Source organism: Mesoplodon bidens (genome assembly GCF_964165515.1).
Source record: "Mesoplodon bidens genome assembly, chromosome: 1".
Classification (NCBI taxonomy): Eukaryota; Metazoa; Chordata; class Mammalia; order Artiodactyla; family Ziphiidae; genus Mesoplodon; species Mesoplodon bidens.
In genome coordinates, this window is record NC_138176.1 from 125,286,613 (window position 1) to 125,340,257 (window position 53,645).

Genomic DNA, 53,645 nt, shown 5'->3' on the forward strand with positions numbered 1-53,645 from the left:
GGGGTGGTATGATTGGCCTTAAATGCCATGGAAGATCTGAATGCCATCTGAGGATTTTCATGAGCTATAGAAAAATTTCAAATGAGGTATTGGAAGGGGAGGATGTCAGACCCTAAGATCTACATTTTTTAAAATCCCTTGAAGGATTTTAAAGTGTTGATTGGAAAGAGGCAGAAGTCTTGAATTCATTGGAAAGAGGCAAAAATCTTGAATTCGATCTGGATTTCTCTTTTTCCCACATCTCATAAGTGAATCATCAGCAAATCCTCCAGGATCTAAATTCGAAGTATATCCACACTCTGACTACATCTTACCACCTCCACTGCTACCACCCTTGTCTAAACTACCATCGTCTCTCACTTCGATTATTTAATGACCTCCTAAGTGGTCTCCCACACCATCCAGGCCCACTATTCCCCATAAGGTACCCAGAGTGATCCTATTGAAGAAATAGATCTGAGGTCAGTCTTTGCTCAAAACCCGCAAAGACTTTGTCTCACTGAGAATAAAGACCAAAGTCCTTATTTTCAAAGCCTTAAGTGATCTTCCCCAAATCACTGACTGCCTGATCATTATCTTTCTGACTTTATTTTCCTCTAGTATCTGCCACCCCTAACTTTCTCACTCCACTCCAGTTCAGCTGTCTCTCTTGCTGGTCCTCAAATTTACCACATGAGCTCCTTGCTCAGGGCCTTCAAACTGCTGTTTATCCGCCTAGATAATTCTCCCCCTGGTATCTTCATGGCTTGCTCACTCACCTCCTTCTGATCTTTACTCAAATGTCAACTCCTCAGCAAAGTCTTTCCTGGCCACTCTATCTAAATTTTCAGCACCCCGTACTTATACTTCTTCCTACTCCTTTGCTTTTTTTTCCCTTTATTTTATTTATTTATCTTACTCATTTCTCTCCCCCCATTATTAGGAGTGCTATGATTCTTTTCATTGTATTCCCAGAAATTACATTTTGCCTAGAACATTGCAGGCACTCACCAAATGTCTCTTGATAATGCAAGAAGGGAGAACATTTAAGAGGTATTTCACATAATACAAAATAATAGCAGCCAGAATTAAGAAAGAGATAGAGGTGATGGACAGAAAGATTTAGGCAGTAGGTGTAAGCACCAATGACCTCTCGAATGTGGGAACTTACCAAGAGGGAACAGGTACAGCTAATTCCTGGATCTTTAACGGTACCAGATAGATGGTAGTGACATTCACAAATATTAGAAATAGTGGGACGTGAGTGCAGGCTGGAGAAAAAGATAACAAGTTTAGTTTTGAACTGAACTGTTATATTTAAGGAGGTTCTAAAACATCCATAAGATGTCCAATGCCTAATTGAAAATAATGATGTAGAGCTCAAAGACAGAAGTCTGGGCTGAAGATCTATCTTAGAAAATATTACCTGATTATATGTTTGCTGAAACCAGGGCATAGGATGGGATCACTGAGGAAGAATACACATCAGGAGAAAACAACCGTGGACCAAATCTTTGTTACTATCATACCTGAAATCTTATTTAAATGGACACAAAATTGTCTAAAAGTCCTCTACAGACATACTATGTATATCTGAATTTGCAATTACCCTGTCGCTGTTTTCCTCTATTCTTACAAATAATGGAAAGTTATTGCCAAGTGATTCTATTAATCCACAACCATATATTGCTTCTAACTATGTGTCAATGGCAGAAGTTAACTAGTATTCCTACATAAATCTGATATATTAATGTAAGGTGCACTTTCAAATTAAAATTAAATCAACAATTATTTTATTGCACATTTACTATGTGTAAGAACAAAATCCTAGCACTCAATTTAATAAGCACTCAATAGATGTTGATTCCCTTTGCTTCCTCCAAGTGATGTCACAAGAGATAGGAGTCCCAAAATTTTTTCCGTTCTCTTTTAGTGTGAGGGAGGAAGTCTACATCAGAGGAAGTCAATGTTCTTTTATTCTAACCATCCTGGATTCCATTTCCAGCTCTGTCATTCCTGAGTTAGTTACTTTCTGAACCTCAGTTTTCCTATCTTCCAAATAGGGATCATAATACCCTTCTTACAAGACTATTATGAAGATAGGCAATAAGCATGTATAAAGTCTTACACTTAGGTTCTCATAATAAGAGCATAGAATAAGTTTTCTAAATTCATGTAATTTTCCAAGTCAATGAGAGAGAGAAAGAAGGAGGTGAAAGCTGGTTAAATATTTCACAACTGCATATTTGTTTTGCTGTTTAAACACAACCACTAAAAATTTTACTGATCAGGATCATGCTTTAAAAGCAAAGTATTTGCTTGAAGATTTCCACTGAATATGAGTCAAAATTCAGACAGTGTTTGCAAATATATTTTCTCTAATAGTTTGCAAAGCAAATATTGTACACAATTTAGTGTGTGTTGGCATAAGCTTTATAATCAGCCACATACAGAGGTTCAATGACAAGTTGCACTGCTAACAAGAGAGCAGATATTTCTTCAGCAGTTTCTACAAGGTGGAACAACCTATTCTTATGTAATTAATTTTGGCTTGTGAGATTAAGGTAATTTGAGTTCCACACCCTTTGTTTATTGAGTCACATGTCTCATGGTGCTTTTTAGCCATTGGGTTTAATATATTTTCCATGAACTGAAGCAAAGTTGGTTCTAAAGCCATTCCCATGGGAGGCTCATCCAAGCTAAAGCATATGCTGACTCTAGCCTATGGTTTTTGGTTTTTGGTATTTTGGCTTCCAACTTAAGCCTTGTTTTTTAGTAACTTCTCATTCTACACTCATAAACCTTGATACTTCTATTCACCTCTGGAAATACAGTCAGTCCCTTGTTTTTTGTTTTTTGGGTTTTTTTAAACATCTTTATTGGAGTATAATTGCTTTATTATGGTGTGTTAGTTGCTGCTTTATAACAAAGTGAATCAGCTATACATATACATATATCCCCATATCTCCTTCCTCTTGGGTCTCCCTCTCACCCTCCCTCTCCCATACCTCTAGGTGGTCACAAAGCACCAAGCTGGTCTCCCTGTGCTATGCAGCTACTTGCCACTAGCTATCTATTTTACATTTGGTAGTATATATTAGTCCATGCCACTCTCTCACTTCGTCCCAGCCTACCCTTCCCCCCACCCCATGTTCTCAAGTCCATTCTCTACATCTGCGTCTTTATTCCTGTACTGCCCCTACGTTCTTCAGAACCACTTTATTTATTTTTTTTTAGACTCCATATATATGTGTTAGCATACGGTATTTGTTTTTCTCTTTCTGACTTACTTCACTCTGTCACCTTATTTTTGATAAAGGAGGCAAGAATATACAATGAAGAAAAGACAGTCTCTTCAATAAGTGGTGCTGGGAAAACTGGACAGCTACATGTAAAAGAATGAAATTAGAAAACTCCCTAACACCATACACAAAAACAAACTCAAAATGGATTAAAGACCTAAATGTAAGACCAGACACTATAAAACTCTTAGAGGAAAACACAGAACACTCTATGACATAAATCACAGCAAGATCCTTTTTGAACCACCTCCTAGAGAAATGGAAATAAAAAAAAAAATAAACAAATGGGACCTAATGAAACTTAAAAGCTTTTGCACAGCAAAGGAAAACATAAACAAGACAAAAAGACAACCCTCAGAATGGGAGAAAATATTTGCAAATGAAGCATCTGACAAAGGATTAATGTCCAAAATTTACAAGCAGCTCATGCAGGTCAATATCAAAAAAAAAAACAAACAACCCAATCCAGAAATGGGCAGAAAACCTAAATAGACATTTCTCCAAAGAAGATATACAGATAGTCAATGAACACATGAAAGAATGCTCAGTATCACTAATCATTAGAGAAATGAAAATAAAAACTACAGTGAGGTATCACCTCACACAGGTCAGAATGGTCATCATCAAAAAATCTACAAACAATAAATGCTGGAGAGAGTGTGGAGAAAAGGGAACCCTCTTGCACTATTGGTGGGAATGTAAATTGAAACAGTCCCTTGTTGTTGAGGTAGGGGGTCAATCAGTATGAAACTTATTTGGGTTGGCTTGCTTCCAGCTCTCCTTTTGACTCTCCCCTGCTGAGTACCCACTGATATTTACTGAACTTACAAATGCCAAACACTGTGTAACTGTGACCACATGTCACTGGCACAACAAACCCAGTAGGAAACAGAAGAGTAAACTGAGGCTCAAAAAGTCAGCAAATGTCAATGGGCCAACTTTATCCTACTAGAAAATTACTACAGTTAGTCATTCCCAAATGTTGGACTGTGGACCAGTGTCGCTGAAAGTCAGTTTTGATTACCATAGCAAAATGAACAAATAAGAGCAATGTAGCAAAAAGACATCATTAAGCTAGAGCTAAATTATTCATCTTATTTGTTATTACGAGATTATGTCCTTCCTACTTTTATCAGTTTAAATGCCCTTTTATTAAAAAATAATATTTGAGCGTGGTCAATTTTTGTAATGTTTAATGTGTTTATTCAACAAAATTGAAAGTTGGCAAGTCTATGTCCACCTCCAATAATCTTCTGAAATGATACTGGTCCCATAGCCATAGCATACAATGTGCAGGTGGTACAATGTAAAATACCAGGAGATGCCCTTTCATCAGTATGTGAGTTGGGTAGAGCCCAAACAATATCAGGCAACCCTGCTGTGAAAACTAAAGTCTGGGAATCACTGACTCTCAGAGCATTCCCTTCCCACTTACACCAGAATGTTAGCAAAACAAATAGAAAAAATGGAAATCTGACTATATTCTAGCTAAATGTAAGTGCTTTTCAGTTCTGTTAAGGCTTTTAAATCTAAAACACACCTAGGAGTTAACACATACAACAAATACTTATAAATATCATAAATCTATGGACCAGCTATATATGCCAGGTACCCTACAAACTGTCAGAAACATATGCATGAATACCATCTTTATCCTCAAGGTTCTCACAGTCTAGTGGATAACCTATTTAATAGAAATATATACTTTATACACTGAACATAACCTCACTGATCTTCAAATTAGCCTTGTGAGGCAGTATTATTCCCATTTTTTCAGATGAAGAAAATCTCAGATAAATGACAATATGATCTCCAAGCAAACAAGGGATAAAACAGGAATTCACATTCAGCTCTTCTGCTGACCTCCCCAGTGTGAGTGTGTGTGTGGTAGGGAGAGAGAGGCCGTGAGGAAGTACTTGGATTATATGCCTAATATAATACCAGATACTGTTAGTACAAATCTATTGGCTTACACTGCTGTTGATGATTTCATGGGTGAAAAAATTATGCAAATCCTCTGCTGCTGGTACAGTTCTAATTAATTGCAGGTGCTTATTACTCTCCTGGATCTCAGCTCTCAGCCTCTAGACATATCCCCATTTTAATAACCCAGAGAATATTACAGTGAGAAATGCTACTGTTCTGACTCCCTCCACCCCTCTCCCCACCCAAAATGATCTCTCTTCAGCACATCCCTGAGGATGGTGCCCAGGTAAGGGAGCTTACTACAGTAGTGTCCAACATAGGGTCTTAGAAGGAGTTGTAGTAAAACAGAAATAGTTGTTATTCTTGAGAACTACATCAACTGGCAGAAGAAGGAAAAGCAATAGCAAACCAGAGGTCAGATTTCCTTATTCTTCTATCAAACTCAAAATGTCAACATTTTAGTGCTGAAAAAAAAATGAAAGAAAAACCATTAAGGAGAGTGTTGTTCAGTTAGATTTCATTTCCAGAACTCTATTCCTATCAAGAAACAATCGGTTTTCTATAATAGAGCCATGTGCAAGCTAAGAGACTTTGGAAGGCAGCAAATGATCATGAGAGCTGAAATGATTGCTTCTCTGAGTGAAATGAGTGGTCTTTGATCTGTTCCCTTGTTCTAAGGCCATCACGGGTGCCATCGGCCTCAAGATCTGTGAATCCATACATAGTATGTTTTGTTGTCATCGCAGTTGTGGTGATCCTGGCAGTGACCACATCTCTACTTGTCTACTTTTTAGCTCTTGGTAAGTACCAGAAGATTGGATATAGCACTTTTCAGATGAATTAACTAAATATACTTTCAGATTAAAAGTTGGCATTCTCACTTTTATTGCCACTTCTATTTCTTAATACAACATAATTATATATTTTATTCATATACCCCTGAATATATGTTCATGTCTATATTTTCTCTAATTCAGTATTTTTTCTCTTCTTTTTCTTTTGGCCTCTTTTAGTATACTAAACAACATTAAACCCAGACAAGAATTATTCTAGCCAAGGGAAAAAACTCAGTATTTTTCTGATGCTAGAGTTCACTTGTTTTGTTTTTTCATTAATACCATGATTTCCTTCTTCATTTAAAATTTGCAAAGGACCTTAAGTTTCAACATCTAAAAGTTGGATTAGCTAAATATTTGTTAATTCACAACCTGTCTCCCAAAAATAATCTTAGGAGCAGAACAATTATGATAGGAGATGAATTTGAAATTAAGAAGTAGAAAGAGGTTAAAACAAACTTTAAAAAGGATTCCGTTCCTTTTTGTTTCTCTTAGTTTCTTTAATTTTTCATTACATCATAAAAATAGGAAACAAAGAAATAATATAAAGAATGCATATACCCTGCTCATTCACAAACAACTTAATATTTCAGTGAATATTCTTTCAGATGTTTTAATGTAGATAAAATGTGTCAAATTTCACTAGATAATATATGTTATAATCTGGTTTCTTCACCTGAAAAAACACTTTGAGTTTGTTTGTTTTTTTAATTTTGCTATAATCCTGTTAAATTATTTAAATAATTGGGGCAGGGTGGGGCAGTGTGTGAAGGCATATGGGTATGTGTGAGTGTGGAGACTGAGCAAGAACAAATTTATTTATTCCAGTAACTAGGAATAATCTTTTCAGTCAATCTAATTATAAAGTTGTGGCTAAATTTTGCTTTTGACTACATTTTGCTATCAAATCACCTAGAGACAAATATGTCCAAGGTGAATTATGGAAGAAGGAAAAACAAACATCAAGTTTCAGATTAAACTAATGAATTTTCGCTCTTAACAGCACTGTATTGTCACACTTAAACACAAAGGGCGAGGCCTTAAATAAGTCCTCTTCAAAGTGTATACCAGTAACCACTTATGGCCCTAGAAAGACTTGTCCTTCTGCCACAAAGGACCACACAACCCTATCCCCAGGATCTCAAATGCTTTCCCTGATTGAGGTATTTCTCTGCATAAATTATGTATATGAATGATCAAATGGAATCAGGGAATTTTTTCCTGAGACAGGTTAGGTTATGTCCATGTTCATAATGTTTCTAAGGTAAGGACAAGTATGTTTTAGGAATTTTTATTTCCTTCACATAGCTTAACATATCCATTGGAAGACACTTTTTGATGGAAATAGTTCACACTGAACAACCAGATTAGCTTTCTTATCAGAACAGTTATTTTCTAGCTTAATCCAGAGAACCAATAAGTCACTAATTCCTCTAAAAAGAATAGTATTTGAAATAATTTTAAAAACTATTCAGAATTACTTTATTCCTTAATGATAAATGAATAATAGTGCATTATAGACATTAATATTTCATGAATGAATAAATCTGTAATCACAAATCTCCCTAAAATATAGTAAGAATGAAAATTATGATACTACTGAACAATTTCTCAAATAATGCTGCTCTGATTTTCATGCATTTTTAACATTTCCAGCATTGCCAATCTTTTTAAAAACTGAAAGAAAAATAATTTTATTAGAGTTACATTATATTAAGTTTAGAGTTTTCTTTCAAGGGAATCAAATTTTTTTAAATTGTATAACATAGCCTCCCATAATCCTGTATAAAATACAGATTAAAGTACTTAGTAATGTGAGATTGATTCTGCCTTTTCTTTGTTTTACAGGGCAAAAACATTACTTTTACCATAGCAGCTTTCAAATCCTAAATGTTCAATATACTGATGAGCTAAATTCAACAGTTACACAGAAATATAGGACTTTGAGTGGAAGAATTGAGTCTACGGTAAGTTAATATTTGCATTTCCTCTTTATTATATCATAAAACAATTATGATAATAAACCTAATATTTTGTGATATATTTGCAACTCCTAGATACTCTGCATATTCTCCTCCCCGAATGGTGAAAGATGTGTTTCATTGTGCTTTTTCCAAGTCAATTTGCTTGTACACTTGCTCTTATTCATATTTTCTTACATCATGAGTGAAAAGTTTTAGGTCATGAGTAAACATATATTTTTATGATTATGACTTCAAAGATTGGAAGTCTATTGTTTATGCAATTTGAGCATTTTTCCTACCCTCGACATTGTCTTTTTAAATCCTTTTCATTTTGCCTTCTTTCCTTTTTTCTTATCCAACTAAACATACAGGTAGTAGGTGTTAAAATACATATTAACATAGTTTGGAGAACGTCATACTTTGGTTCAATGATCGACATAGAAAATATGCAAAGAAAGCCTGGGCTCTCACTTGAAAAGGCCCCCAGGCTGCTTACCAGGAAACCTCACAAGCAGACCCTTAGCACTGGTTTATCATCACAGACCAGGGTTCAGCCTTCAGCCCTGCAGAGTCAGAGCTGAACAATCTCAGGGTTGCTCACTTACCCTTACGTTTTCTAAGATTCCTAAGGTTATAACTTAATCCAATGGTTCTAAAACTTTAGCAAAATCACCTGGAAGGCTTATTAAAAATAGAGTTCTAGGCCCCAGTGTCAGAGTTTCTGACTCAGTAGTTAGAATTTGCATTTCTAACAAGTTCCCAGGTGATGCTGATGCTATGGTCCAGGGACCACACTTTGGGAACCACTGAGTTAATCTATAATGAGAATTATCATGGCTGGGGGACTGAATCATCTACTTGTCTAACACCTTTTTCCCCTAGGGGCAAACTACACTGGGAGCCAAGTATTGAGAAAAGTGCTTGGTGAGCATTAAATTAGAGCAAGGGAAGTTAGTATATTATTTAAATGTATAATCAGAATAAACAGCTGAATCAGAATAATCTGGGAACAGAATCTAGTCCAGGAGGCAGAGGTGGGGTTAATATTGGGGAACATCAGTTTATTATGTCAGAAGTGGGAGCCTCCTGTTCCTTCAATAAATTTTATTAAACATCAATCCTGTCAAATGCTGTGGGCATACAATAAGTGGAGTAGATATTGGGTCTGCCCTCATGGAGGTTAGTCTAACATGGGAGATTAAACAAGCTTACAAATATTTATAATATAAGGTATGCAGTGAGTATGTGACATGAGAGCAACGCAGATGTAAGTTTGTGGTAAGAGGATAAATGATATCCAATTATGGAGATCAGAGACAGCATCTTATAAAAGATGACTTTTCAGGTTAGCTTTTAGAATGAGTAGGGCACACCACAGCTAAAATATGAGTCAAGGCATAGAGAGGAGAATGTGCTTAGCTAAAAAGTTTGGGTTTTATCTTGTAGAGAGAAAGTCTTGAGCTAGAGGCAGAATGATACAAACAGGATCTGATAGATTCATGTTCCAAATGTAAAAATTAGACTATAAAGAGAAGAGCCTGCACACAGTAAGGCTAGTTAGAAGCTCATTACGGTGGTCCAGAAGAAAGCCAAGGGGTTAAAACTTGAATTAGGGCATATTCCAGAAAATGTGGAAATGCAGATAAAACTTCCATTTTAGGCTTACCAAAGCAATCCACCTCCCCAACTTCCTAATTTCTCTTCCCAACCTGCTCTTAAAAAAATCAATAGGAATATTTAGTTACATCATTTGCATCATGAGAGCCCATTGTTTAGACTTCAAATCAAGAGACTTTTTTTTTAGTATTTAAAGAATATCCTTAAATTTATTAACATTTATTTAAAAATGCCAGTTTTTAAAAACTTTGGTACTTTGTCATTAGTAATGAATTACTTCACGACTGACTGCCCACACAGTTTAGATGTTGAAAGGTGCTGATTTATGCAATAATCGGTGCTTGGGTTAGTAATACTACTCTGAGGCTGGACCCCACAAATACAAATACAAACTACACAGACAAATACAAAGAGCCTGTGAGTACCTCTGTCTGAGGCAGAGGGCAACCTGCAAATATGAACAGATTTTCTTGTGATTAACAGTGCAAGAGACATTCTTAAATTTCTTGAAGAAGATACTAGAGACAAACGTATCAGGAGGCCAGTCTGAGGACAGTTATTCATAATGAAGTCCTCACATCCACACAAAGACATCATGTAATGTTTCAGCTATTTACCCAGTCTAATAAAAGGGAGAAAACTGTAAGTGTGTATATTGAGAATCCCAGCTTCATTATAGGGAATTAGAACCCAACTATTTGTCATTAAAGCAAGATGCCAGAGACATCCTCAGCCCTAAAGAGGTCACTCAGTTCCTGCCAGACAGATCAGATATGTTAGGTCAGCACATCCTTCATAGAGCATATGTAAAACTGCAGAAGACTGATATGGAGAGAAACGGCATAAGGCATAAAGCACAACGTACATATTCAGCAATGTGAAAAACATAAACTAAGTTTCTTTTCAAAAGTACTACCAGCACATTTGGAAGATATTCAGTAAGTCTTTAAAACCCAATCCCAATGACAAAAAAATTATACAATCTAATTTGTTATTCTTAAATTACTCTCAAAAGTGGTCTATAAAGTAAATTGTAATGTATAAAGTGTTATCAAAATGAAAATAATTTTAGTATTGTCTTTTGTTGTAAAGATAATAAAAGAGTAGAAAAGTCAAGGCATTCAAGAAATATAAAGAGAAAGAAATATACAAAAAATCTCAATACTCATATATCCACTATTAATATTTTGATGTTCCAAGTACTTTTCATGAAAACTGCATAATCATCCATGCACAAACACATACAATTTTCTGTCAATGGAATAAGACTATACATGCTTGTTTACTACTACCTTTTTCTCAAAAAATATGTCATAGAGGCATTTAAATATCAATGAAGAAATACACCATTTTAAATAACTAAATAGTATTATAGTGCGTAAAGGGACAATATTTTATTTAACCAGTCCTCTGTTGAGAGATGTTCAAATTGTTTCCAGTTTTTCACTATTATATCCAATATTCTGATGACCAGTCTTGTTGATACATCCCTGCACACCTGAGTGATTATATTCTTGGGACATATTCCCAGAAGTAGAATTATGAGAATATAGGGTTTATGCTTTTATTTCTCTCTAGAGATTTTTAAATTTCTTCTTCAATTTTTATAAAGATTTTATTTTAGAAGCATTTTAGATTTATAGAAAAGTTGCAAAGATAATATAGAGTTCTCATATACATCACACCCAGTTTCCTCTATGATTAACGTTTTATATTACAATAGTATATTTATTGCAATTAATGATCCAATATTAATACATTGCTATTAACCAAATTCTGTATTTTATTCAGATTTGCTTTGTTTTTACTTAATGTTCTTTTCCGTTTCCTGATCCCATTCAGGATAGCAAATTACAGAGTTGTCATGTCTCCTTAGGCTCTTGTAGACTATGAGAGTTCCTCAGATTTTCCTTGTTTTTGATAACCTTGACAGTTTTGAGGAATACTAGTCAGGTATTTTGTAGAAATGTCCCACAATTGGAGGCCTTCTGATGATTTTTCCTACAGTTAGACTGGGGTTTGGCGTTTTAAGGAGGAAGACTATAGAGGAAAAGGGTCATTTTCATTACATCATATGAAGTGGGGTACATAATACCAACATGACTTACCACTGTTGACCTTGATCACCTAGCTGAAGTAGTGTTGGCCAGATTTCTATACTGTAAAGTTACTCCCTCCCTTTTCCATATTATACTCTTTGGAAGAAAGACACTATGTACAGGCCACACATAAGAAGTGGAGGAGTAACGGGTTATGCTTTGAATATTTAAAGAATATTTGAAATTCTTCTGTTTGTCTAGTTTCTCCATGTACTAAGTCAACCATTTGTTTATATCAATATAGTGATCTATGCATTTTTAACATTTATTTTAATTTCTAGATTGCACTCCAGAAGTGCCCCAGTTTACATTCTTACCACCAGTATATAAGTATGCATAGGTATGCTTATTTCCCCCACAGCATTAACACTATGCATTGTAAATCTTATTAATTGTTGCTAATTCAATAGGTAAGAAGTGATATCTCACTATTATTTTGGTTGGCATCTCTTTGATTACTAGTAAGATTTAATCTGTCTCCCTATAGTAATAGGTCATTTTTATAATTTCATTTATGAATTGCCTGGTCATGACCTTGCCCATTTTCTTACTGGAGTCTTTGCGTTTTTATATAAATCTGGGGGAAAAAATTCTTTCCTTGTTAAAATATTAAAATGTGCCTGTCATTCATTTGCATGTATTTATCTAATAAGATTTCACTTTCAACCTTGTTTATAATCTAGGGTTTTTTTTTACTGCCATATAGATTTTTTAGGTAGCCAAAATTATCAATTTTATCTTTGATTCACCTGTAATTTATTTTTTAATAAGATAGAGATCCAGCTTTTTTCCCCTAAAAGAGCTAGGTGGTGGTAGCAAAACAGTATATTAAATAGTGCAATGGATTTATTTGTTGTGCCATCTTTATCATACACTAAATTCCTCCTTTTCTTTTTTTGTACTCCTCTCTCTTTCACTGACTAGTCTTTGCCTGTACCAGTACCCAGCTATTTACTGTGGCTTTATAATTAAACATCTGACAGAGAAAGATTCCCCTTGAAATTCATCTGATGTATGATGTCTACAGTTAATCTCATTTATTCATACTTCTGTAGAAACACTTTGAATAATACTCTAATATAGTACTTTATAGTTCATAAAGCACTTTTACATATATCATCTAACCTTCAACTCACAATGGGCATGTAATTTTTATAGATGGGTAAGTGAATACTGTGAGAGATTAAGAAACATGACAAAGGCCATTCAACTGGAAAGTGATAGAACAAAAATTCAAACCAAGGTCTCCTGATTTCAAGTTCAAGAATTATACCACTTACCAGTGGTAACATGAGTACTATCATTATCCTTGTTCCATAGTCAGCAGTGTTAATTAATACTTAATGAGCAGTGGAATAATCCCAGAATTTCTATTATATTAAGCAATTCACTTTTCTGGTTCACAGTTTATTCATTAGTAAAATAAAATCATTGAACTAGATGATTTTTATAGTACATTCTACCTCAAAAAGTCTATGATTATGTGATTTTCACACAAGATATCCATGCCACCGAACCACCTGTTTTTCTCATACTGCCTCTCTGGTCACTCCTTCTCCTCTGTATCTCTTATAGATTCACCCTCCTCTAAACTGACATTAAATGTTGAAATTCCCCAACTCTTTGACCTATGCACTCCTCTCCTCTCACATTATTTTCTATCTCTAGATGATCTCATCCATGACCATTACTTCTACCAACACTTATATACTAATGACTCATGCTGTCATCAGCCCCGACTTTTCTTCTGTACTTCAGACCTTTTCCCCCAACTGCCAGCTTAATATCTCTACTTGGCTGTTGTAAAAACATCTCAAATATATTATGTCCCTAAATCATGATCCCTCCATGCCATACTAGCCTTCTTCCCATAATCCTAACCCCACTGATGATAATACCATTTATTCAGTTTTCCAAACCAGAAACCTGGAATTCATCCTTGACATACTGCTCTCTATCATTCCAAATATCCAATCTATTACCAACTCCTGTAGGTTTTATCCCCTGTATTTCTCTCAGATCCACTCATTTCTCTCCATATCTGCTACCACCATAACCATCCAAGCCATGACCTCTACACTGAAGTGCCAAAATAGTAACATAACTAATTTACGTTATTTTGTACCTAAAATTGTTTATCCACATGCAACCAGAGAGATTGTTCTCAAATTGCAAATCTGATTTTATTATCCTCTCATTTAAAACACTTCAGTGTCTTCCCATTATTATGGTAAAGACCAAATGCTTTACACACTAACAAGACTTTCATGGTCTGGCCTTTCTATATAACTCTAGCCTCCTTGCTTTCTAGGCTACAACTGTTCTGGCCTTTGATTCCTTAAACACAATCTGCTTGTTCCTACCTCAGGACTTTGTATGTGCCATTCACTCCACCTGTGAGGCTTTTCCTTTCTCTTCAACCAGCTAACTCTGATTCTTCCTGAAGATCTCAGTTTCATAAGCATTCCTCTGAGAAGCCTCTCTAATCTCACTGACTGGATCAAATCCCTCTACTATATTGCTGCACTTATCACAGTTATAATTCTGCTTAAATGTGGATGATAATCTGATTAGTGCCTATCTCCCCCATTAGATGTAAGCTCCATGATGGCAAGGACTGTCTTATTTTCTCCACCAGTGTAACCCAGTGCTTGATAGAGGGAGCGTGAAGCATAACAGGTGCTCAAAAACTGTTGAATGAATGAAAAAATGAACAAGGTGATTTCAAAATAATGAGAGCAACTGTTTGCAAAATACGTGTATCAAAACTATGAGTGCATTCTGATTGAATGGGCCTCTCCAAATAAAACAAGGGACTTCAATCAGGATTCATACCTGGGATCAACTGAACCATTGAAACTCCCCTTTGGCATCAGGGGTGGTATTGCAACAGATTCTGCAAACAACAATTGCCATTTTTTCCAAAATATACCTAATGACTGTACCATGAAAAAAAAACTAGGGCACAGGAAGAGAAAGACATCAGTATCAATTTGCAATTAATCTTATCACATCCCTTATACCATCAGGGCTTTTAGTACAGCCATTTAATAAGCACTGATTGTTGCCTGATGCCTAAAAGAGAATTTGGTACATAGTTGACATTCAAATATTTGTTGAATGAATGAATAAATGATACATTCTATCTGTTGGTTCCTGTGCTAAGTGCTAGGGACACAAAATAAAGATGTCATTGCAGTCAGGATGAAGCCCACAATGGTCTCCAAGATGGAGTTGTCATACCAGGGAGGGATTCACAATAATTTTATTGGAGTCATGGAAGAAAATACTCAAATGTCACTCTACATGTGTTTTTCTCTTTTATGAAAAAATTTTTAAACAAGAAGAAAAAGAAAATAGGAAGAGAAGGAGTGAAGGAACAAATGAACAAACTTAGCTTTGTTACTATTTAACAAATGGATTGACACTGGCAACTTTGTTTGGTTTTATGTCAAGTAGTTCCACACAATGTGTGTGAAAATATCTTGAGGGATGGGGTGGGCAGTAACACAGTAGAACTGACTGGGCATCAGTACACTTTTACCAGCTCTCAATAGATTTAAATGATACACAGTTTCCACTAGATTTTAAAATTATATTATCTAGCTCTAAAAGTAAACTAAACCTCCCCCAAAATTAATATGAGGACTGAGAAGAATCCTGCAAAACACAAATAAATTTAAAAACCTGCAATTTGAAGATAACCCTCATATGCAGTAATGAATATGCAATATACAATAATGAATAAGTAAATGAACAGTTAGGTAACATAAGAACCGACAATCTTCTATTTCTGGCTAGAGCCATACTGTCAGGTTTAAGCAATGCTTCTTAGAAGATGTTTAAACACACACACACACATCCTGTCCCTTCAAGGTATAAGTGTGAGAAATTAACTGCTTTTTAAATAAATAAGAGATAACTTTGGAAATACATGTTTAACAATGTGTCCAGCATTAGATGACTGAGTTCAGTTGTTTTGTTTTACTGAAAATCAAGGGCTTAGACATGCACACATAAAAATTTGGGAGACAAAAATTACCTACCATATTTGATTTTGAACACATTTCTTAAAATATGTATATAAATATAATGAAGCTCCTTTGATTTGATCTGAAAGGGTAGTCAATTGAAATCAGGGAAGATGGAAAGTCACTTGCTGAACTTCAACAAAACCTTCGCATGATTGGTGGGACTGACAACTTAGTGTCATGATTTGTTAAGTTCTGCCAATGACCTTCATGCATCTGGAGCCACATAATTGTGTGGAAACTTCTTCAGTGCTTCAGACCAAGTATTTAGATTAAACTTAGAATCATACCTTTGGGTCAGTTTATCACAGTGTTTCAAAAATTATAAATTCTGGGCTTCCCTGGTGGTGCGGTGGTTGAGAGTCCACCTGCTGATGCAGGGGACACAGGTTCATGTCCCAGTCTGGGAAGATCTCACATGCTGTGGATCGGCTGGGCCCATGAGCCATGGCCGCTGAGCCTGAGCATCTAGAACCTGTGCTCCGCAACGGGAGAGGCCACAACAGTGAGAGGCCTGCGTACCGCAAAAAAAAAAAAAATCTCTCTCTATATATATTTGAAGAGTATTGTCGTAATAGGTAGATTATATTGCCATGTATTTTATCTTTTTCTTGAAAACTGAGTTTCCAGATCTTCTGATTAAACAGAAAAGAAAGTTTGTAACTGAAGGGTGACTGAAATAACAAAAACAGCGTTATTACTATTATTCAGCTCATGAATATTATGCACAAAACTGTACCTATTGAGAAATGTTATGAGGTAGGTATGTGAGAGATGCTTCCACCTCATCAGTTGTTCATGTAATTTCATCATTAAATACTAAAATACAAGACAAAACAAAAAATATACCTACCAAGTAAGAAGGTACTGAAAATAAGAAGGTGATTTACTTTCATGGGGTAGCTAATAAGATCTTTTCTCCCTCAAGATGAAAAATATGTGAAAATTATAGACATTCTATGTGCAATGTCTTACCCTTTGTATGACCTCACCTATTAACCAGTTTAATGATGGTTACTTTGTTAGAATTTACCTAAATAATCTATATCTCACTTCAATTCTTATCGATTAGGAATATTATTGAGGTTTGAGGATTCTAGACTATTCTAGAATTCAAAGATAGTATTGTCAAGAGACCTTCAAGATGGCAGAGGAGTAAGACATAGAGATCACCTTCCTCCTCACAAATACATCAAAAATACGTGTTCATGTGGAACAACTCCTACAGCACACCTACTGAACGCAGGCAGAAGCCCTCAGACTTCCCAAAAGGCAAGAAACTCCCCATGTACCTGGGTAGGGCAAAAGAAAAAAGAAAAAACAGAGACAAAAGAATAGGGATGGGACCTGCACCAGTGGGAGGGAGCTGTGAAGGAGGAAAAGTTTCCACACACTAGGAAGGCCCTTCACTGGTAGAAAAGGGGGGTGGGCGGGGGGCGAAGCTTCAGAGCTACAGAGAAGAGTGCAGCAACAGGGATGCAGAGGGCAAAGCGGACAGATTCCTGCACAGAAGATTGGTGTCAACCAGCACTCACCATTCTGAGAGGCTTGTCTGCTCACCCACCGGGATGGGTGAGAGCTGAGAGCTGAGGCTCAAGCTTCGAAGTTCAGATCCCAGGGAGAGGACGGGAGTTGGATGCGTGAACATAGCCTGAAGGGGGCAAGTGTGACACAACTAACTGGGAGGGAGTCCAGGAAAAAGTCTGGAACTGCCTAAGACTCAACAGACCATTGTTTTGGGGCGTGCGAGGAGAGGAGATTCACAACACTGCATAAACGAGCTTCAGAGACGGGCACGAGCTGCGGCTATCAGCGCGGACCCCAGAGACGGGCATGAGATGCTAAGGCTGCTGCTGCAGCTACCAAGAAGCCTGTGTGCCAGCACAGTCCACACTTCCCCTCCCGGAAGCCTGTGCAGCTCGCCACCGCCAGGGCCCCGTAATCCAGGGGCAACTTCCTTGGTAGAACACATAGCGGGCCTCAGGCTGTTACAACGTCATGTGGGCCTCTGCAGCCGCAGGCCTGCCCTGCATTCTGTACCCCTCCCTCCCCCCAGCCTGAATGAGGCAGAGCCCTCTAATCAGCCGCTCTTTAACCCACTCCTATCTGGGCAAAGAACAGATGCCAGAGGGTAACCTACATGCAGAGGCAGGGCCAAATCCAAACATGAATCCCAGGAGCTGTGCAAACAAAGAGAAAGGGAAATTTCGCTGTGCAGCCTCAGAAGCAGTGGATTAAATCTCCACAGTCAACTCAATGTACCCTGCATCTGTGGAACACTGGAATAGAAACCAGATCATCCCAAAATTGAGGTGGTGGATTTTGGGAGCACCTGTAGACTTGGAGTTTGCTGCATGAGACTGACTACTTTAATTTTTTATGTTTATCTTAGTATAGTTTCTAGCACTTTTTATCACTGGTGGATTTGTTTATTGGTTTGGTTGCTCTCTTCTTTATTTTTAAATTACTTTTTTTTTACTTTAATAATTTAAAAAAATTTTATTTTAATAACTTTATTATATTATATTATTTTATTTTTCTTTCTTTCTTTTTTTTCTCCCTCATTTTCTGAGCCCCATGGCTGACACGGTCTTGGTGCTTCAGCTGGGTGTCAGGCCTGAGCCTCTGAGGTGGGAGACCCGAGCTCAGTACATTGGACCACCAGAGACCTTCCAGCCCCATATAATATCAACCAGTGAGAGTTCTCCCAGATATCTCTGCCTCAAAGCTAAGACCCAGCTTCACTCAACGACCACCAAGCTCCAGTGCTGGACACCCCATGCCAAACAACTAGGAAGACAGGAACACAACTACACCCATTAGCAGAGAGGCTGCCTAAAATCATAATCAGTTCACAGACAACCAAAAACACACCACCGGATGAGGTCCTGACCACCAGAAAACAAGATCCAGCCTCATCCACCAGAACACAGGCACCAGTCCCCTCCACCAGGAAGACTACAAAACCAACTGAACCAACCTTACCCACTGGGGGCAGACACCAAAAACAAAAGGGACTACGAACATGCAGGCTGTGAAAAGGAGACCACAAACACAGTAAGTTAAGCAAAATGAGAAGACAGAGAAATATGCAGAAGATGAAGGAGCAAAGTAAAAACCGACCTAAACAAATGAATGGAAGGGAAATAGGCAGTCTACCTGAAAAAGAATTCAGAATAATGATAGTAAAGATGATCCAAAATCTTGGAAATAGAATGGAGAAAATACAAGAAATGTTTAACAAGGACCTAGAAGAACTAAAGAGCAAACAAACAATGATGAACAACACAAAAAATGAAACTAAAAATTATCTGGAAGGAATCAATAGTAGAATAACTGAGGCAGAATAATGGATAAGTGACCCAGAAGATAAAATAGTGGGAATAATTATGGCAGAGAAGAATAAAGTAAAAAGAGTGAAAAGAATCGAAGACAGTCTCAGAGACCTCTGGGACAACATCAAATGCACCAACATTCGAATTATAAGGGTCCCAAAAGAAGAGAAAAAGAAAGGGACTGAGAAAATATCTTAAGAAATTAGAGGGCCTCCCTGGTGGCGCAGTGGTTGAGAGTCCGCCTGCCGATGCAGGGGATACGGGTTCGTGCCCCGGTCCGGGAGGATCCCATATGCCGCGGAGCGGCTGTGCCCGTGAGCCACGGCCGCTGAGCCTGCGCATCCGGAGCCTGTGCTCCGCAACGGGAGAGGCCACAGCAGTGAGAGGCCCGCGTACCGCAAAAAAAAAAAAAAAAAAAAAAGAAATTAGAGTTGAAAACTTCCCTAATATAGGAAAAGAAATAGTCAGTCAAGTCCAAGAAGTGCAGAGAGTCCCATACAGGATAAATCCAAGGAGAAACACACTGAGACACATATTAATCAAACTTTCAAACATTAAATACAAAGAAAAAATATTAAAAGCAGCAAGGGAGAAGCAACAAATACCATACAAGGAAATCCCCATAAGGTTAATAGCTGATCTTTCAGCAGAAACACTGCAAGACAGGAAGGAGTGGCAAGACATATTGAAAGTGATGAAAGGGAAAAACCTACAATCAAGATTACTCTCCCCAGCAAGGATCTCATTCAGTTTTGATGGAGAAATTAAAACATTTACAGAGAAGCAAAAGCTAAGAGAATTCAGCACAACCAAACCAGCTTTACAACAAATGCTGAAGGATCTTCTCTAGGCAGGAAACACAAGAGAAGGAAAAGACCTACAATAACAAACCCAAAACAATTAAGAAAATGGGAATAGGTACATATCGATAATTACCTTAAATGGAAATGGATTAAATGCTCCAACCAAAAGATATAGACTGGCTGAATGGAAACAAAAACAAGACCCATATATACGCTGTCTACAAGACACCCACTTCAGACCTAGAGACACATACAAACTGAAAGTGAGGGGATGGAAAAAGATATTCCATGCAAATGGAAATCAAAAAAAAAAAAAAGCAGGAGTAGCAATTCTCACATCAGACAAAATAGACTTTAAAATAAAGACTGTTACAAGAGACAAAGAAGGACACTACATAATGATCAAGGGATCAATCCAAGAAGAAGATATAACAATTATAAATATTTATGCACCCAACATAGGGGCACCTCAATACATAAGGCAAATGCTAACAGCCATAAAAGGGGAAATCGACAGTAACACAATCATAGTAGGGGACTTTAACACCCCATGTTCACCAGTAGACAGATCATCCAAAATGAAATAAATAAGGAAACACAAGCTTTAAATGATACATTAAACAAGATGGACTTAATTGACATTTAGAGGACATTCCATCCAAAAACAACAGAATACACTTTTTTTCTCAAGTGCCCATGAAACATTCTCCAGGATAGATCATATCTTGGGTCACAAATCAAGCCTTGGTAAATTTAAGAAAATTGAAGTCATATCAAGTATCTTTTCTGACCACAACACTATGAGACTAGATATCAATTACAGGAAAAAAACTGTAAAAAATACAAACACATGGAGGCTAAACAATACACTACTAAATAACCAAGAGATCACTAAAGAAATCAAAGAGGAAATTTAAAAATACCTAGAAACAAATGACAATGAAAACACAAAGGCCCAAAACCTATGGGACGCCGCAAAAGCAGTTCTAAGAGGGAAGTTTATAGCAATAAAATCCTACCTCGAGAAACAAGAAAAATCTCAAAAGAACAACCTAAACTTACACCTAAAGCAATTAGGGAAAGAAGAACAAAATAACCCAAAATTAGCAGAAGGGAAGAAATAATAAACATCAGATCAGAAATAAATGAAAAAGAAATGAAGGAAACGATAGCAAAGATCAATAAAACAAAAAGCTGGTTCTTTGAGAAGATAAAGAAAATTGGTAAACCATTAGCCAGACTCATCAAGAAAAAAAGGAAGAAGACTCAAACAACAGAAGTAGAAATGTAAAAGGAGAAGTAACAACTGACACTGCAGAAATACAAAGGATCATGAGAGATTAATACAAGCAACTCTATGCCAATAAAATGGACAACCTGGAAGAAATGGACAAATTCTTAGAAAAGCACAACCATCCAAGACTGAACTAGGAAAAATAGAAAATATAAATAAATCAATCACAAGCACTGAATTTGAAACTGTATTAAAAATCTTCCAGCAAACAAAAGCCCAGGAATGGATGGCTTCACAGGTGAATTCTATCAAACATTTAAAAAAGAGCTAACACCTAACCTTCTCAAACTCTTCCAAAATATAGCAGAAGGAGGAACACTACCAAACTCATTCTACAAGGCCACCATCACCCTGATACCAAAACCAGACAAAGATTTCACAGAAAAAGAAAACTCCAGGCTAATATCTCTGATGAACATAGATGCAAAAATCCTTAACAAAATACTAGCAAACAGGGCTTCCCTGGTGGCGCAGTGGTTGAGAGTCCGCCTGCTGATGCAGGGGACACGGGTTCGTGCCCCGGTCTGGGAAGATCCCACATGCCGCGGAGCGGCTGGGCCCGTGAGCCGTGGCCGCTGAGCCTGCGCGTCCGGAGCCTGTGTTCCACAACGGGAGAGGCCACAACAGTGAGAGGCCCGCGTACCACAAAAAAAAAAAAAAAATACTAGCAAACAGAATCCAACAGCACATTAAAAGGATCATACACCATGATCAAGTGGGGTTTATCCCCAGAATGCAAGGATTCTTCAAAATACGCAAATCAATGTGATATGCCACATGAACAAATGAAAGGATATAAACCATATGATAATCTCAATGGATGCAGAAAAACCTTTTGACAAAATTCAATGCCTATTTATGATAAAAGCTCCCCAGAAAGTAGGCATAGAGGGAACCTTTATGCACATGCACATATGGTCACCTTATCTTTGAGAAAAGAAGCAAGAATATACAACAGAGAAGACAGTCTCTTCAATGAGTGGTGCTGGGAAAACTGGACAGCTACATGTAAAATAATAAAATTAGAACACTTCCTAACAGCACACCCAAAAATAAACTCAAAATGGATTAAAGACCTAAATGTAAGGCCAGACTCTATTAAACTCTTTGAGGAAAACATAGGCAGAACACTCTTTGACATAAATCACAGCAAGATCCTTTTTGACCCACCTCCTAGAGAAATGGAAATAAAAACAAAAATAAACAAATAAGACCTAGTGAAACTTAAAAGCTATTGCACAGCAAAGGAAACCATAAAGAAGATGAAAAGACAACCCTCAGAATGGGAGAAAATATTTTCAAACAAAGCAGATGAGAAAGGATTAATATCCAAAATATACAAGCAGCTCATGCATCTCAATATGAAAAAAACAACCCAATACAAAAATGGGCAGAAGACCTAAATGGACATTTCTCCAAAGAAGATATACAGATTGCCAACAAACACATGAAAAGATGCTCAACATCATTAATCATTAGAGAAATGCAAATCAAAACTACAATGAGGGGCTTCCCTGGTGACACAGTGGTTGAGAATCTGCCTGCTAATTCAGGGGACATGGGTTCAAGCCCTGGTCTGGGAGGATACCACATGCCGTGGAGCAACTAGGCCAGTGAGCCACAACTACTGAGCCTGCGCGTCTGGAGCCTGTGCTCCGCAACAAAGAGGCCGCGATAGTGAGAGGCCTGTGCACCGCGATGAAGAGTGTCCCCCACTTGCCACAACTAGAGAAAGCCCTCACACAGAAACGAAGACCCAACACAGCAAAAATAATAAATTAATCAATAAACTCCTACCCCCAACATCTTCTTAAAAAAAAATAACAAAAAAAACTACAATGAGGTATCACCTCACACCAGTCAGAATGGCCATCATCGAAAACTCTACACACAGTAAATGTTGGAGAAGGTGTGGAGAAAAGGGAAACCTCTTGCACTGTTGGTGGGAATGTAAATTGATACAGCCACTATGGAGAACAGTATGGAGGTTCCTTAAAAAGCTAAAAATAGAACTACCTTATGACCCAGCAATCCCACTACTGGGCATATACTCTGAGAAAACCATAATTCAAAAAGAGTCATATACCACAATGTTCATTGCAGCACTACTTACAATAGCCAGGACACGGAAGCAACCTAAGTGTCCATCAACAGATGAATGGATAAAGAAGGTGTGGCACATATGTATAGTAGAATATTACTCAGCCATAAAAAGAAATGAAATTGAGTTATTTGTAGTGAGTTGGATGGACCCAGAGTCTGTTACACAGAGTGAAGTAAGTCAGAAAGAGAAAAACAATTACTGTATGCTAACACATATACATGGAATCTAAAAAAAAAAAAAAAAAAAAAAGGTTCAGAAGAACCTAGGGGCAGGACAGGAATAAAGACGCAGATGTAGAGAATGGACTTGAGGACATGGGAAGGGGGAAGGGTAAGCTGGGATGAAGTGAGAGAGTGGCATGGACATATATACACTACCAAATGTAAAATAGGTAGCTAGTGGGAAGCAGCTGCATAACACAGGGAGATCAGCTCCGTGTTTGTGACCACCTAGAGGGGTGGGATTAGGAGGGTGGGATGGAGACACAAGAGGGAGGAGATATGGGGATATACGTATATGTATAGCTGATTCACAGAAGAAATTAACACAACACTGTAAAGCATTTATACTCCAATAAAGACGTTAAAAAAAAAAAAACACAAAGATAGTACTGTCACCCTCTATCAGGAGGGAAATATAAAATAGTTCTTTTTTCATTGTTTACTTGATTTTGTGTCCATTGTAATAAAAGGGTCAATAATACAGGTTACAAAATCAAAGAAGTATGAAAGCAAACTCATCCGACCCATTAAACAAGAATCAATAATAAGTTTGAAGGGAGTGAAAAAGCCCAAAGGTTACATGTAAAGGTCACTGAAAATAGATGCATAGCCTCTGGGAGTTGCAGTAGTCAACTGTGTACAGAACAATTTTTTAAAAACACTTTGGACTGTTTTCCTTTTACAGATGAAGAAACTGAGAGGAAGAAAGTTTAAAAGATTCGTTCAAGTTCTCATAGCAAGCTAACTTTTCTCTGTGTCCCCTATCTACTACACTTTCCACTCTCCTATTGGCTTCCTCTTCAGGCATCTGCTCACTGATTTTCTACCAAGTATTTGATAAGTTCTAATGAAAGAGACTATAAAATTTTCACCCACTCTATGAAATACGGATTCTTATCCATAGGTCTCTTCTTTTATCCTTGTACATGGATATCAACCAATTAATCAACTTGCTTTCTTTATGTTGCTTATTACCTTAGTCCTCACTAAATTACATCAATATTTTCCACATAACAAAAATGTCATAGTTAAATTATATTTTTAACATTTTGGTCCAGTGTAGCCCATGCTGATGCAATACCAAATCATGAATTAAAATATAATTAAAAGAAACATCTAAATTTTAGCAATTCCTTCAGTTTTAGGTCAGTTCCTTTTACTTCTGTTAAAGTCAAGTAATTTTAAACACAAATCAGTTTATTAAACTCCCTTCTACAATATACCATATTAATAAACACACTAAAATCTATCCTTCTACATAGTTAACTAGAATACTCACCAAATGATTGCATTGTCATTCTAGATCATAGAATTTTGAGTGATTTTTGCTTTCTTCTTAACACTTACTAGTACTTCTTGAATTTTTTAAAAAGGAAATTATTTTGAAAAACTAAGAGCCTCATAACTCTTAAAAATGTTCAAGGCCTCTAGAAAGAAAAAAAAGTTATTTTGTCTCACAACTGGTTGGTCTGATATAAGCCTAAAGAATGGATACTGAAAAAATAAGATATAATGCAGTGTAATAGAGATTGCATAAACTTTAGTCTGAAGAAGAATTGGCTTCAAATCCTGGCTTAATGTAATGTTCAACATGCTACTTAATTGCCCCATCTTCACCTTTTCATGTTCATCCCCACTTTGGTCCAACCTCACAGTACAAGCCAATAGAATCCACTCCCCATTATGAAAGCTCAATACATCTCACCCTGCATCTTGGCAGAACTGTTCCAGTCACAGAATCACTACTAGTTTACTGTGAAGCTAAACCTTATACCTCAAGAGGACCATCCTTGCTGGCAATGAGCAATGATTCAGGGGGAAAGTTAAAGTTAGGTCAGGAAATACCAACTGATGCTAAAAATAACTTATGTTGCTTAGGCATTAATCAGAAACAATAAGGAAAAGACTGCCCTTTATTTCTTTTCCTCTTTCTCATCAAGCTCTCCATTGCTACTCATTTTAATCTGGTTTTACCCATTTAAGAACAGTTGTTGCAGGATCACACACTGTAAATTGTATCAGTGGACTCACCTAGTGCTGGGTTGGCTCATGCGCCCACCTCTTTTGCAATAGCCACCAAATCACGTAACGTGGGCTCTCATTGAGCAAAACATCTGCTATGTTTAGAATGGCTTCTAGTGAAGATGCATCCTGTCGATTATCATCTTTGTGTAATAGATGAAGAAACAGGCACTGCATCAGAAGGTTATTAACCTGCCTAAATCGTTCCCATGTGTTCTGAGATGGAACTAAACTAAACTGAACTCTCTATTCCTCATTAACATAGTCAACTCCCCATTAACAACCATGTTGCAAGGTTGGGCAGAAAGAGGAAACAGAGAAAGAACAGTAATTACAGAGAGGTTGTTTTTTCCTTTCTTTCTACAGATTACTAGAGGATTCAAAGAGTCAAATTTAAGAAAACAGTTCATCAGAGCTCATGTTATCAGCCTGAGGTGAGTGGAACTACAACAAAACATATCTATAAGCATAGATAAAACTTGGTGCATTTGATTTTGTTCACAGCATAGATAATGAATGAGACGTTCACACAATGTGTTGCAATATTATGAAAACAGTATCATAGGCAGTTTAAAAACCAATGCCAAAAAACAAAACATGTCACATACGATCTACTTACTAATGTAAATAACCATATTACTTCAGTTCTTGGTGAGAAAAGGAAGAAAGGGTAGAGAGAGAGTTGGGTAAAGGTACAGCAACAGGTTTATTCTATTATATAACTCCAGGGGATACTATTCACAATCCAGTCTATGTAGCAAACAATGTCTTGTGGAGGTGTGCAATGCTGTGGTCCTGGGCACGACTGGAACACTAAACCAACACCAAAAGTGGCTTTTTGGGTTTTGTCTGCCTGGAATGCTATAATATAAAGGATGTTGTGGCCAAATACAGACATGTCTGCTATAAATTAATAATAGGAGAAGTAGCAGCACACAAGCTAGTTATTTGCCATTCTTACCTTAGTTGAATATGAACTTAACCTTGTGATGTGATGTGATATCCCTATCAACTAAAATAGCCACCCTTACTGACCCTACCATAAATGTCTCAAATGTCCATATTGCTCAATCCTTCAAATAATATACAAAAGCTCTTCAGAAGGGCGAGAAATTATACTAAGTCTTTCTCAAATACTAATACCACAAGAAAATTAATTTTTCTTATTCTCGGAAGAGTCACCTAGTTAAGTACTCAGGAGCATACAGCTCTGGTCAGTTAAGTTTTGCTGAGGAGTTCAAGAAGAAGAATCCATAGGAAGAGCATTTTCCAAAATGCATTTCAGTCAGTTCAGTGCACATTCACCTTAGTACTTTCTTGAGAAATTCTCTGTACCAGCCACTAGCTTGCAATACTTGTAGGACTGAATCTGCATTTTTTTCTCCTTTTGTTCACTTCCCACTTACTACTCATTTCACTGCTGTCTGGCTTCTGACCTCACCACAAAATAGTAGTTGTTCTTGCCAAGTTCAAAAATGACATCTGAATCACAAACTCCAAAGAAATTATATCAGTCCTCTTCTTGGACCTTTCAATCCTTTTTGAAATAGTACCATCCCTTGGTTTCTATGACCCTATACACCCCTGATTTTCCTTTTATCTCTCAAGTTATTCCTTCTCAATTTTCTTTGTTAGTTCTTATTCCTTCTCTTCCTCAAATGTTGTCAGACTGTGCTGTAAGCCTCTCATCTTCTCAGTTCACACAGAAACTTCTTTTAGGGGCTACATTGCCCCTATATGCTAATTATTATTAAAGTTGTATCTCTGGGCCAGTCCTCTCTTCTCATCTCGAGATGTGAATATACACAGCCATGTACTTGATATCATCATATGGCTATCTTGGACAACTCAACTTTAATAAGTCCAGACCAGAATCTATCATTTCTCCCCCACCAAATATGTTACTCTTCTAGTATTGCCTACCTCTGTCAATGGTGTCACCTTCAACCCAGATGCTCAAGAAAGAAATATCAGTTATCTCTCTAAATTCCTCTCTCTCCCTCAACCCACACATCCATCCATCTAACCTTCACAATTCTATTTCTTAATTATGTTTAAGATCCATAACTTCAAACACACTGCCCTCAACCATCTCTCTCCTTGTCTATGAACAGCCTCCTAATGAGTCTCCTTTCCTGCAGTCTTGCTCCACTCCACATTCTGCATAGCAACCAGAAAGATTTTTTGAAATGAAATGCTAAACATAGTATTTGCTTAAAGTTCCAACTGCCATTCCTTACCGTTATGTCAAATATCATATATAAACATGTATATGTGCATCAGATATATGTATTCTTGATATCTCTCTCTCCCTCCCTCTCTCTCTCTCTCTCTCTCTCTCTCTCTATATATATATATATATATATATATATATATATATAAAACAAAGTTTACTAAACCTTCCTATATAGGGTTTTCTCCTACCATCTCTATTTCTGGGGTAGTCTTTTACTACTCTCTACTTGGTTCTTTACTCACAAGTCCCATTAGCCTGTTTTCAGTTCTTCACTGTCTCTAACCTCAAGATCTTCTTATATAAGCTATTCCCTCTGTCTGAAATACACATCCACACACACACACACCACTTTTTTCCCTTCCCCTTCTGTTTTAAAATATACTGCATCAATAGAAAATTTGAGGTACAGTAAAGCCAACAAATCAGGAGATGATGACTTTTGGAAAGAGAGTTTGTTACTCACAGTTCCCAAGAGGAAGGTACATGGCTCTTTGATAGAGTTGTTATGAAGATCAAATAAATGAAGTATAAAACACAGTCCTGTTTGAGTATCTATTTACATGTTTATCTTTCACTAAAGATACCTCTTCTTTGAATTGCATATTCATCTTTTCTGTTTTTTTTCTATGATTTGTCTTTTTCTTATTGATCTGTAGTTCTGTGTCTATAGGAGGTACCAAACATTTGTTACTTTGAGTTGCAAATATATTCTCCCTGTCTATAGCATTAGCTTAACACTTTGTATGTGCATCTTTTGTTGTAGAAAATCAGTTGCAAAGTGTCTCTTAAGAAATCCTTTCTCCTCTTGTATATAAAGAAAATCTCCTGTATTTGACTATAAATTTTAAATTTTTGCTGTTCCTATTCAAGTGTTTTGTTTGTGTGTGACATGAGGAAGATTTTTAATTTTTTACATGAGTTATTTTCCTTCAGATTTGTGATACCACTTCTATAGTATATTGTTTACATATGTCTATGAGTCTGTTTCTGGATTCCTATTAGACTTAATTATAGGAATTCTGTTCCTTCCAATTAAGCTTAGTAATTATGTCATTCAAATAAAACCTAGCACTATGGATTTGCCTATTTCTCCTTGTTCAATATATTTTGAGTACATATTATCAAGCACCTATATGTTTAGAATTCTTATATCTGCCTCATGAACTATTTCTTTTAACAAGGTATTAATCCTTTTTATCACTAATTAATGTCTTTCAATCTTAAAATCTCTTATATCTGATACTATTATGCTACACTGACTATCTTATGGTTCTTTTTTCAACAGACCTTATCTTCATTTTCAACATTCATATAACCTTACAGGTTAAATTTTTCTCCTAAAACAAGAAGACAGCTAGATAACATTTTCAAATGCATTCTGACCATCTTTGCTTTTAACTAGAGAGTTGTCAGTTTCAATTTATTGTGATGACAGTTACATTTGGCTTTATTTCCTCCATATTATCTTATGTTCTTCATCCTGGTTTTTCTAATGCTTTTTTCTACTATCTTGCCTTCTCTTGTATGATTGTATTTTCTTCATTTTCTTTTTTCCGTTTACTAATTTACAAGTTCTACATTCCATTTATCTTATTTTAGTGATTATTCTTAAAAATTATTACAAACAAGGAGAGCTGGTTTAACCCACTACCCTTCTTCCAAATAATACAGGAAACTTGGAACTGTTATTCACGTATTACTGATGTATTAGTTCCACCTTATTTGTAACACCTGCAAATAAATCACTGTAATTATACTGTCAATCTCATTTTATTAATTTTTTAAGTAAACATTTTATTTTGGAATAATGTTAAGTTTACAAAAAGGTTCCAAAGACAGTACAGAACTTTTCTACATACACTTCACCTAGCTTCCCCTAATGTTAACATCTTACATAACTATGGTACTTTTGTCAAAACTAAGAGATTAACATTGATACATTATTAGACTCTGATTTATTTCGTTTTCACCAGTTCTTCCACTAATGTCCTTTTTTTCCATTTCAGGATCCAACTCAATATATATACCACATTACATTTAGGGTGGTTTTTTTTTAACATTTTTATTGCAGTATAATTGCTTTACACTGGTGTGTTAGTTTCTGCTGCATAACAAAGCGAATCAGCTATAGGCATACATATATCCCCATATCTCCTCCCTCTTGCATCTCCATACCACCCTCCCTATCCCAACCCTGTAGCTGGTCACAAAGCACAAACCTTATCTCCCTGTGTTATGCAGCTGCTTCCCACTAGCTATCTATTTTACATTTGGTAGTGTATATAGGTCAATGTTACTCTCTCACTTCGTCTCAGCTTACCCTTCCCCCTCCCCATGTCCTCAAGTCCATTTTCTATGTCTGTGTCTTTATTCCTGTCCTGCCCCTAGGTTCTTCAGAACTTTTGTTTTGTTTTTTTTTTGTTTTTTGTTTTTTGTTTTTAGATTCCATATATATGTATTAGCATACGGTATTTGTTTTCCTCTTTCTGACTTACTTCACTCTGTATGACAGACTGGGTCCATCCATCTCACTACAAATAACCCAATTTTGTTTCTTTTTATGGCTGAGTAATATTCCATTGTACATATGTGCCACATCTTCTTTATCCATTCATCTGTCGATAGACACCTAGGTTGCTTCCATGTCCTGGCTATTGTAAGTAGTGCTGCAATGAACACTGTGGTACATGACACTGTTTGAATTATGGTTTTCTCAGGGTATATGCCCAGTAGTGGGATTACTGGGTCACATGGTAGTTCTGTTTTTACTTTTTTAAGGAACTTCCATACTGTTCTCCACAGAGGCTGTATCAATTTACATTACCACGAACAGAGCAAGAGTGTTCCTTTTTCTCCACACCCTCTCCACCATATATTGTTTACAAACTTTTTGATGATACCATTCTGACCAGTGTGAGGTGATACCTCATTGTAGTTTTGATTTGCATTTCTCTAATGATTAGTGATGTTGAACATCTTTTCATGTCTTTGCTGGTAATCTATATATCTTCTTTGGAGAAATTTCTATTTAGGTCTTCTGCCCATTTTTGGATTGGGTTGTCTTTTTTTGACATTGAGCTGCATGAGCTGCTTGTATATTTTGGAGATTAATCCTTTGTCAGTTGCTTCATTTTCAAGTATCGTCTCCCATTCTGAGGGCTGTCTTTTCATCTCCTTTATTGTTTCCTTTGCTGTGTAAAAGCTTTTAAGTTTCATTAGGTCCCACTTGTTTATTTTTGTTTTTATTTCCATTTCTCTAGCAGTGGGGTCAAAAAGGATCTTGCTATGATTTATGACAAAGAGTGTTCTGCCTATGTTTTCCTCTAAGAGTTTAATAGAGTCTGGCCTTACATTTAGGTCTTTAATCCATTTTGAGTTTATTTTTGTGTACGGTGTTAGGAAGTGTTCTAATTTCATTCCTTTACATGTAGCTGTCCAGTTTTCCCAGCACCACTTATTGAAGAGGCTGTCTTTTCTCCATTGCATATTTTTGCCTCCTTTATCAAAAATAAGGTAAGCATATGTGCGTGGGTTTATCTCTGGGCTTTCTATCCTGCTCCACTGATCTATATTTCTGTTTTTGTTCCAGTACCATACTGTAGTATTGTATGATTGATTACTGTAGCTTTGTAGTATAGTATGCAGTCCAGGAGCCTTATTCCTCCAGCTCCGTTTTTCTTTCTAAAGATTGCTTTGGCTTTTCGGGGTCTTTTGTGTTTCCATACAAATTGTGAAATTTTTTGTTGTAGTTCTGTGAAGAATGCCATTGGTAGTTTGATAGGGATTGCATTGAATCTGTAAATTGCTTTTGGTAGCATAGTCATTTTCACAATGTTGATTCTTCCAATCCAAGAACATGGTATATCTCTCCATCTGTTTGTATCATCCTTTTTTCATCAGTGTCTTACAGTTTTCTGCATACAGATCTTTTGTCTCCTTGGGTAGGTTTATTCCTAGGTATTTTATTCTTTTTGTTGCAATGGTAAATGGGAGTGTTTCCTTAATTTCTCTTTCAGATATTTCATCATTAGTGTATAGGAATGCAAGAGATTTCTGTGCATTACTTTTGTATCCTGCTACTCTACCAAATTCATTGATTAGCTCTAGTAGTTTTCTGGTAGCATCTTTAGGATTCTCTATGCATAGTATCATGTCATCTGCAAACAGTGACGATTTTACTTCTTCTTTTCTGATTTGGATTCCTTTTCTTTTTCTTCTCTGATTGCTGTGGCTAAAACTTCCAAAACTATGTTGAATAACAGTGGTGAGAGTGGGCAACCTTGTCTTGTTCCTGATCTTTGAGGAAATGGTTTCAGTTTTTCACCTTTGAGAATGATGTTGATGTGGGTTTGTCCTATATGGCCTTTATTATGTTGAGGTAAGTTCCCTCTATGCCCACTTTCTGGAGAGTTTTTATCATAAATAGGTGTTGAATTTTGCGAAAAGCTTTATCTGCATATATTGAGATTATCATATGGTTTATATACTTCAATTTGTTAAGATGGTGTATCACATTGATTTGCATATATTGAAGAATCCTTGCATTCCGGGGATAAACCCCACTTGATCATGGTGTATGATCCATTTAATGTGCTGTTGGATTCTTTTTGCTAGTATTTTGTTGAGGATTTTTGCATATAATGTTCATCAGAGATACTGGCCTGGAATTTTCTTTTTTTGTGACATCTTTGTCTGGTTTCGGTATCAGGGGAATGGCCTCGTAGAATGAGTTTGGTAGTGTTCCTCCTTCTGCTATATTTTGAAGAGTTTGAGAAGGATAGGTGTTAGCTCTTCTCTAAATGTTTGATAGAATTTGCCTGTGAAGCCATCTGGTACTGGGCTTTTGTTTCTTGGAAGATTTTTAATCAGAATTTCAATTTCAGTGCTTGTGATTGGTCTGTTTATATTTTCTATTTCTACCTTGTTCAGTCTTGGAAGGTTGTGCTTTTCTAAGAATTTGTCCATTTCTTCCTGGTTGTCCATTTTATTGGCATACAGTTGCTTGTAGTAATCTCTCATGATCCTTTGTATTTCTGCAGTGTCAGTTGTTACTTCTCCTTTTTCATTTCTAATTCTGTTGATTTGAGTCTTCTTCCTTTTTTTCTTGATGAGTCTGGCTAATGGTTTACCAATACTCTTTATCTTCTCAAAGAACCAGCTTTTTGTTTGACTGATCTTTGCTACTGTTTCCTTCATTTCTTTTTCATTTTTTTTCCAATTTGATCTTTATGATTTGTTTCCTTCTGCTAACTTTGGGGTTTTTTTGTTCTTCTGTCTCTAATTGCTTTAAGTGTAAGTTTAGGTTGTTTATTTGAGATGTTTGTTTCTTGAGGTGCAATTGTATTGCTCTAAAACTTCTATCTTTGAACTACTTTGCTGCATCCCATAGGTTTTGGGAAGTCGTGTTTTCATTGTCATTTGTTTCTAGGTATTTTTTGATTTCCTCTTTGATTTCTTAGTGATCTCTACGTTATTTAGTAGTGTATTGTTTAGCCTCCATGTGTTTGCATTTTTTATAGTTTTTTTCCTGTAATTGATATCTAGTCTCATAGCATTGTGGTCAGAAAAGATACTTGATACAATCTCAATTTTCTTAAATTTATCAAGGCTTGATTTGTGACCCAAGATATGATCCTGGAAAATGTTCCATGAGTACTTGAGAAAAAAGTGTATTCTGTTGTTTTTGGATGGAATGTCCTCTAAATATCAATTAAGTCCACCTTGTTTAATGTATCATTTAAAGCTTGTGTTTTTATTTTCATTTTGGATGATCTTTCCATTGGTGAAAGTGGGGTGTTAAAGTCCCCATTATGATTGTGTTACTGTTGATTTCCCCTTTTATGGCTGTTAGCATTTACATTATGTATTGAGCTGCTCCTATGTTGGGTGCATAAATATTTACAATTGTTATATCTTCTTCTTGGATTGATCCCTTGATCATTATGTAGTGTTCCTTTTTGTCTCTTGTAATAGTCTTTATTTTAAAGTCTATTTTGTCTGATATGAGAATTGCTACTCCAGCTTTCTTTTCATTTCCATTTCCATGTAATATCTTTTTCCATCCCCTCACACTCAGTCTGTATGTGTCCGTAGGTTAAGTGGGTCTCTTGTAGACAGCATATATATGGGTCTTGTTTTTGTATCCATTCAGCCAGTCTATTTCTTTTGGTTGGAGCATTTAATCCATTTGCATTTAAGGTAATTATTGATATGTATGTTCCTATTACCATTTTCTTAATTGTTTTGGGTGTGTTTTTGTAGGTCTTTTCCTTCTCTTGTGTTTCCTGCCTAGAGAAGTTCCTTCAGCATTTGTTGTAAAGCTGGTTTGGTGGTGCTGAATTCTCTTAGGTTTTGCTTCTCTGTAAAGTTTTTAATTTCTCCATCGGATATGAATGAGATCCTTGCTGGGGAGAGTAATCTTGGTTGTTTTTCCCTTTCATCACTTTAAATATGTCCTGCCACTCCCTTTTGGTTTGCAGAGTTTCTGAAAGATAAGCTGTTAACCTTGCTGCCCTTAATATTTTTTCTTTGTATTTAATTTTTGGAAGTTTGATTAATATGTCTTTCAGGGTGTTTCTCCTTGGATTTAGCCTGTATGGGGACTCTGCACTTCCTGGACTTGACTATTTCCTTTCCCATGTTAGGGAAGTTTTTATCTATAATCTCTTCAAATATTTTCTCAGACCCTTTTTCTCTTCTTCTGCGACCCCTATAATTTGAATGTTAGTGTGTTTAATGTTGTCCCAGAGGTCTCTGAGACTGTCCTCAATTCTTTTTATTCTTTTTTTTTTTTTTTTTTTGCTCTGCAGCAGTTATTTCCACTCTTTTATCTTACAGGTCACTTATCCATTCTTCTGCTTCAGTTATTGTGCTATTGATTCCTTCTAGAGAATTTTTAATTTCAGTAATTGTGTTGTTAATCACTGCTTGTTTGCCCCTTAGTTCTTTTAGATCCTTATTAAATGTTTCTTGTATTTTCTCCATTCTGTTTCCAAGATTTTGAATCATGTTTACTATCATTACTCTGAATCCTTTTTCAGGTAGGTTGCCTATTTCATCTTCATTTATTTGTTCTATAGGTTTTTACCTTGTTCCTTAATCTGTAACATGTTGTCTTTTTTTTTTTTTTTTTGATGGGTGGTGCTGTTTTCCTGTTTTTCTAGTTGTTTGGCCTCAGACCTCCAGAACTGGAGTTTGCAGACAGTTGGATACAGCCGGAGTTGGTGCTAAGATGAGGAACGCTGGGAGATCTCACTCCGATTAATATTCCCTGTGGTCTGAGGTTCTCTGTTAGTCCAGCGGTTTGGACTTGGTGCTACCACCACAGGAGCTTGGGCCTGACCTCTGGCCTGGGAACCAAGTTCCCACAAGCTTTGTGGCACAGTAAAAAAAAAAAAAAAAAAAAAAAAAAAAACGAGAAAAAGGAGCAGTACAATATCAAAGAATAAAAAATAAAATTAGAAAGATAAAAAATATATTAGGAAAAATAAAACTATAATGGAAACAACTGAAACAAGGTAAAATAAGACTACAACAGAAAAAAGGAAACAAAAAGTGGGCGGGGGATACAAGCCAGAAGGAGAGAACAGTAGCAAAGTATAAAGAATAAAATAAAGTTTGAAAAATAAAATATTTATTAGGAATAATAAAAATATGAAAGAATCAACAACAACGAATCAACAAGGTAAAACAGAACCCAAATCTAAAAGAGGAATAAAGAAAAAAAAAGAAAAAAACCTTGGCTATGGGGGCGGAGTTTAGGTGTGGTGGAACTTAGGCAAGGGCTGGGTTCAGTGTGGGGCAGGACCTAGGTGGGTGGGGGGGTGACGTTTGTGCGTGGGCCGGGGCCTAGGCTCAGGACCCACGTAGCTGGAAAAAGTCCTGGGGGTGGGGCCTAGGCAGGGCAAAATTCAAGCATGGGGGCACAGGGGGTCTCTGCTTAGGACCTGTGTGGAAGGGGAGAAGCAGCACGTGGAAAGGAGGGCCTCCACAGTGTGGGGTTCCAGAGTTTAGAGGTAGGCCCCTGGGTGAGGGTGTGTGGGTGGGGTTTAGGCCCAGTGCGTTGGAGGGGGTCTCAGAGGGGGTCTCCGAGTGTAGAGGTGAGGCCCTGGGTGGGCGTGTAGGAGCAGGGCTTGGGCTCTGTGCAGCAGGAGGGAGGCTCTGCGGGCAGAGGATTAGGCCTGGGAGCCCAACAGGCTCCCCAGCTGCTAAGCAGACAGGGGAAGCACTGGCTGTGTTCCCTTCTCTTCCTTCACACCTCTCCCCCAGGGTCTCCCCCATTGCCACTGGACCCCTAACCATGGGTGGGTCCTCCTGGGTGTAGGAACTCCTCCCCTCCCCCAGCCACCCCTCAGGACTTCCAGTCCCATAGGTCTGGCCTTTACTTTTGCTCCCCCTTCCCTCCCTCCCACTCCCTCAGGACGACATGGCTAAAGGGGGCCTCGTGGGCAGAGGATCAGGCTTGGGATCTCAGCAGGTTCCCGGGGGTCCAAGTGGGCATGGGAAACCTGGCCATGCTCCCTTTTGATCCTCTGCCCTTCCAATGGTTCCCCAATTTCCCGCTTCGGGTGTAGGATCCCTTCCCCTTCCCCAGCCACCCCTCAGGGACGCCAGTCTCGCCCTGCCTCCACTTCTCCCCCTTCACTCCCCCCAGGCCCCATGTCCTACCCAGTGCCTGGGGGTTCCTACCATCCCCTTAGGTGTCCACAGTGCCCCACCAGTGCCTGGTAGGTGCCCCAGTTGTACGAGACGCAAATTCCACGTCCTCCTAGTACGCCATCTTGACTCCACCCCCGTCAATGTCTTTTTAGATTACCAGTTTACCATTTTCTTTGTTTCCTATGTCTTTCTGTACCTAACAAACACCTTTCTTCTGGGTTCAATTTCCTTCTTACTGAAGTACTTCCTTCATAAATTCTTTAACAAGAGTACATGAACAATAAACTACGCTTTTGTTTAGCTTTGTTTTTGTTGTGATGCGTGAAAGGTCCTTATTTTAGCCTCATTCTTGAATAACACTTTAGTGTGGATATAAAATTCCAAGTTGATAGCAATTTTCTCTCAGCATTTTGAAAATACAATTATATACTGCCTTTTATCACTGTTATTAAGAAATTGTCCTTCAGTCAAAACTTTCTTTGGTAGCTAGTTTTTTCTCTATTGTTTGAAAATCTTCCATTTGCCTTTGGAGTTCAGAGTTTTATTATGATGTATCTGTGTGTGTGTTTTGTTTTATTGAGTATGCTTCAGACTCATCTCGATCTGAGGCTTAGTGTCTTTATTAATTCCAGATAATTCTCATTATCTCTTGTAATACTGCTGCTCCTTTATTTTTCTGTGCTCTTCTTTAACATTTCACTAGGTAAACTTTGAGATGTCTCCTGTCTCTTAGCCTCTATTTGATCTTTTTCACACCTTTATCTATGTTACATTCTGTGTGATTTCATCTCTTTCAGTTAACCAGTTTCTCTTCAGCTTTGTCTACTAGTCTGTGTAACTCATCCATCAAGTTTTCATTTCAATTAAAAAGTATGTTTGACTATGTTTACCTGTCTGTTTTGAAAAAGTACTATACTTTTCTCATATTTATAATTCCCCTTTTATGTCATTTGTCATTTCAAATTTATTTACCTGAATATCTGTTAATTTTATTATGTGGACTTTTTGAGGATGCTCTTCTTATTCTGATTTTAGCTCATGAGGTATTGTTTACCACTGAGGTTGTATGCTTATCTTTAATCCCACTTTGTGATTGGGATCCTATGCAGCCTGGATTTAACATACATACCTCCAAAGCATTTGCTTCTATCAGATACTCTAGGAGGATTGGCATCACATGGACCATTTTTTGGTTAATTTCTTAGATTAAAGTGTCTGGGACCATGCAGATGGTATTAATGTAAATCCAAAACTTTCATGAAGTCAGGTTCATGATTATGAATTCTCAGGAGAACCTTTTTTCCATCCAGACCTGGACCTCTGAGACAACTAAACTTCTTTTTCTTTTATGATGTGAGTTCTTCTTCTTTCTAATCTATGCTTTCACTGAATGCCTAGTTCTTTGAGAAACCTAACCTTATTCTGAAACTTCATAACCGTCTCCCTATTTTGTACTAGCCCAAGACCTCATCTCCAGTATCTATTAATGCTGAAACACAAAACAATTGCAATTCTGATGCTTACCATGTAATATTCATATTCTTCTTTATTTTTAGTCTTCTAAGATTTCCCTTATTTTCACAGGAGCCCAACTTTGCATTTCAAATAGAATTTATTATATTTTAGCTAGCATTTCTGGTTGTTTTATATGAAAAGCTTTTTTAAATTATTTAGGTTTTCATGTTGCTAGAAACGTAAGATGTAATTATTTATTCAGTGTCTGCTTCTTCATCTAAGCTGCCCTATTCATGAGAATGGCAACTGTGAATCTTGGTCATAGCTAATTTCTGAAACTAAGAATAATGCCCAGCACAAAAAAAGGTGCTTATTTAGTATTTACCTAGTAAATATTAAATTAATATCTGGGGTGAATATTATGGCAAAATTAGCAATTGAGATGAGAGGAGGCAGCCTAGTGTATGAGAGCATCAAAACCAAATGTGCCTAATGCACATTCATTTTCAGAAAAGGAGAGTGCCAATATTAGGTGGAGGAAGTGATTTACATGGTAATTTACATGGGAGGAAGTGGATATTATCTTGATTTTAGAGAATTATAACCTTTAGCCAAATTATCAAGGTTCTTGTGAGAAGTATCAACAGTTAATCAAAACAGAGATAAAAATCTTAACATATGACTACAGAAGTTAAAATTTGCTTTTGTAGCCAGATAAGGGGGTGTAGGTATCAGAAAATTAACTTGAAACTATAAGTCACATAAACTTGGAAGTTCATCTCTTTATAAGTTTGTTTAATGAGATGAGTGGGGTTTTTTGAAGATTTGTGAAGTCTAACCATAGCTAATACTTACAGCATACTTACTGTATGCTATGTACTCTTCCCAAAAGTCTTACATATGTTAATTCATATAATCTTCATAATAACCCATTTCAATGTGAGGATACAGGTACAGAACGATTAAGAAACAAAAAACTTACCTAAATTCCAACAGTAAATGGCAGAGTTGGTGTTCAAACTCTGCCATTCTGACTTTAAAACAAGCTATCCTGAATGGTGGGTACAGTGTACTATGCACTGAAATCTAGTGTTTGTGGGGTAGCATTGTGATATATCATTACATACAGAAACACTGTTTTGTGAATCTGTCCTAACGTTAAATTTCTTAAGTAATGTTTTTAATGCTTAATCAAGAAAAGTATATAAAGAGAACGACAGAAAATTATCATAATTATACATTTTAAAAAATATCTTTATGGTTTTTCAGGCGAAGTGGTAGTGATGTGATAGCAGATATTGTCATGAAATTTAAATTCACGAAGGATAACAATGAACCATCAGTGAAAAGGAGAATTGAGTCTGTTTTACAACAAATTATGAATAACTCTGAAAACTTGGAAATGAACACTTCAGGGGAGTTAACACGCAAGTATCATTTTCTTTAGCCATTTCATTTCAATATATCTCTCTACCAGTTCTAATTCATGCTTCAATTTAATGAGAGACTGACTTTTTTCCCTTGGAATTAAACTATGAAAACAATGTATTATGAAGCTAACTATAATATATAGCTCTCCAATATAAAATATTCTAAAGTTTTAAAGAATCATTTAGCATTCATTGAGTAAGTTTTACTTGCTAAAAATTCTTTATTATTTTTTCCCTCTCAACCCTCCTTGTAAGGGATGTTGCTGTCAGATGTTCAATTTGTAGGTATGTTATAAGAATGGTAAATAGCTGTTTGAGGTCAGAGAACAATTTAATTAAGGATCTATCTATCTGAGAACAGAGCATGCAATTGGAAGGTGTCTGGTAAATACTTGTAGAATAAAGAAGGAAATTAGAAGATTTAACAATATTCCTACCTCCTCTCTGAAAATCCTCTCTACTTCTGCCTAGAATGGAATCTCTTTCCATTGTTTTTCATCCCTATTGCTATCACTCTGGTCTAAGCCAACATCATTTCTTACTTGAACTACAGCACTAGCCTCCAAGCTACTCTGCTTCTATACTTTCTTGGCCCTTTCCAATGTATTGTACACATACTGATCAAGGAAATATTTTAAAATATAAATACAATCTTGCTTAAAAGCTCCCATGGCTTCCCACAAAACAAAACAAAAATAAAAACAAAATATAAACACCACATGTAAGAAGAATACCATATTTCCTGGTTTACCCAGGACAGTCCTGGGTTCATGCCAATTGTCCAAGAACCATTATTAATATTAGCCTTTATGTTTTCCGGTTTGGACAATAAATGATATGGTGATCTCATCTAAAGCACTGTATGATCTGGTTCATACTTACCCCTCTAGCCATTTATTATACCATTCTCCTCCTCATTCACCACAATCTGGCCACACCTTCACTTTCTCTGCTTGCAAAAATTCTCTCCGTGCCTCAGGGCCTTTGCATACATTATTCCAGTTTCTTATAACACAGGTTAGATCACCCCCTTGCATTTGTCAAGTATCATCTGAATCATTTCTTTCTAATGTAAGTCTTTTCTAACTTCCTGTACTAAATTATTTACCTCTGTCATACACACCTTCATTTTCCTTCACAGAGTTTATCACAATTGAAACTACAATATTATTTCTGTGTCTTCATCCTACTCTGTTAGTTTTCTAAAGGCAAGGACCAGTCTGCCTTGTTCATCCTACTGTCCTTCTGCTGCCCAGTGTCTAGCACATAATAAGTACTCCATTAATATTTTTGCATGACTTTTAAAAAGAAGGAATTACTTAATATATGCATACAATTTAAGGACACTCCTTCAACTTTGTCATGTACTGCTAGCTTAAGAAACCATGATTCCCCTCATAATAAGCTCACAATTAAGGGATTTTGGTGGCTCCCACATTGGACTGGTAGTTAATAAGCAAATACCTGTTATAGTTTTACTAGTTGTTAAAATATTGAAATTCTTTCCTATCTGTTGGTAAATAACCACTGCACCAGGCCTATAAAGGTGCCTTCCCAACCCCTCCAAATTCTCCCATCCCTATCTTGGACTCCCAGATTCTCCCCTTGCAACTACAGCATTAATGCTTAGCACAGCAAGGACCTCCAAGACACTGATCCAGCTCCACGGGTGGCTGTGTCCTTCCTGACTAGCTGATGCTCATGCATTACAGTTTGTTTAACCCTCACAACAACCACATGTTATAGATCCTTCTATCGTCCACACTCAGAAAAGATAGATAATTGCCCAGGGCATACAGGCAGCATGTAGGGGAGCCAGTATTGAAATAAAGTCTTTCTTGCTCAAAGAATGAAAAGGAATGGTCAGCTCTTTTTATTTCCTTTCTCCAAAAGGATGTTTTGCCTCCTCTAACACTTACAAAGCAGGTGTGATACCCAAGCCCTGTGAAACTTCTGGCAGCAAAAAAGTTTGTTTAAGTTGACTTTAGAGAATGTGAACACCTGTCTGAGAGGTTTAGATTTATCTTATAGGAAATAAGAAGCTGATTTCTCATTAAAAGATTTCAAGCAGAGAATATGCTCTGACATGATCTACATTTTTAGAAATGTCAGTCTGGTAAAGTAGAGATGGATGCATTAAAAAGGGCAAAAGTGGAGGCAGGGAATAGGTGTCAAATGATGAAAGCATGAACTAAAGTAGCAGCCAAAGGGAGGGGGAAGATGGTGCTAATGCAAAGGATGGTTAGAGGGTAGAAGGTACAAAATCTGGAAAGCAATAAGATGTGGGAAATGATGAGAAAGAAGGAGTTAGAGACCATTTCAGATTTCTAGCTATTGGTGGAAGTGGTGTCATTTACTAAAGGAGGAAATATAAGTAGCAAATTTGGAGTAAAATTTGGTGACATTGAGTTTGCGATGGCTGTAGGACATGCAGAGAAAACTGTTCTATGAGCAGACATTAAACTGGAATATACAAATTATCACCATCTGGCACCAACATATTTTCCTTTCTGTGCTCTCCCACCACTTCCCTACATGCAACACTTGTATTAGCTCTACTGACTTTATTGCTCCACAAACATCTTACACCTCCATGCATTTGTGTCCACTATATCTCTCATCTGGAATGCCTTTTCACCTCTTTCCTGCCTGAAAAACTCCTTTTAGGTATTCAAAATACAACTCAAATGTTATTTTCATCATGATAACATCTGTGAACCAGAATCATTAGTAACTCTCTCCTTTATCCTCTCTACTTTGCACTTAAATTTATTTGAATGATTTCTTGATCAATTTCTACCTATAAATTATGTGATGGCAGACCCCCTGTATTTTGTTATACCTGCAGTACTACAAATAGTATCAGAAAAGTAATACAGATATAGTTATATGTACATAAATATATATTAGAAAAAAATGAAAAGTTAACTTCTCTTACAGCATTTACTACATTGTATCTCCATGACTATGTTGCTGTTTTCCCAAGTAAACTGAGTGACTTGAGAGCAGAAATATCTTTTAAATAACTTTTAGCTATCTTTTAAGCGTTTGATGAGAAATTAAAGCACAAACTTTAGTGTGCAAACAATAAATTGAGGGAATATTATAAACAGTTTTCTGAAGCCCATGACTCAGATTCTTTCAGCAGGTCTGGGATGGAGCCAAGGAGTCTGTACTTTAGCAGTCCTCTTAACTGATTCTGATTATGGTTGTCTGAGGACTACACGTTAAGAAATTAAGGTCAAATGGTATACAGTCCTTTTTGTATTGATCCTACTCTCTCTCTCTTTTTTAACACCAGAAATAACTGACCAGGATACAGAAAATATTTTAACTCAAGGTAAGCTTTTAAATTACTTTGTAAACGTGGTTTACCAAAATAAAAAGAGTAAATGTTCAAGTGATTTGTAGTCTTTGCCAAGGCAGTGTCTATTAAGATGGTATCTTTATTCTTAGTTCACTCATGTGGGTTGTTGTTGAGATAAGATATTGCTGATTCTGTTGGCCTATGAAGTGATGTTTAAGTTTTCCCCTCCTTTTAGAAGGAAGAAGTAGCAATGCCATTCCACCACTCTGTATCAAGTTTGGTCTCATTAAGGGTTTCTTGGCAGCTTTAGGAAGTTTTTCCTGTTCTGGTTCCATGGCAGCATTTCAGTAGACTTGCAAATTATGTTTAGTTGCATCATTTATATGCCTTCTCCTAACCACCAGAATAGCTTGCTTTGTTGTGGATTTAAGTTAATCATAAAGTATAATTTAAAAAAAATTACAAAAAGCAGTATCAGTTTTATGTCTATAACATATTAGAAAAGTCACCGCTTTCCAATGTCCTTATGTATACTCTCAGGCTAGGATAGCAGAAATATAGCCCCTAGAAAACAGCAGTTTACTTCTCTGGCTAATAAAAGGTAGTTAGAAATTAGTTCAATATATCTTGATAGCTGGCCTATCTCACATACTTAAGTGATGTTAATGTTTCCTCTGTGGGTGTTTTTCAACTTCATTATATATTTAATTCATGCTCCTTTTTCATTAAAATGTGCTTAAATAATTTACTAGAGAATTTGGTTGGAGAATGTAGCAAAGGAACCTATATTCCATGTATATTCTTAATGGAAGTCTAGTCCTCATCTATCTGGGAGATCTGTTAGAAAAAATGCCTTTGGATGGTGTCCTATTGAAGCAATGTCACTACTTCAGAGCTGGTCCAGCAATAGAAACTGTTGGTGGTGATTTATCTCTAATTTCTCAGTAATAGACTAAACAAGAGGAAATAAACCATGGGAGTGGGAGTTAAGAGGAGTTGAGTGATCCAGCCCACTCCAGCCCATTTCAGCTTTGACCATTAGAGAGTCATGGCTCTCTTAAAATATTTAAATAAACCTCATCTAGATACTTAGAAATCTTCAGTTACCCTCGAGAATATTCTGTGGACCTAAAGTAACTCCCTTTCCAGGGCACACTTGGTAAGATAGAGTAAGTTACAGATGTGGGCTGAACTGTCCACAGTGAACCTGAATTACCTCTATAGAGTCTTCATGATGAGAGCAGTTTCCCTCCAACTTCATTGTGCACATGAATCACTTGTTAAAATGCAGCTTCTAGTAAGTTCTGAGAACCTAATGCCCAGCTTGGTGACTAGAGTTAGTAATATGGTATTGTACACTTGAAAGTTGCTGAGAGTAGATCATAAGTATTCCCGTCACACTTACACACACACACACAAAAGAGAACTATGTGAGGTGTTAGATGTGTTAATTATCTTGAACTTGGTAATCATTCAACAATGTATATGTATATCAAATCATCGCACTGTATACTTTAAATATATATACATTGTATCAATATTTGTCAATTATTCCTTAATAAAGTTGGAGGAAAAAAAAATGCAGCTTTTGATTTGTTCCCTGATGTGGCTCTGAGAGTCAACATTTTTTTTTGTCATTGTTGTTCATCTTTCCTGTGGGACAACTGACAAATAAAATTACAAGATATTTAAAGTGTACAATGTCATGATTTTATACATGTATACATTATGAAAAGATTCCCCTCATTCAGCTAATTAACACATTCATCACCTCACGTATTTATCACCTCTCTCCTTTTTTTTTTTTAGCGAGAACTCAGCAAATTTCAATTATACAATACACTGTTGTCAACTATAGTCACTATGTTATACATTAGATTCTCAGACCTTATTCATCTTACAGCTGAAAGTTTATACCCTTTTACCAAACTCTCCCTATTTCTCCGACCCGCTGGCCACCACTTTCTACTGTTTCTAGGAGTTCAACTTTAATTTCCACATATAGGTGAGACCATGCAGTATTTGTCTTTGTCTGGAAAATTCCCTTAGCACAATACCCTACAGTTTCATCGACGTTGTTTCAAGTGACAGGATTTCCTTCTCTTTTAAGGCTGAATAACATTCCTGTGTGTGTGTGCATGCTTATTTGCACATATATACCACTATTTCTTGATCCACTTATCCACTGACAGACACTTAGGTTGTTTCTACACAGAGCCAACATTTCTAACAAGTTCCTAGGGGAGGCCCGTGCTGCAGATCCACAGACCACACTTTGAGTAGCAAGGCTACTGAGAAGATGGAAATTTCCCAGGGAACCTGTAGCCTGAACTGGTGCCTCCAGCACTGACCTATCTTAACCCCCACTCATGAGGAATTCCAGAGAACTCTGAAGCTGCTCCAGAATTTGAAACCTCCATGCCAATTAAGTTCAGCAATGTTCTCTAAAATGCAGTCTATAGGCAACAGTCACATAAGTACTCTAAAAATATAACATATTGATCATGCTTTTGGAAAGCCTAGCATGTCCTGGGAAAGAATACATAAAAGACATAAAAGTCATAAATGATGGTGAAATTCTTAAAGCATCTGCCAAGTGTAAGAATCATGATCTTCTCAGTACATTAATCCCCTTTTCCCATTAGAATGTGGGCTCCGTCCAGACCTAACAACATTGTCTGATGAGAGAATCATAGGAGGCACTAAAGCTATGGAAGGAGACTGGCCATGGCAAGTCAGTTTACAGTGGAGTAATCTTCACCACTGCGGAGGTGTCTTGATCAGTAAAAAGTGGATCCTGTCAGCAGCTCACTGCTTCACAAGGTAAGACCACAGTTACCTACCCACCTTGGCATACCTTAGTTGTCTCAATTAATACTTACATCTGTGTTAGAGGGTATCAATCAATCACATTTTATGCATAAAAAATTGATCATTAGCGATATCAAATAACTTGCCCTGAATAACACTGCCAATATGCGACACAGCCAAGATTCAAATCTAAATTCAACTGGTTCCAAAACCATGCTCTTATTCATTTGCTGAAAGAAAGGAAAGGAAGGGAGGGAGGGAGGCAGACAGGGAAGAAAGAAAGAAGAGTAGCTTTTAAAATCTTCACTATAAAGACCCTGAGGCAAAAGAAGTTTAATATAAAAAATTCATGTATTTTCTTGTTGTCAAATATTTTTTCTTTAGAATTTTTAACTAGCATTTACTCTTTTGCAAGCTACTGTACCTCATGAAAGTATCTCCTGGATATATAATTTCTATTTTCTGTATAACTCCACTATCTAAACTCCACAAAACCCTCAGATTATTTGGTTACATTTTGCTTTTATTCAACCTTAAAAGCATGTTGCATTAATCAACCTTCCAATTCATAGATCCTTATTTTCATCAGTTTGTACAAGACCTTGCTCTCCTTTTATTTTTCTCCTGTCATACCTGTATTCCACTTGTTACCTTCCCTGCCCCCATAGGCCTCACACAAATATTTGACATGTCTTTAAATATGCAGTTACCTGCAAAACTTTGGGGTGTGTGGGTGTGTGTGTCTTTAATTTATATGAGTAGCATTGTGTATAAGTCTCATATTTCCTTACTGTTTTTGCTCAATCCTGGGAATTTTAATCTAGTTCACCACTGCATCCACCATATCCCTTCATCCAGCTAGGTTGCTACAACTTCCCACTGCCACAAAGAGCAACACATATACACTTTCTCTCATGCCTTCATATGTGCCTCTCTATAAACCTTCAAGAATTTCTCTGACATACATACCCAGAAGTATATATACAGTGTGCTAAATACACTACAATGCTTTCCAGAATGTTACATCTTCACATGTAATGCAAAAGAGTTCGAACTTCTTTCTCACCAACACAATACTATTCTTTTTCAATTTTTTGTCATTCTTATGAATATACATTAGATGCTCATTATTGTTATAATTTCCATTTCTCTGCTTATTAGTGAGTTTGAGTATCTTTTCATATGTCTACAGGCTGTCTGGGCTTCTCCCATGAAATACCTATTAATATTTTTTGTTCATTGTATAATGGTTTTTCCCTCCATTTATTGCTGGTTTACAGACTTCTGTATATTCTACAAAAATTTTAGATATTAAACATTGCAAGTCTTTTCTCATTCATCTGATAAATATGTCTATGGTACAGTTAATTTTGTTTTCAGTTTTTTATGTCTTTTAATTGATTTTCTTTTTTATGCTACATACTTTTTATTGAAGTATAGTTGATACACAATATTATATATTATAAGTGTACGGTATAGTAATTTACAATTTATAAAGATTATACTCCATTTATTATAAAATGTTGGCTATATTCCCTGCATTGTACCATATCCTTGTAGCTTATTTATTTTATATATAATAGTTTGTACCTCTTAATCCCCTATACCTATCTTGCCCCTACCCCCTCTCTCTCCCCCTAGTAACCATTAGTTTGTTCTCTATATATGATACACTTAATTTTGATCTCATGAAATTTATCCATTCTTAACTGTATGGTTTGTATTTTGGGAGTTTGGCTAAAAAGTCCCTATTCCTAGGTCAGCAAGATAATGCCTTATATTTTTTTATATTAGTGCTCTCTCTCTCTCTCTCTCTCTCTCTCTCTCTCTCTGTGTGTGTGTGTATGAATACATACACACACACACACACCAAAATCTTCAAGAAGCAACACACTTAGTACAGAAAAATCATTCATCAATTAATAAGACAAGGAGCCCCTTATCATCACTACTATTTAAATGGAACTTCTGGCTAAAGGAAAGGAAAAAAATAACAGTTGGAAGGAAAGAGTTAAAACTAAAGTGAACATTATTTCAGACTTCTCAGTTGCTTGAATGGAAGGATGTAGAAAAGGGAGAAATCAAAGAAAAGTTTTGTGTTATACTAGTGTTCATCAAAGTGTCAGTATATCCTTATTGGAATAACGGAACACCAGGACGTTCATCACCCCCAAGATATGTTTTCTAAAATATTTCTATGTTTCTTTAGACAAATGATCACTCATTGTGCCAGTAAAGAATTACAGAAATAGATCACAAAGAAATGTTGGTTGAATACTTCCTAGATTGGGGGTGGAGGGGACAAACACAAAAACCAAATATTTGAAATTCTCACAAGTTCTGTATTCAAATAACATGTTTTCATATTTTTAGCCGCTCTGATACTCTTCAATGGACTGTCACCTTTGGTATTTCCACAACATTTCCTAAAGAGAGAAGAGGAATAAAGACTATTTTAATCCATAACAATTATAAACCTGAAACTCAAGAAAATGATATTGCACTTTTACAACTTGATAGAGAAGTCACCTTTACCAGAAATATCCGTATGGTGTGCCTCCCAGACGCTAGCCAGAATATTCCACCTGGTACCACTGCTTATGTAACAGGATGGGGATCTCAAAGATACACCGGTGAGTATCTCAGGAAAAATAAAACAAAAACAACAGCAATATCTCCTGGTACTTGCTAGTACGCATTTTTTTTTAAATTAAGGAACACCTGAAGGGTAGGTTCTATGGTTCTATACAGAACCATGCTACAGTCTGGTCATCCTAAGATCTAACTAGAGTTCCTTCAGCAAATCAAAGCAATGTCCCTAGAAACTATACAGAATTCTCACACACAGTAATAGGAAAATGTAAAAGCAAGTGATACAGAAACATGAGTTCTTCCATAATCCAGAGACTCTACAGACTTGAATAGCTCCCCTATAAAGAAAATTTTTAAAATTTATGAGAGGGTTTAGATAGGTATTCTCTAAGGGTTTTAAGGTATTCTGAAGTGAAAGAAATCCTGCCTTCAGAACAAGAAACTCTGTGTGTACATAAGTATTGTTCACACTTATTTATGAGGCAAATAAAATGAGAAAAAGAAATAAGGGTGACATGAAAGAGCAAATATAGCCAAGGGGAAAATGAGTATCAGCTAGGGAGTGGAAGGATAGCATTAACAATATCCATGGGTTTCTAACTATGTTGTAGATCATGTCTCCAAGAAACAAAACAAAGGCTGAATTGTCCTAGAAAATATTTCATTGTGTTTTCATGGCCCAAAGTAATCTGGTGTAGTAAATAAAATTTGTGCCAATCACAAAAACGGCAGTGCCATATTGAAGGAATATCAATATAAAATAAATTCATTCTTTAGCCGTGAAACAAGATTTGTTTCTCTTTTGTTACTATATTAAAGGTTAATCAATATTTAATTTTCTAATTCAAAGTTAATCAGTGGATATTTCAAAATCTACTAGTCAATTTTAAGTAAGCAGATTTTTTCCCCTTCTTAAGGTCTAAGGGGCACTGTATCACAGACCTAAAGCAAAAAAAGGAAAACACCGATCTATGTAAAGGGGTAATCCATCTCTACTATGGAAATCTTTGCTGAGAAAAAACTACTAGTACATTTCAATAGCCTTCTTTGCTGAATAAGAGATAATGTTTGGAGTACAATTATTCCTTCCTATATTCACCATAGAATCATTAATGTATCTACCCTGAAGTCCATTTTCATTCTGCTTTTATACTTAACAGGCAGCACAGTTCCAGATCTAGAACAAGCACGGGTCAAAATAATAAGTACTGAAGTATGTAATGCACCATCTAGTTATAATGGAGCCATCCTGCCTGGAATGCTATGTGCTGGACTACTTCAAGGTGGAGTGGATGCATGCCAGGTAAGTTCAAGACAGTGTTATCCATGTCATCAGCCAAGTTTATAAGCACTTACTAGCATGTCATATTGTGATAGACATAGAGGTATCATTATAATACACAGCCCTGATCCTCTAAAAATGTATGGTCTAGATTTTACAGATTCTTATATGATGTTGATCTATCATGAAACACTGATTCTGAGAAGCCAAGTTGCAAAGTGGTTAACTATCAAGCTCAAGAACCAGACAGACTCGGGTTTGAATTCCTTAACCTCTATTACCAATCCTTTTATCTATAAAATCGGGATAAGTATAGTATCTAACTTTTTAGGTACCACTAAAGATTAGATGGAGATTAAATATGTCAGGCACACACTAAGCAAGAAAGCTCAGCTATCTCAGCTATTTCTACTGTTGTATTTCTACTAGACCATGATCACTGACATCAATAACTTTCACCTCAACCTTCTACTATGAAGACTTAAATAAATCACTCATCTAAGAGTTGTAGAAAATTGATTTTAAAAATATAAATAACACCTGAATATCAGCACCTTGAAGATAAAAAATTTATACAAAGAGCTTAGTTACTTGAGTAACCATAGCTCCCACAATTGTAAAATAGCACTAATGAAGGAAAAAAAAAACTATTTAGATCTACTTTGTACTTTTCAACCAAATATAAAAACACTAACAATAAATATGAATTCTTACTCTAATGTAATTAGAATAAGATTTTTGGAAGGTATGTTGCTATTTATTTATTTACTTTGAATAGATCTTTACTGTAGTATAATTGCTTCACAATACCATGTTAGCTTCTGTTGCACAACAAAGCGAATCAGCCATATGCATACACATGTCACCATATCCCCTCCCTCTTCAGCCTCCCTCCCATCTTCCCTATCTCTCCCTTCTAGGTCATTGCAAAACACCGAGCCGATCTCCCTGTGCTATGCTGCTGCTTCCCACCAGCCAACTATTTTACATCTGGTAGTGTACATATGTCGATGTTACTCTCACTTCAGCCCAACTTCACCCTCCCACCCCATGTCATCAAGTCCATTCTATATGCCTCTTTATTCCTGCCCTGCAACTAGGTTCACCGGTACCTTTTTTTTTTTTTTTTTTTTTTTAGATTCCATATATATGCGTTAGCATACGGTATTTGTTTTTCTCTTAGAATAAGATTTTAATATTAAATTTTTAATTAAACTAAACTGATGTGGTTTTATTTTTTACTAGATTTTATTCCTATGTCTGAAACCCAACCCCATACAGTAACAGCAACAACTACTTAGTATCCAAAATTACATTTTTGGAATTAAGAAAAATCAATCTGTTTTCTTGATGAATCTGCTACTGCTTTCCTGACTACATAAGCAGAAAAATGAGGTTTATTCTTTTCTCAAACATTGCTCACTTTTATATTTAGTGTTTACACTCTTGAAAAAGAGGATAAGTAGTAGTTCTTACATAGTTTTGGCAAAGACCCCAATCCATGAGCACTTTCCCCAAAATGAAACATTTTTCTTGACTACAAGCTGTGTGGGGGTGGAGGGAAGTTGTTTATCAATTTTCAAGACACTGTTAATTACCCACTGGTTTTTATTCACTTTAAGTGGAGATGTCTTGATGGTAGGGAATGCTTCTTGTTCCACTTCCCATTTTATTATTTTCTATTGCTAGCCCTGTAACAACAAATTCTCAACTTTCATAGTAGTTTTACAAAGAATTCACCAATCAAGTAAGCAACAAACCTCTACACGATAATTTCAGATCTACTAAGAGCATTAATTAGAACTGACTTAAGGATATACATGAGATATAAAAGGGTGTTTATTCATGCTTTACTCATGATACACTTTACCTTCTGCATATACAGATTCTGCTCTTCCTCCAAGCTCAGTTCAGGCCATAACTCACCATGAAACTTTCCTGTGTGTTCCACTCTGGGTCTCACTGATTTTCAGCTGAAATACTATATATAATGCATAGAGTTTATGCCTCAAAAAATAGCACTTTACATAAGAGCTTATGAGATCCTATTTGTTTTTGTTCATTCATTTTTTTATATTGCATTATTTACTTTTTATGTGCCAGACTCTGTGCTTACACAGTATCACCTGAACTCAGCAAGTCTATGGTCTAGAAGAGAGACCACAGGCTCAGATATCTGCCCAATCAGGCAGTGAAGCTGCCCAGATATAGGAAAAATTACATGTCCCACTTAGTTTAATATTTGCTTGCCCACTCTTGGTAAGACATTATGCAAAGAAATATCTTACTATAGAAGAAGTAGAAGAAAAACACAATGATGGGAGAGTGCTGAGAACTGGTAAACTGGAGCACACGTGCAAGATCTAAAGGAGGCAGATGCCAATCACCTCCATGCAGTGCTTGCCATCAAGCTGGTAATTCAGACACTAACCCTTCTCCCCATCTAAACCAGTAATTAAGTAGGCATGGAAGAACTAGCTACTATTAAGAGCAATCAAATGAATAGCAAACTATTCTAGAAGCACACTTGGTAATAACAGCTGAGTTTTATTAGTACTATTTACCAGGCTATACTCAGATTGCTACACATGTTAAACTCATTTAAACACATAAAAATATTATTTACAGATGAGGAAGCTGAGGTACAAAGGGCTATTAAGTACCTTACTGAAAATCATATAGCTAGTAAGTAGAGGATTCAAACCTACGCTAACTCCAGAACCCACAGACTTAACCCATTATACAGCATGTAAGATATCCTAATTTTTCTCCCCAAATAGATTATTACATGCACAAATATTTAGTTGGTTGGCTTATTATTATAATTTGCTGGTAAATATTTCATAAGGAGTGTTTTACTCATTGCCATTTAAATTTCTATTATTCACCAAAAGAATACTTTTTGATACACTGTATATCAAACACCATGCATTGTGCTATGAATAGGAAGATAAGTGAGATTTCTAAAAACTTATTCATTCAACAGATATTTTCTTAGCATTTCCTTTGGGCTAGAGGCTTAGCATATAGCAGTGTCCAGATATGTATGCCCCCTTCCCTTATGGACCTTACAGTAGAGCCTGAAAAACAGACACTGAACAAGTATCATAAATGCAATGAGAGTTGCAGAGATGTGCAGCTGCTACAACGAGGGGAGCTGATCCAGTGGGAGTAAGTTCAAACAGGCACACAAATGTGCATGTACAAAATAATGAAGCAGCAGTGAAAGTACCCACAGGATGTGGGAATGCAGGCAGTGAAAAACTAATCTAGCCCAAAGCTGGAAGTGGTGACAGTGGGGAGGAAAGGTGCTGGTGAGGGATGGCCCCCTGAAGGAGGTGAGCCTGGGATGGGTAGCAGACTGGTGGAGTCTGGAAAATATGCTTCTCATCTTCTCACAGTTGCTGAAGGAACAACACGTGTACTTGGAAGATTCTGTTAATTTTCGCATGACTTGGTATTTAGTATTTCAACAGGAAATGTCAGACTAACTTTATTGTCATACTGGATGTGACTTCTACTGCCATAGAAGTAAACTGAATACTTTGGCATTGTTTTCACACTTAAATAATCAATCATTCTGTTTCCTTCAGGGGGACTCTGGTGGCCCACTCGTACAAGAAGACGCACGGCAGCTCTGGTTCCTCGTGGGGATAGTAAGCTGGGGGTATCAGTGTGCTCTGCCAGATAAGCCAGGAGTGTATACTCTAGTGACAGCCTACCGTGACTGGATATACCAACACGCTGAGATCTAGTGCAATAAACAACATCTCTGTTGCAGAGTCTGAATGCAGATGTGCCTGTCTAAAATTCTAAAACTTTTCAGCTGCAAAAAGAAACAAGGTGTCCTATTTTAACATTCTGTTACATAAATACTAAAGATTAAATACTATTTAACTTTTAGCTGTTACTATGGGTTTTATATTTTCTCAAGAAAATTATATGAATGTTGCATAGTAATGTGCCAGGGGGAACACTGTAAACTAGTTACAGAGGTAACAATTATACTATACTTGTGATAACATAAATACTAGTAGTGAGAGAAACAGATATCCTGAGGGTGGAAACTAAAGGAAACTGCACAAGTCTGCAAGGTCAGAGGAGGTTCCTCTGTGGAAGTCTCATCAAAGCTGATAAATGGGCAAAGTATACAAACTTGCAAAGGAAGAAGTTGTAGATAACATTTAAGACAGAACAGTATGAGACAAGAAAAATACTATATTTTGAGAAACGAAATTGAGTTATTTGTAGTGAGGTGGATGGACCTAGAGTCTGTCATACAGAGTGAAGTAAGTCAGAAAGAGAAAAACAAATACTGTATGCTAACACATATACAGGGAA

At 36.6% G+C, this 53,645-nt stretch overlaps 1 protein-coding gene across 1 annotated transcript; it reads left to right on the top strand.

Moving 5' to 3' along the window:
• Window positions 1-5,482: 5,482 nt before the first annotated feature.
• On the top strand, window positions 5,483-53,059 carry LOC308627521 (transmembrane protease serine 11D-like; the record flags this gene model as incomplete). Its single annotated transcript, XM_081253782.1, has 10 exons — window positions 5,483-5,493; window positions 5,886-6,007; window positions 7,892-8,010; window positions 25,900-25,967; window positions 39,152-39,301; window positions 42,609-42,652; window positions 45,265-45,442; window positions 47,804-48,067; window positions 49,187-49,325; window positions 52,898-53,059. 10 exons carry the CDS (start codon window positions 5,483-5,485, stop codon window positions 53,057-53,059), a joined length of 1,257 nt encoding a protein of 418 aa, XP_081109908.1.
• Between the last annotated feature and the right edge of the window lie 586 nt (window positions 53,060-53,645).